General features: G+C 38.1%; 6 protein-coding genes and 1 pseudogene across 8 annotated transcripts; 4 read left to right on the top strand and 3 right to left on the bottom strand.

The window, feature by feature from the left end:
* The first annotated feature begins 21,353 nt into the window (after window positions 1-21,353).
* Window positions 21,354-28,155, top strand: LOC129766763 (reticulon-4-interacting protein 1, mitochondrial-like). 2 transcript variants are annotated; one of them, XM_055767360.1, is made up of 7 exons: window positions 21,354-21,477; window positions 21,544-21,791; window positions 22,157-22,237; window positions 22,293-22,446; window positions 26,357-27,070; window positions 27,239-27,633; window positions 27,689-28,155. In XM_055767360.1, the coding sequence occupies exons 2-7, from the start codon at window positions 21,744-21,746 to the stop codon at window positions 27,773-27,775; spliced, it is 1,479 nt and encodes a 492-aa protein (XP_055623335.1). In that variant the 5' UTR covers window positions 21,354-21,477; window positions 21,544-21,743; the 3' UTR covers window positions 27,776-28,155. The 2 variants fall into 2 exon arrangements, with proteins under 2 accessions (XP_055623335.1, XP_055623336.1); XM_055767361.1 differs by having other exon boundaries at window positions 22,054-22,237.
* Window positions 28,156-35,204: 7,049 nt separating this feature from the next.
* On the bottom strand, window positions 35,205-39,860 carry LOC129766764 (myeloid leukemia factor). Its single transcript, XM_055767362.1, has 4 exons — window positions 39,700-39,860; window positions 38,896-39,459; window positions 38,409-38,630; window positions 35,205-35,605 (listed from the first exon to the last, which is right to left on the bottom strand). Exons 1-4 carry the CDS (start codon window positions 39,747-39,749, stop codon window positions 35,524-35,526), a joined length of 918 nt encoding a protein of 305 aa, XP_055623337.1. The 5' UTR covers window positions 39,750-39,860; the 3' UTR covers window positions 35,205-35,523.
* Window positions 39,861-51,003: 11,143 nt separating this feature from the next.
* On the top strand, window positions 51,004-54,454 carry LOC129766217 (protein IWS1 homolog; annotated as a pseudogene).
* Window positions 54,455-54,527: 73 nt separating this feature from the next.
* LOC129769601 (uncharacterized) lies at window positions 54,528-63,967 on the bottom strand. Its single transcript, XM_055771973.1, has 2 exons — window positions 63,686-63,967; window positions 54,528-56,009 (listed from the first exon to the last, which is right to left on the bottom strand). Exons 1-2 carry the CDS (start codon window positions 63,879-63,881, stop codon window positions 55,063-55,065), a joined length of 1,143 nt encoding a protein of 380 aa, XP_055627948.1. The 5' UTR covers window positions 63,882-63,967; the 3' UTR covers window positions 54,528-55,062.
* LOC129769603 (U6 snRNA-associated Sm-like protein LSm8) lies at window positions 62,696-63,226 on the top strand. Of its 2 annotated transcripts, none has more exons than XM_055771975.1 (2): window positions 62,696-62,814; window positions 62,868-63,226. In XM_055771975.1, the coding sequence occupies exon 2, from the start codon at window positions 62,879-62,881 to the stop codon at window positions 63,164-63,166; it is 288 nt and encodes a 95-aa protein (XP_055627950.1). In that variant the 5' UTR covers window positions 62,696-62,814; window positions 62,868-62,878; the 3' UTR covers window positions 63,167-63,226. The 2 variants fall into 2 exon arrangements, with proteins under 2 accessions (XP_055627950.1, XP_055627951.1); XM_055771976.1 differs by having other exon boundaries at window positions 62,700-62,811.
* LOC129769600 (SET and MYND domain-containing protein 4) lies at window positions 63,442-66,117 on the top strand. The gene is made up of 4 exons (XM_055771972.1): window positions 63,442-63,564; window positions 63,662-63,779; window positions 64,160-65,575; window positions 65,635-66,117. The coding sequence occupies exons 3-4, from the start codon at window positions 64,161-64,163 to the stop codon at window positions 65,996-65,998; spliced, it is 1,779 nt and encodes a 592-aa protein (XP_055627947.1). The 5' UTR covers window positions 63,442-63,564; window positions 63,662-63,779; window position 64,160; the 3' UTR covers window positions 65,999-66,117.
* On the bottom strand, window positions 66,016-67,429 carry LOC129769602 (enoyl-[acyl-carrier-protein] reductase, mitochondrial). Its single transcript, XM_055771974.1, has 3 exons — window positions 67,311-67,429; window positions 66,989-67,266; window positions 66,016-66,937 (listed from the first exon to the last, which is right to left on the bottom strand). The coding sequence occupies exons 1-3, from the start codon at window positions 67,418-67,420 to the stop codon at window positions 66,084-66,086; spliced, it is 1,242 nt and encodes a 413-aa protein (XP_055627949.1). The 5' UTR covers window positions 67,421-67,429; the 3' UTR covers window positions 66,016-66,083.
* Between the last annotated feature and the right edge of the window lie 4,660 nt (window positions 67,430-72,089).

Below are 72,089 nucleotides of genomic sequence, written 5' to 3'. Positions count from 1 at the left end.
CTCCCATCCGAGCTCCCGGAGCTTCTGGCGCGTCACCAAAGAAGTGTGTGGCCTGGCGTTGTCCTGATGGAAGACAATGCGGCCCCTGTTTATCAAAGATGGCCTCTTCTTCATGAGTGCTACCTTCAAGCGGTCCAGTTGTTGGCAGTACAGGTCCGAATTGAGCGTTTGGCCATAGGGAAGCAGCTCATAATAGATTATTCCTTGACAATCCCACCAAACACACAGCAGAACCTTCCTGGCCGTTAATGAGGGCTTGGCCACCGTCTGAGCCGCTTCAGCGGGCTTCGACCACGACCGTTTGCGCTTCACGTTGTCGTAAGTGACCCACTTTTCATCGCCAGTCACCATCCGCTTCAGAAACGGGTCGATTTTGTTGCGATTCAGCAGCGATTCACATGCATCGATACGGTCAAAGATGTTTTTTTGCGTCAACGTGTGTGGCACCCATACATCGAGCTTCTTTGTGAATCCAAGCTTCTTCAAATGGTTAATAATGGTTTGATGACTTATCCCCAGCTCTTGGCCGATGCTACGGCTGCTACTATGCCGGTCTTTCTCGGCTAATTCAGCGATGTTGTCGCAATTTTCGACGACAGGCCTTCCGGAGCGTGGCGCATCTTCGACGACCTCTACACCAGAACGAAAACGTTGAAACCATCGTTGTGCGGTGGAAATGGAAACTGTATCGGGTCCATAAACTGCACAAATTTTATTGGCAGCTTGAGATGCATTTTTGCCTTTGTCATAGTGGTACTGTAAAATATGTCGGATTTTCTCTTTATTTTGCTCCATATTTGCGACACTATAACTCACGAACGACTTTACCAAACAAAACACTGTCAAGCACTATATTATAGCGCGCAAAAATACCTTTCCAACAAGCTATAGTATGACTCGATGCAATGAATACAACTAGAACTACGCGCTTACAACGACACCTCGCGGAAATACCGCAGGACTTTTTTGACAGCCTAATATTAACTGAGCTGGATAATTTCCCATCAATTTCAACTATCTGAGTGCGAGAGTTCAGATAGGAACTGATAAGAAAAGCAGCTTTACGACTAAAGTTAAACTGACAGCACAGTTTACGCAATAATTTGACGTGAGAAACTCTATCAAATGCTTTAGAAAAGTCTATTAAAAGTAAAAATGCTACCCCTTTTGACGTAGGACTACGTCTTTCATTTCTATACCGGAGTGTAAAATCAAAGTTTCGAAAACGAAAGCGTTACGCCGGAGACCGAGATTTTGAGCGTTAATAGCTCCTAAACAACTGAACGAAATGGTATGATAAACACTTCATTCGAAAGATAAAATGTCTACGCGTTATATACTTGTTACTTTTTAATCCAAAAACTTGTTTCAATAGTCTTAAAATTGCTTTCAAAACAGGCTATTGAAATCACCAATCGGTATATAAGCGAGCGGCGCTCGGAAATCCACTCAGTTCTAATTGAACAGCGATTGGAGCATGTTGTCGCTGTTGCGGTGAAGCTCTTTATTTATCATGAAAGCGCGGATGAAAGGTGTCACCAAGAGCCTGTTTGTGCACCCTAGGCCAGAAGGGAATCTATCAGGAGGAGAGTGATGCCACAAACGGTTCCCTGGGAAGACATCGCTACACACACATACACGCGCGGCTATTAACAGGTGGTTATCGAGTTGGCATTAACCACTGGTGGGCTTCCAGTATCGAGAAAAATGTGGAAATATCTAATCGTTACTGAAAATAATCTGCCAGTTCCTCTGGGAATTTTCAAAATATATTCATGTGAAAGAGTTTAATTGAATGTTTTCTATCCATGTTACACTGTGACCAAATATGTTTCAATCAAGTGTTATTAACAGGTGGTTATCGAGTTGGCATTAACCAATGGTGGGCTTCCAGTATCGAGGAAAATGTGGAAATATCTAATCGTTACTGAAAATAATCTGCTAGTTCCTCTAGGAATTTTCAAAATATATTCATGTGACAGAGTTTAATTGAATGTTTTCTATCCATGTAACACTGTGACCAAATACATTTGGTTTTGTGGTTTTTCAATCAATCGCAATTAACAGGATAGCTTCAGAAGATTATTCTTCCCCATCAGTAGGATATTTCCGTATCCAATATTGTATGCGCCCGCAATCGATTATTGCTCAGTCGCCGAAAGTTCCGAAGTCAGAGAGTTCATTCCCCTCTAGTTTGCCTTCCAAATTGCCATCGTAAACCACACCTTCTCTCGATTCAATCACACACAAAAAGCATACTTAAGCGATATTCTAGTGGTGAGACACATTCATTTTTCGTGAGGACATCGACAATACAACATCGTTGCCTAACGTGCTGGAGGAGGTGGACGGCGAAGGATCGACACATACACGCGCAGAACTCTTTCCGTTAGGATGCCATTCAGCATCGAGAAAGTTCCGGAAAGATCTAATCATTGCTGGAAAATAATCTGCCAGTTCCTTTGGGAATTTTCAAAATATATTCATGTGAAAGAGTTTAATTGAATGTTTTCTATCCATGTAACACTGTGACCAAATATGTTTCAATCAAGTGCTATTAACAGGTGGTTATCGAGTTGGCATTAACCACTGGTGGGCTTCCAGTATCGAGGAAAATGTGGAAATCGTTACTGAAAATAATCTGCCAGTTCCTCTGGGAATTTTCAAAATATATTCATGTGAAAGAGTTTAATTGAATGTTTTCTATCCATGTTACACTGTGACCAAATATGTTTCAATCAAGTGCTATTAACAGGTGGTTATCGAGTTGGCATTAACCACTGGTGGGCTTCCAGTATCGAGGAAAATGTGGAAATATCTAATCGTTACTGAAAATAATCTGCCAGTTCCTCTGGGAATTTTCAAAATATATTCATGTGAAAGAGTTTAATTGAATGTTTTCTATCCATGTAACACTGTGACCAAATATGTTTCAATCAAGTGCTATTAACAGGTGGTTATCGAGTTGGCATTAACCACTGGTGGGCTTCCAGTATCGAGGAAAATGTGGAAATATCTAATCGTTACTGAAAATAATCTGCCAGTTCCTCTGGGAATTTTCAAAATATATTCATGTGAAAGAGTTTAATTGAATGTTTTCTATCCATGTAACACTGTGACCAAATACATTTGGTTTTGTGGTTTTTCAATCAATCGCAATTAACAGGATAGCTTCAGAAGATTATTCTTCCCCATCAGTAGGATATTTCCGTATCCAATATTGTATGCGCCCGCAATCGATTATTGCTCAGTCGCCGAAAGTTCCGAAGTCAGAGAGTTCATTCCCCTCTAGTTTGCCTTCCAAATTGCCATCGTAAACCACACCTTCTCTCGATTCAATCACACACAAAAAGCATACTTAAGCGATATTCTGGTGGTGAGACACATTCATTTTTCGTGAGGACATCGACAAGACAACATCGTTGCCTAACGTGCTGGAGGAGGTGGACGGCGAAGGATCGACACATACACGCGCAGAACTCTTTCCGTTAGGATGCCATTCAGCATCGAGAAAGTTCCGGAAAGATCTAATCATTGCTGGAAAATAATCTGCCAGTTCCTTTGGGAATTTTCAAAATATATTCATGTGAAAGAGTTTAATTGAATGTTTTCTATCCATGTAACACTGTGACCAAATATGTTTCAATCAAGTGCTATTAACAGGTGGTTATCGAGTTGGTATTAACCACTGGTGGGCTTCCAGTATCGAGGAAAATGTGGAAATAACTAATCGTTACTGAAAATAATCTGCCAGTTCCTCTGGGAATTTTCAAAATATATTCATGTGAAAGAGTTTAATTGAATGTTTTCTATCCAGGTTACACTGTGACCAAATATGTTTCAACCAAGTGCTATTAACAGGTGGTTATCGAGTTGGCATTAACCACTGGTGGGCTTCCAGTATCGAGGAAAATGTGGAAATATCTAATCGTTACTGAAATTAATCTGCCAGTTCCTCTAGGAATTTTCAAAATATATTCATGTGACAGAGTTTAATTGAATGTTTTCTATCCATGTAACACTGTGACCAAATACATTTGGTTTTGTGGTTTTTCAATCAATCGCAATTAACAGGATAGCTTCAGAAGATTATTCTTCCCCATCAGTAGGATATTTCCGTATCCAATATTGTATGCGCCCGCAATCGATTATTGCTCAGTCGCCGAAAGTTCCGAAGTCAGAGAGTTCATTCCCCTCTAGTTTGCCTTCCAAATTGCCATCGTAAACCACACCTTCTCTCAATTCAATCACACACAAAAAGCATACTTAAGCGATATTCTGGTGGTGAGACACATTCATTTTTCGTGAGGACATCGACAAGACAACATCGTTGCCTAACGTGCTGGAGGAGGTGGACGGCGAAGGATCGACACATACACGCGCAGAACTCTTTCCGTTAGGATGCCATTCAGCATCGAGAAAGTTCCGGAAAGATCTAATCATTGCTGGAAAATAATCTGGCAGTTCCTTTGGGAATTTTCAAAATATATTCATGTGAAAGAGTTTAATTGAAGTTTTCTATCCATGTTACACTGTGACCAAATATATTTCAATCAAGTGCTATTAACAGGTGGTTATCGAGTTGGCATTAACCATTGGTGGGCTTCCAGTATCGAGGAAAATGTGGAAATATCTAATCGTTACTGAAAATAATCTGCCAGTTCCTTTGGAAATTTTCAAAATATATTCATGTGAAAGAGTTTAATTGAATGTTTTCTATCCATGTAACACTGTGACCAAATACATTTGGTTTTGTGGTTTTTCAATCAATCGCAATTAACAGGATAGCTTCAGAAGATTATTCTTCCCAATCAGTAGGATATTTCCGTATCCAATATTGTATGCGCCCGCAATCGATTATTGCTCAGTCGCCGAAAATTCCGATCTCAGAGAGTTCATTCCCCTCTAGTTTGCCTTCCAAATTGCCATCGTAAACCACACCTTCTCTCGATTCAATCACACACAAAAAGCATACTTAAGCGATATTCTGGTGGTGAGACACATTCATTTTTCGTGAGGACATCGACAAGACAACATCGTTGCCTAACGTGCTGGAGGAGGTGGACGGCGAAGGATCGACACATACACGCGCAGAACTCTTTCCGTTAGGATGCCATTCAGCATCGAGAAAGTTCCGGAAAGATCTAATCATTGCTGGAAAATAATCTGCCAGTTCCTTTGGGAATTTTCAAAATATATTCATGTGAAAGAGTTTAATTGAATGTTTTCTATCCAGGTTACACTGTGACCAAATATGTTTCAACCAAGTGCTATTAACAGGTGGTTATCGAGTTGGCATTAACCACTGGTGGGCTTCCAGTATCGAGGAAAATGTGGAAATATCTAATCGTTACTGAAAATAATCTGCCAGTTCCTTTGGGAATTTTCAAAATATATTCATGTGAAAGAGTTTAATTGAATGTTTTCTATCCATGTAACACTGTGACCAAATACATTTGGTTTTGTGGTTTTTCAATCAATCGCAATTAACAGGATAGCTTCAGAAGATTATTCTTCCCCATCAGTAGGATATTTCCGTATCCAATATTGGATGCATAAAACCTTGTGCCTCCAACGTAACGCTCTCGTTTTCGAAGTTCTCCAAATATTCATTCATTCAGAATGAATTCAGATTCAACTTCAAACAAATGATCTCTAAATCAACGATAGTCCTACGTCACCCTTGCGGTTATACCATAGATATAACCCACTTCCTGTTTTTTGTCAATAAATTGATGTATGTCATCATGAACCTTAAGCAACGTCGAAGTAGTACTGTGACTGGATCTGAAACCAAACTGATTAGGACTGAGCAGATTAAACCGTTGAATAAGGTTTTGAATTTGAAATTTCAAAATTTTCACAAAAACCTTAGACAGCGAACATAGAATACTGATTGGACGAAGATTGTTCAAACAAGTAAACGCAGGTTTCTTACGAATTGGAATTATCTTTGTAGATTTCCAGGCGCGAGGAAATTGGGCAGTCGTTATAAATAAATTGAAGAGATACATTATGGGCGTAATTACGAATGGCAAAATAATTTTAATGAACCTCAAAGGAATGCCATCCATACCGATAGCATTAGAGCTAACTGAAAATATGGGATTCCAGATTTCTAACTCGTTACACGAAGCAAATGAAAAACCATCAATGTTAGGAGGTGGTATTGAAGGAAGTTCCGGATCATGTGTGAAGTTTTCACAAAAAAAAAATATCTCATCACTAGTATCGTTATGCTTTCCTTAGTTACACGGACCCACAGTAACATTATGTTGTTTGAGTTTTTTCCAAAGTTCTTTGCTTGAAGTCGTCATATAATTTGGCTTGGTGAACTAATAGAGTTACATTATTGCGAAGACTTTTACACTGAAAATGGTCCTGAGAACTTCTACTATTTTTCCATTGGCGATATGCAACATCTCTAGCTATCATAGCATTCAAAATGTTATTGTTGAACCAAGGTGCATTTGCTTTGGGACTATGAGCTCTTAATGGAACACAATTTTCATAAATTTCAATAGTCTGCTTGTTGAAGAAATCAAGGGCCAAATCAGAATCAGGTACACTATACAAAAATGACCAATCCAAGATGTTTAATATGTTTTGCAACTCAGAAAAATTAATTCGATTATAATCCCGAAAAAAAATCGGTTTATCATCATTGCAACGAATTATGTTAAAAGATGAAAAAATCATATCGTGATGAGAAAAACCTGGGGCTGACACTTGATTGAAATTAAGAACGAAATTTTTGTCATTTTTTATTAGAAGATCAATCAAAGAGCTTCCACCAGGATAGAAGTGAATAGGTTCATTATTTATACAAAACAACCCAAAACTCTCTAGAACCTCGCTGAACCAAGTTGTTTTAGCGCAAACTTTTTTCAAATTTGTATTGAAATCCCCTGTCAAAATTATATTCTCATAAGTGGAGTTCGGAGAGCTTTTGGTCAAGGAGGTTGGAACAATCAAATTCAGGAGGGGAATAAATCACACAAAGCAAAAATTTTCTGCGATTCACTCGAATCTCAACGAATAAATATTCAGTACGATCACCATCTCCTAGTTCCTGGAGGCGATCTGACGTAGTGGTAACATCCATGCCTCTCACGCTAAAGGTAACGAGTTCAATTCTCACTCCCGACATTCTTCCAAAAATGGAAGTAAAAAGTGACGAACCAGCCAAATGAGTTGAAAATCACTATAATACAGATAAAAAAAAATCTCCCAGTTCCGTCAAAGGATTGGAAGCAGCAATAACCCTGCAATCAATATTAAATTTGTGATAAATGCAAATTCCACCGCCTCGACCAGTTTTGCGATCATTCCTTATGATGTTATAATCATCAACGGCAATTGTTGCATCACTTACGTTTTCATTTAACCATGTTTCCGTCACACATACTATGTCAACTTTGCTGCTCATGAAATAATTTTTAAATTCATCAAATTTACTTAATTGACGAGCACACAGACTTTGTGCATTCATATGACGAAGATTAACACAATCATCACGTAAAACAACATTCATAACGGCTCGTGGAATATCGGCAATACTTATCTGAGGACGTACAATATTTCTTCCAAGTTCCATTTATGTTGTTTTGATTTGAATCCTTGAATCCGTATCAAAACATTACATATGAAACTCGAACAGTTTACTAGAGAGCAATCACTCGCTGCCCGATCCTCCCCATAGTTGTAAAATTTGTTTCCCCAAAAAATCATAGCTTTGAAACCTGCTGCCCGATAGAACAAACTTTTTAAGGAAAAAAATGAATAAAATACGAATACTTTTATCTGTTTCAAATATTGTTTTATACAGGTTGTGAGGTAGCTGATCCATAATATTTCAGGAGGTGATAGAGGATCTTATTTGATGGGAAAAAACATCCACGCTTATAGTCACGAAAGAATTAAACTTCCTTAGGACAGATTTTTTGCTTAAACTGACTCCAATTCAAAAAGTACGCTGCCTACCCAGCAAACATTAAATCGTATAACTTTGCACGTGTTAAGTCTTACAAGAAATCAGAATAAATCATAATCGCATATAATATCAATCAAAGTATGTATCGTGTATATTTGAAATCGCATAAAATGTAAAAACTCGATTTTATATACCATTATCAAATGAATTCGCAATTCGGTATAATAAACATCAATTTTATGATGTACATTGTCGTAAAATATATTTAATCCCCATCATTTGCGTATGTTACGCTGATGCAGTTTGTGTGCCGTATAAGCGTATAATTTAAATCGATGCAGTACTGTAGTAAATCGTTTTGTATGCTGAAGAAAATCATGAAACAGTAAATCATATTAGATCCTAATGAAGAACATATAACATCATATTGAGATGTCAATGAAATGCTAATGCACTCGAAAATGATGAAATGCACTCGAAATTGCTGATGTTCGATGAAAGTAACAACGGCAAACATCCCTTCTAATGAAACATGCAGTAAAACGATAATACAGACGACCGGAGTTCGAACCCACATCGGATTCGTTTTCACCAAACATCAATCTGTGCCATATTAAACATTTATATTCCACTCCCAACACAAGTAAATTTAATAATTATTATTTCTACAAATATAAATACTCATATATGAAAATGGCGATCCGTGAGGCTATAATAAACATTTTACGAAAATATTTTGCGCCATTTGTTTTTTTTTCTATGTCTGTAATAAATCGTATATGAGTATGGCAAAAGTCGTATTAGGTGCGTTGACAAACTCATGAATATATTCATATTAGATCGCAATTCAATTTCAACATAATCGCTATTATAGCCGGTCAAAGTTGCATATTCATCCGAACAAATTCGGTAAGCATTTGCCATGTATGTATATGGCTTCCACTTTTGCATGCATATGCCAGTTAGGCGCATTATATGCCAACCAAAATTTAGGGCATATGATGTTATATATACGCTTGTTATGCGATTTAATGTTTGTTGGGTAGCACGATTCAGCTGCAATAATTTGGAAATTTGAAATTCCCTAAAATTCTGTTGTAAAACATTTAAGTTAGTGGAAGATAACAGGAAGCACAACAGTGTGGGTCAAGGAATGAATTGTATTGTATGGTTGGAAAGTTTCAATTTGTTAGATAGGAACAATCCAGTTTATCATGCATTTTTGGAAAGTTATTAAAACCCCATAAAAAACCAAATTTTAGGTTCCATCTTTACTTCTAAAAGATACTTGGTTCCATTGATTTAAATGTTCACAACTGCATTGTATGGAATATTTTCTTTTTCTTCAAATGAGCAGCATAATCATTCTAAGTAGCGTACTTTCTAGATAAGACTAAGTTCAAGGCATAAAATTGGGCTCAAAAAAGGCCTCCAACAATTGTCCTAGTTCAGAATTGACCAAATGCGTAGAAGATATATTTTTCATCAAATATGAACCTCTATCACCTCCTGAAATATTACGAATGAACTACCTAATTCCATGTATATTTTCATTAGAATACTGGCTCAATTGCTTATGTGTGACGACTAGTGGTGCATGGACAATCTCATGCAAATGTAAATATTGATTCCTAGAAAATGAAGACATTAAACAATTTTGGAAATTCTATTTTACACGCAAGAAAATACTATACAGATATTATTATCCAAAGACTAACTGTTCTCTGGATATAAAAAAATGTGTAGAAAATTATAATTGATGAAAAATCTTTTTTTTTTTCAGTTTCTGGGAGGATAAATGTTTCTATGGTGTTTCGACACTCCTCCCCCTCTTTACGAGGGGACTACCATACAAAAGAAACAAAAAAAATCTGCATAACTCGAGAACTAATCAAGCAAACGGAAGCAAATTTGGCATGTGGAGATTTTAGGGAGTAAGAAATATTTCTATGATAGTTCGACACTACTACTTCCACTCGAAGGGGTAGGGAGGGTCCAAACAAAAAAAAAGCTCCCATACAAACTAAACTCAAATTTCTGCATAACTCGAGAATTAATAATGCAAATGGGACCAAATTAGAATGTGAGAATTAAAGAGTATAAGAAAAAATGTAATGTGAATCCTCTTGAAGATGGATTACACATATTTCAACCAAACATATTAACAACTAAACATGACAATTGAAAATTTTCGGAAAACTCTGAAGGAAAATAGGAAAATTCGGAAAGTTGAATTCCCAAATTTTCTACAATTACATCTTAATAAGCGTTTTTAGTGCATTTGATGTTTGCGCTAACGAAATTAATTTTTATTCGAAAGTAGAAACTGATTTTAAAGTGAAAAAATGCACTGCTATATCTTCTATCTATATAAATAAAAATGAATCGCCAAATGTGTTGGTAAGCGCAAAACTCGAGAAAGAAATAATCCGATTTGAGCTGTCTTCATTTTATTATATACTAGCTGACCTGGCAAACTTCGTCCCGCCCGAAATTATTTTTTGTTATCACATCCACGTTTTCCTACTAAGCGCTGTTCATGGGTCCAATCGCAAAATTTTTCATTGATTGATCTTCTAATCTAACTTTTACTATAAAATTCCTAGTACTTCTACCAAAACTCGACATTATAATATCAGATTATTTTCAGACACAATTCTCGTTCAAGATTTTTCAACCACTTGCAAATAACATGTTTCTCCGTTACGTTACATACCAAATATGGTTTTATTTGCTTGACTAATTCTCGAATAATGCAGAAATTACATATTGCAGAACATATTGAGAATAACGCTACCGAGGATTCGTTTTTTTTTCAGCAGGATTATGCATAGATCCACGTTTCCAAGCAATCGAAGGTATGGTTTGCCGAGAAGGGCATTCCACTCCTTGAATGACCTGCTGGCAGTCGATTGCAATCTCATAGAGAACCTATGGAGAATCTTGGCCGAGATGGTCTATGCAAACGGATGACAATTTGACAACATTTCCAGTCTCAAGGCAGTAATTCAGGAGTGTTGGGTTATAATCAATATGGCAATACTTCAAAAGCTGTCTGACTCGATGCCAAATCGAGTTTTCAAAGTGAACCGAAATGGAGGTGGACATACTAAATATTAGCTACCGATTGGACTCGAAATTTGCCGCACAAATTTTCTTTTATTGAAATTTTAGGATGCGGCTAAACGAATGTCCACCCTGATACCACATATTTGAATTACTTAGAAAACAAAAAGTGAATTTATACTTTTGACGTAGGACTACGTCTAACCGGAAGATATAGGGGATGAAATGGAAATCTAGGCACTGAACAAGTAGGAAAAAATGCAAGATTTGGAACGCTTATAACTCGAGCATTTCTCAATAGATCGCGAAGGTTTTTGCATCAATTGATAGAAAATATATCTACGCATCAATCATAACGAATAACATTTCATTTTTCTTGAGATAAATAATTGAATAATTGTGAAATATCAAGCATTGTCAAAATGCACTATGTGCCCATTTTTGATTGGTCCATTTTGTGCTCCTCAAATCGTACCGACCAAAACGGGCAACCAGCGGCAGCAGCGAAATAGAATGAAGCACGATTGGAAAGGAAAAAGAAAAAAATGAACGAAACATTGGTCGCAGTCTCACACATGCGTAATTCTCGAGCCAGCCAGTCAGCTTAAAAATCCCCGCTCCGCTGCCGTAACGATCATTCTCGTTCAAACCGTACACCACATCGGTTCGCATCACAACACATCAACAAACCAACCCAAGCAGCCATGTCTGGACATGGTAAAGGAGGAAAAGTGAAGGGAAAGGCAAAATCCCGCTCGAACCGTGTTGATCTGGAGTTCCCCGCAAGGGTAGCTAGGCCGAGCGCGTTAGTACCAGTGCACCAGTCCACCTAGCCGGCGTTATATAGTTTCGGCCGCCGAAGTGATCGAGTTAGCAAAGCTGCTCGTGACGATAAGAAAACCCGCATTCGGAACAGAACACATTCGGTTCGGTGGACATCAAGACAACAGGCAGTTGCAGCGAGTGGCGAGTGGCAAACGCAATCGCAAAACGGCATCAAGTAGTAGAAGAAAAAAGTTTGTTCTTTATACAAACTTATCGAAATGCTTTTTTTCAAAACCACGAGTACTAAGTTTTCTAAATTGGAACCATTCCATAAAACAAGGCGCTTTTCAGGGCCATTAAACCTTCCAAAAAAGAGTTTAGGAAATACAGTTCAATGTTTTCTAAAACATTATCCAAAATAATAATAAAACACAAATTGATTTTTTCATAATTTGTTTGCCAGGATCTGATGAGTATGTGAATTTGGCAGTTGTTCTGAGCTTATTGATATTTGGGGACTTTCCTGATTATTCAATTTTCACCAATTCTTAAATTGTTTCCAGATTGAAAGTACAGTAATTTACAATTAGTTCGACATTTAGCTAATCGGACGGACATGTAATGCGACTTGTTTAGATGGACATTTTTGTAAACATAGAGATCCAAATTATGACCTCACATTGAAAGTCGACACTGTTCCACTGTCATCGCAAATGCTCAATTACAGGTTAAAATCGGCTCCAATGCGACACTGAGCGGCGCTTCGGCACGTCGCATTGAATGTAATTTACTGTCACAAAGCTGGATGGGAAGAAATTTTCCAACTGTGAAAGCTGTGGCGAGTGGCAACAAATCGCTAAACAGGAAGGTTCAGCCGAACAAGATGGGGATATCGAGTGATAACAAAACAATAAACTCTTTAGATTGAATATAATTTTGTGATCCTGAAAAGGACCCTTTTTAGCCTGCATGTGAATCCAACGAGCGAACAAATCGTAATGAATGTATTTTTTTGCCATCGCTCCCTTTTAACGCTCATTCGTTCGTCTCGTTGGACTCGCCCCTCTGGCTGAGTCTGCCGATTTATCTCTATCCTGTGAGTGTGTATCGCTAGAGTATAAAACACGCGGACCCCAAAAAAATATCATATTTTCTTTCAAACCGTAAACCCGTGTGGTTGTAAGGCATCGGTATCGTGGACGTAACAAAGGAGGACAAGTTAAGGGAAAGGAAAAGTCCCACTCGAACCGTGCAGGTGTGCAGTTCCCCGTAGGTGTATCCGCCAATTGCTCAGCAAGGGTAGCTAGGCCGAGCGCGTTAGTACCAGTGCACCAGTCCACCTAGCCTTCGTTATATAGTTTCGGCCGCCGAAGTGATCGAGTTGGCTGGTAAAGCTGCTCGCGACGATAAGAAAAACCGCATTCAGAACAGAACACATCAAGACAACAACAGGCAGTTGCAGCAAGTGGCGAGTGGCAAACGCAATCGCAAAACGGCATCAGATAGCAGAAGAAAAAAGTTTGTTCTTTATACAAACTGCTTTGGTGGCAAATCCAGAACAAGGCGGCATCGAGGGCGTTCGAAATGGCTTTTTTCAAAACCACGAGTACTAAGTTTTCTAAATCGGAATCATTCCATAAAACAAGGCGCTTTTCAGGGCCATTAAACCTTCCAAAAAAGAGTTTAGGAAATACAATTCAATGCTTTCTAAAACATTGTCCAAAATGATAATAAAACACAAATTGATTTTTTCATAATTTATTTGCCAGGATATGATGAGTATGTGAATTTGGCAGTTGTTCTGAGCTTATTGATTTTCACCAATTCTTAAATTGCTTCTAGATTGAAAGTACATTAATTTACAATTATCTCGACATTTAGCTAATTGGACGGACCTGTAATGCGACATATTTAGTTGGACATGTTTGTAAACATAGAGTTCGGGGTCCAAATTATGACCCCACATTGAAAGTCGACACTGTTCCACTGTCATCGCAAATGTTCAATTACAGGTTAAAATCGCCCCCAATGCGACACTGAGTGGCGCTTCGGCACGTCGCATTGAATGTAATTTACTGTACAACATGTCACAAAGCTGCAAAGCAAAGCAAAGAAATTTTCCAACTGTGAAAGCTGTGGCGAGTGGCAAACGCAATAGCAATACAGGAAGGTTTAACCGAACAAGATAGGAATATCGAGTGATAACAAAATACAACACCAAAGGTTCTTTTCAGAACCATCAACATATTCATAAAGAGTAAACAGTAAACTGATCCTTTTTTCAGGTAGATTTTCAGGTTCACGCAGGAGAAGAAAATAAAACAACATATTTAAAATATATCTTTAACAAAAGCTGTCCCCTTTGTATAGTCCTACGTCACTCCGGTTATGTCCCCGACATTACCCACCCGTCTTTTTTTAGAATGAATTCGATGAAAATAAACAATAATAGTCTTTTATGAACACAACTGGACAAAGAATTGACTTATTTTTAAAAACATTGAGGAAAAATAGGGTGCGGCTAAACGAATGTCTACCAGTGTATAATGTTGCTGAAGAGATCTCGTAAGTATAAAAAGTGAGTTTTTTTTTAATTTTCACTATAACTAAGTAAGAGTTTAAATGAAACCGTCAAATTATCCAAATCAACATTCTGAACAACTTTTCTGAAGACACCCAACCTCTAAAATGTAATATCATGGACAGACATACAGCTGTACTAGTGTTGTACGTGTACAGCGTTGTACAGGTACCATCGTACCATGGCAGACATACTTTGGTTGTACATTGTACCGTATGTAAAACTGTAGTACAGCTGTATGTCTGTCATAAGTATAATACCATGGACAGACATACAACTGTACTAGCGCTGTACGTGTACAGCGTTGTACAGGTACCACGATAGCATGACACACATACTTTGATTGTACATTGTACCGCATGTCAAACTGACAATCAGAAGTTTGACCATTTTTCACCAAATATTTCAATGAAAAGGGTTTTTATTTAGCGTCTGAACTATCAAACACAACAAACAAGTTTACAATTTGAGTTATGACCTCAAGAGAAAGTCAAGGAAAAGAAGGTTTACCAATTGTTTTTATTCAGTTTGTTCATGCTATCCACCACTAACCGTCTATGGCGCTGCGCACAGTACAACTGTAGCCATGTACAGCGGTAAAATAGGTCGGTACAGGTACAGCGATTGTACCGAGTTGCTTGCATGGTTCTAGCGCTGTACATGGTAACAGACATACAATTTTCGAAGTACAACCACAGCAGTGGAACTCCATACAATTCACTGATTAAAAAGTGTCCACATTTTCATCGCTTGTTTACGTGAAGAATATATTTTTTTCAGGCACACTTGATTTGAGAGTGTATGGATATCTAGCTGTCTTGACGCAAGGTCTTTAATGAAGAATGATAAGATGGGAAGGTTTCTATAAACATGTTTATAATTACATAAGTTTATTCAAATATTAATATTGCCCTTCTTTAACTATTCAGTGCAATTTTATCAAAATTTGAAGGAGAAATGAAGTTGATTTATAGAAGAATAAGATTTCATTTGATATGACGATTTTTGAAATCGCCTCAATGGTTGTAAAGTTATGACGTTTTGGAAGAAATCTTACTTAAAGGCCCCAGTGGCATGTGCTGTACACAAAAGTCTTCTCCATTCACATGAATTTTATATTTTTTTCCAATTTTTACCTTCAAACCAACATATCATATCTTTCCAATCATCCGCAAACATGCCTAGTAGTAAATTAAATAAACCAAACTCATAAACGACAAAAAGAGTCTTCGATTGTATATTTTTTATATATTTTTCACAATTTTTTCACTACCACTATTCAAGGAAGTTAATGATATTTTCTAGCATCAATCCAAATGCAGTAATCCTAATTATTCTTATGGCCGCACTAAAAGACATGAAAAACGCGAACTTTGAAATTTGTGAACTATTGCAGTATTACTTCAGCCATTCCATACCAAACTGATATAGTGGTTTTCAGATTTTCGTGAAAATTGGTAGCTTGTTTTCGTCATTGAACCTGTATTTTTTTTTGGGTGATTCGATTTCTTTCACTTTTTTGCCAAAAATGACTTTTATCAAAAACTCATAACTTTAGAACCACATAACCGATTCAGCTGATCGATACATCAAATTGAAATTAATTGGTCTAGTCTTTGTTAAAAAAATATCAAACTTGCAAGAAATTTGAATTTTGTTTCCGTAATTCTTGATTGTATCCGTTTTTATAGTTTACATGGTTTCGGAACCAATGGCGCTATATTTTTCTATATTTTTTTCTTGAAAACTGAGCTTTTTTTACAAATTTACATTTTTTACTAAAAAATTGGATATGTTCTTTTTTCTTTTTCGAGGTTTTTTAAAGTTAACCGATAGTTCGGAATATTAATTTCTTCCCCTTTTTCCTATTCTCAAAAATTCATAACATTTGAATTGCTAGAGCGATTCAGATGATCGATATAACAAATTAAAGCCTAGATTTTTTTGCAAGTGTGAAATTATTGACTTAAATTAACAATATCGATTATCTGAATCGGTTCAGTAGATCAAAAGTTATGATTTTTTAAAAAACGTCATTTTTGGAAAAAAGGAGAAAAATGATTTTTTGAACCATCGGTTAAATTTGAAAAATCATAATTTAAAAACGAAGAACTAATTTTTGGATATGTTATCTTAAAAAATCCTCAGCTTTCGAGAATTAATATAAAAAAAATATAGCGCCCTCCTATGAAAACTATGAAGAACAATCACGATCAATAATTAAGAAAACAATTTTTTTTTGTTGCAGGTATAGTATTTTTTTCAAAAAAAACTAGCTAACTGGCCAATTTAATATGTCGATCATCTGAATCGGTTTAGTAGTTCAAAAGATATGAATTTTTGAAAAAAAAATATTTTTGGAAAGAAAGGGGAAAAACTAGATTTTTCGAACCAGCCTAAAATGGAATGAGATCTGATATTTAACGATAAGGAACAAAACTACCAATTTACACGAAAATCTGAGAACCACTATGTCGGTTTGGCATATAGTACTTAAAAAAATATAGTTTGGTGTTCATTTTCCCTGCAACTAAAAAGCTGATTACTAGAAACTAATTGACGTTAACGTTTCATTACCTTGTAAATTCTAGATACAATACCAACAGAGGGTATTTTAAAAAATAAAAATGGCTTTTACGGGGTGTGTTCGAAACTGAAAAAAAAGAAATGTATTCAAGAATCATATTTTTATGTTGTTTTTTAAGCGTATAATTATTGTATCATTCAATTTATTCCGATTAGAATGCTTTAAAATATTTCAACTGATGCTCTTACCACATTTTAATTTTTTTATTCAATGTTCAGTTTCTATGGCGAAGCTTCATTCGTAAATGACACATTTGTCATCATTGGTGGAATACGACCATGAATGTTGTTATGAATAGCACAGCAAGTTATGATTACAATACATATGGGTTTATTTTGATAATGCATTATACATAAACCGATAAAAATGCATTATAATATTTGTCCACAGCGTTTCAGCGTCTATATGTATATTTTATTCAATTTTGAGTTCGTAATTTCTATCCCATTCGCCGTGCTTATCATGATGATGCTAACATTAATAACATTGTATACGAACCTCCCACCTTATATATGATGTCTCCCACCCTTTTAGAGACATCTTAACATTATGTTCAATTTTTAGAGCGTAAACCATCTGTCAATTTTTTCACTGTTTACATTTTCTTGCCACAAATCGTTGCCACTTTTTTCTCTCAAGTTCCACTTCTCTTCTCTGGTACAACGCTAGTACAGCTGTATGTCTGTCATAAGTATAACTGTAGCCATGTACAGCGGTGAAACAGGTCGGTACAGATACATCGATTGTACCGAGTTGCTTGCATGGTTCTAGCGCTGTACATGGTGACAGACATACAATTTTCGAAGTACAGTGCAGGTACAGTTGTATGTCTGTCATAAGTATAAGAATATAGTGAAAGACTAATTTCACAAGGCTATGCAGCCACCATCAAACTAAATTGCAAATCATGTTTTTGCGGTACAAAATTCGATAAAAAATATTGGTTTAAGTTTATGGTGATACTAGTAGGATTCAAGGAGATATTCTAGTGTAGACCCAACAAACATTAAATCGCATATTCTAAGTCGTAGATGAAGTGGGATCAAATCACCATCATATGGTCGGTGTTAAATCAGTGGGGGGCAATTCGCAAAATTGAAAATTTCGAGTTATTGATTACATTTGGTTAAGCATTATGTAATCTACACACCACATTTATCAGATTTGAAAAATCACCCATACAGCAGGAATAGTTGATCGAAATTGTTATGATTGATCAACGAAAACCCCTCATAGTATGCAATCAGAGCGGGCTGTGTAGGTATATTGAATTTAACCCTCCTGTACTCGCGTGCAAAATCATAACACGTATACTCGCGCACGGTGTCACAGACCGAAAATTGAACTTCTCTGTAATGTTGGCATTGTAGAAGAGAGTATGATTGAATGAAAAAACTCCAAAAAATACGTTTTCTTCGTCTTTATTATGTTTTAATAGTCATGTGATTCAGCCTCCTCAAAATAGGGTAATTTTTGATACTCCAACACAAATAACGAAATTCGAATTTTTCACTGTTATTAAATAAAAGTAAGCAACTGAATATAATTCATGGAAGTATAGAGAGCTATAAAATAACATAAAAACGTATTAATCGATTGTGGTTTCATTGGTGTGAGAATCAGAACATAGCATAGCTGCATGCTCGAAACAAACATATTTTTTACATTTCATGCAATTGTTGCGTTTTTTTCTGGTCTTTTATCGAAGAGAAGAATGTATAACGACCTTCTAGATAATTACGAGATGGTAAAGGTTCTGGAATATGAAGTTTGCATATTGTCCTTCGCGAGCTATCGGTTCCCTTCCTACTAACATTAGAATAAGTTAAATTGTAAACACATATTAAATGTAAGGATAGTTTTAAGAATTGAGTGTGAAGTGTCAGTGTGAATGAGAATGTGAATGTGAATGTGAATGTGAATGTGAATGTGAGTGCGAGTGTAAACACACATCTCCTTACATCCCATCCTTTTCCTAATGAAAATGTGTCACCCTTCTAAACTCGAGTCGACCGCGAGTAATCGGTTTCCTATTTCATTAACCATAGAATTAAGGAAACAACATGTTGATATATGCTAGTTGAAATATAGTTAAGAGTTTGGCTCCATTAAACTTATGTAACTGAGCCTGTAAAAATAATCGGATTAATAAAAAAAAAAAAAGTTTGCATATTTCTTATTCTTTGTCTCTGTTTTCTTAGTAAACTAAGAATTAAATGCCTTTCTTTAGATGGGGCATAAAAAGATGATATAAAAGAATTTATAGGAACTTCCTTTTCTTTTTCTTGTTTTCTTGTCGATATTGTTCAATAAAAAAAATATCCCCGAAACTGTAACTGTTAAAAATTACCATAAGCTACCAATTAGTTTTTAGTTTACTGTTTACAATTCTTCCACAAGTGAAATTCTTTCACAAGTGTGTATATATATGACCATTATATTTAGCGAATAACTATACGAAAGTCAAACATTTATATTTTGCTTTTGCACGAATGAATCTAACGACGAATAGTTAATCTATGGATCCGTTCAATTCAATTATAAAAGGAACTGAATTCTAATAAGAATAGTCCTGTATTGATCTTATGCATTATATTCAATAAATATTCCACGCCACTAACATAAATTTATACATTTTATTCAACAATATTCTAGAATATGAAAAAAAGGCACTTGTCCAAAAAAGTTACTCCTATACTCGCGTCGATGTGTCAGACCGAAAGTGATACAAAAGTGACACACGTCCCTTTGTACCAACACATGCGATACGCTAAACGATGACGAACGATGAATAACGAAGCTAGAGAGAATCCCAAAGTCGTAGTGTTGATATTTTTTGAGAAATGAACGAATTATTGATTTCTCGGTCTGACAGACCAATGCGCGAGTATAGGAGTGTGAAACAATTTTCCAGCGTCAAATTCAAACCAACAAAACTTTATCTTGAAGCTAATAGGTACCTTGTTGAAATGTGCTTGAACCCGTTAGTGTAAAATGTGTACATTCTGAGTATATTAAAAAATAAAATTGGTTCACTTTGACTAAACGGATCAGTGAAAAATGCTGGTCTGAATTCAAATGAATTGGAATTTGACGATTCTATTGACGAATACTGTGTAAGACGGTTAAAAATAGGAAATTTATGCTTTAACATGCTGGCCGTGCAATCATATGTATGCCTGTAATAGATAGCAGAGACTATTATGCTGAACGCAACCAAAAATATGCAGTTCCAAAATCACATCCCTTCTCTCTCTAATTTTTATAACAGTGAAAATTACAGAGCACTGAACTTCAAATTCGTTTTTCTCGAAATCATTAAAATGTCACATGGTCCGGTCTAACTTAACACCGACCATATAAAATGAAGATCAAAGCATACATCGAGTATATTTAAAATCTTATACTACATGGCCTGAAAAGTCCCGGAATTTTTAATGAAAACAATCGTTTTTTGGGCAAAGCTGTATTTACTCCTCAACATAGTTTCCTTCGAGAGCAATACGCTTGGGATAACGAGTTTCTAACATTTCGATTCCCTTTCTGTTATACGAAACGTCCAAGTCTTCGAAACATTCCTCAGTGCCACTCTGCAGACTGCCTATTGGACTCAGGAATGTAGTAATAGATTCACGTCTCATCCATCGTCACAAAACGTCGAAAGAAGTCCACTCGTTTACGCTTCAACAATTCCAAATCGGCTGTTGAATCAAACACGGCACCCATCGCGCGGATAGCTTTTTCATGTCCAAAATGTCGTGCAAAATGAACTCGTTCTTTTGAAATGCCTACGGCCTCAGCTAACTCGCGTAACTTCACTTTACGATCGTGTCTGAAGCACGAAAGAGAGAATTCAGCTACTTCTATTACTAGTACTTCTGCTTCTATTACTAGTACTTTTGTTTAAAAACAAAAACAAAATGTCGCACACAAAATAGAATGTCTTCTCAGTCAGTCAGATATCTTCAAAGTAGAGATATGTCCTTACATCTGACAATCCTGTCATTTTTTCTCTCGCATCTCGCCAAGAAAAAGTTATTTGAAAACACCATGTTGCTCTGGACCACCCGTATTAAAAATGAAATAGCTCTGATAAGATTTTAGTTCAACAGTGTTTGTTTAGTGTTTGATTGGATGTATGTAATGTTGGTAAACCAATCGAGCAATTTTGTCCCGTAACCTCAACCTACATCTAGATACCAGCCAATAACGAACAACCTGTGAATTGACGTTATTCTCTCACCATTTTTTTAGCGTCACTCGGATACGATCTGTATTTGTAAACAAATTCGTTCATTATGTGAGCGATGGCCGATTATTTGTCATATCATTTCACCCTATTTGATTGACTTCCCTTAAACAACGATAGCACCGCCTCTGACGACCAATAGCCCAACGAACTACGAACGTCACACAAAGAAAGGGAATCAAAATCGATTTGTTTTTATTCATTTGTCTTCATTCATTGCGAGAATTCAATGTTCTTTTGCAAACCCCAAAGAAGTTTAACTATTTTTTTCTCTGAAACAAAAAATGAGAGCCACGGTAATAATCATTAAAGATAGTTCCAATACGATGGAATATGAATAAATAGGATTTGCATGTTTGCAGATGGTTGTTAATATACAAAGTTACAGCTGCTGAGGTTTTGATAATCAATAAAGGATTCTTTCCTTGGAGTATTGTATAGGAAGACCGGCCAGATGTAATGCCCAAAGAAGTCAAATGATAAAAGATACGATTGACAAACTATCCAACTTGCACCTTCGATCGTAGCAGAATATTATCGACAAATCAACAGGAAGGAGGAAATGGAAGAATTTAGGAATCGTTTAGGCGATATCACTCATTCCATGCAGGTATTATATTCCACTGATAACATAATAATAACTATTTTCTGGGGTTAAATTATGTTCAGATATTAAGACAATGTGCAACTATTGATGCAATAATTGCTCTCGTTTGCATGTTTATCAATAAGTGTTATGTAATTAATATAATTGGTGTCAAGTGTGCGGGAGAATACTGGGCTGCTAAATCATTACATCAAATAATGCTGTCCGTTTTCATTCCTCTTCATGCTCTCATTGGAATGTCCGTTAATCGTGGAATTTATGTTAGTGATAAGTCGATCGGTGTAAAAATTGTACAAAGTTGAGGAGCATTAAGGTAGCACTAACTCTTGTCATCTCTCACATTGTTCTTCCGAACCATCCCACCGCAGTCCAATCTAAGCATGGCCACCGAAAACGGATTGAGGGTCGTAAGACAATATTCTGACGAAGGCCGAAACATCGCACTGAGGGTAAGCTGCATTGACTATGGTCAATGCTAAACTAAACCGCCTTTGAATATTTCAGGCTATAAATGACGCTAATGTCGAGGTCAGTACCGTTGTAGGGAATATGTGGTCTAACATTTTGGAACTATTTCGAAGACTGAAGGAAACCGCCAGAGATGTAGCTGATCCTACTATGATCTATGAACAACTAAGGATACTACTCAGAGATGAAAGTAAGTTCAATCTCAGATTCTGCAGAACTAAAGCAATAGGTGCGATTCACAAGTTTCTGAATCGTAATGTGCGGAGCAAACTTGCCAAACACTGCAAATGGTTCAAGAGTAAAATCATGAAATTGAAGCGACCAAAAGCTCATATATTTAGATTATAAAACATGACGACTCTGACATATAAAGGGACCCACAGCGCACATTCACCACATTGTATACTCAATGACAACGAATTTTCCTCATTTATTAGAACATTGATTCGTGTTGGTATATAATAATAAATAATTCGACACTCAAATTGCTTCAACATAAATTAAACAGACTCTTCATAATTGTACATGTATTTGAAACCGAAAATGAAAGTTTGCCTAAATCGTCAGAAGCGAATAACAGATTGTTCCTTTTCTTTATCTACCCCTGAACTATTTGAAGACAATTTATAGTTGCAAAAATCATCCATATTATGCTACTATACATTCTCAATCTTCTTTTGACGTAGGACTGCGTCTTTGATTTCTAATAGCACTAAATGCGAAAAATTAAGGGATTTCAAATGCATATCACGCAAAATCGTTATTGCCATATCTTCTATCTTCTATGTATTTAAATATGTATATATACTAGGGTGCCAATGAATGTATTGGAAAAAATCGAATCCTAAAATCCACCTCGAAAAAACACCCTATGTCGAATTTCAGCTCAATCGGACTTAAGAAAGAGTAGCACAAAGCGGTCAAAGTTTGAGTTTTTTGAAAATCAAAAAATCACCCAAGGGGAGAGTAAAGAAAATCGAGGTTTTCGAAAAAAAAATTTTTGATGCCAAATGTCTTAAAATTGCATGAAACGTCGAGATCTGTCATCTCAAAGATTTTTTTTGTCAAAAATCAGCACTCTGGGACTGGGATTTTTCGTTTTTCATTGCGTGTACGTGTCATCCTCTTATTGGAAAATGTAATTATGGTTTTTTATTGAACGAGGGTTTCATATTCGATGGAACCAAGGTTGTGCCCCATCAAAAATCATTAAAAAAATCAAATTATTTTATGCAGCATTGACATATTTTTAAAATCGCCAACATATTCTTACATATGGGGTCTTCCAGATTAAACGCTCACGCAACAAATTTTAATAACTTCTACAAAAGTGAACCGATTTTTATTTTTAAACAACGAAAATAAAGCTTATTTCAAGACATTTTCGATGTGACCACACCTTTTGGATAACGCGTTTTAAACGGTGAAAAAAACTATGGTCAATGCCAAATTCTTCATGCACAACTCTAACATTACGACTTCGATGCTGTTGAAAATCCAAGTTATTTCTTCTTTAAGTTCCTCCAAATTTTGTGGCTCATTAACATAGCAACGATCCTTCACGTACCCCCAGAGGAAGTAATCAACGACAAGAAATGTTTAAATTCTTACCATAAGAGAACAAAGCTTCATTAAGGGTTCGGTTCTTGTAAATACACGTTCTTGTAATTGTACATCTTGACACTAAGGCTACGGTGATACTGCCTGCAGTAGAGATGTGCCATCCGCTCATGAGCTGTTCCGAAGAATCGACTCTTTGAAGTGAGTTGACGCGGAACAGCTCGCAAAAAAAATCAAACAGCTCTTCAGCTCACTTTGATGATGATGAAGGAGAGAAAAGTGCTGTAGAATTGAAGAGAGTGTGTGAGCTGTAAGATTCAAATGAACTGACCGTCTCTCGCTCTTCGTGTTAAGACATCAGTTTAGTTTCATTTGTCCCTCGTCTTTTCAACTGTTATATTCGCGTTGACGGCATTGAGCTTTGTTTACCAGTTTAGGGGGCGCCAAAAATAATAATTGGCTCTCAGGCAGAATGAATACGTTTTTAAAATTCAAATTATTAATGAAAATTAACTTCTGTGTATCAAATGAGTATTCTATTTCAATGAAAAACACTTTGTTTGCAGGCGGTGCAAAAATCTCATTAGATTTTTTTTTTTTTGAAGAAAACTTTCTATTGTAATGTAAAGCCTCAGTAAAAATGTCGGAAATGTTGTACTCGCCGAGTCTGTTGTAAATAATAGTCTGGAATACGTGTTTCAAGTAATTAATAATATGGTGTGAAAAATTTCATTTGAATTTTAACATTTTCAAACTGGCTTCGTGGCTATCGAGTTTGGGACCCAAATTGAAAGTCGGCACTGACAACTGAGCTGAAGAGCTGTTCATAAAGAACAGCTCATTTAGATGATCAGAGCTGTTCATCATGATGAGCTGATTTGCACGCCTCTAGCCTGCAGCTTCTTACGAAAAAAAGGCTGCACGAAACGCATACAATCGTGAGAAGTAAACAACCACATAAAATTGTATTGGTGTGGTTACATTGATTCCCACTTGCTTCGTTCGAACTCGTCAACTTCTATCGAACAAAATTGTTTGTTTCTCTTCGTCAGTTATCGCACAATCAAGTTTTCGTGCGTACTCCGATCCAGTATCACCGTAGCCTAAGAACCATCCGATCAGACTGAACGAGTAGCCGATTATTATCGTCTCGAAGTGGGGAATGCAGTGCTACCATCGACGGAGCGAAAAAAATGTTAAGAACTATTCGATTTTTTTGCATGAGCGTTCAATCTGAAAGATCCTGTTTTTTTTTTTTTTTATATCTGTATTATAGTGACTTTCAACACTTTTGGCTGGTTCGTCACTTTTTACTTCCAATTTTGGAAGAATGTTGGGAGTGAGAATTGAACTCGTGATCTTCAGCGTGAGAGGTATGGATGTTACCACTACGCCAGATCGGCTCCAAAGATCCTGTACAATTTGCGACTTTTAAAGAAGAAGCACCCCCAGTGATTTAAAAAAAGCTTAAAGTAGAAATGACCTGTCCCCTATTTAATCTAACGATATCGATGCCAGGATATGAATAGCTGTGAAGCTGCCTATGTGAATTATTTAAAATTATTCTACATTTGCCGATAGCAAGCACCTATTAGAATCGAAGGAGAGGAGAGGAGATGGAAGAGGGTGACACTTCAGGAGCCACACAAACTTCACAAGGAAGCACTCATGGTCATAAGATATCTAATCTGCATCACCCGGCGATATAATTATTATAGCCGGGCAATGTTTCAGACAAGGATAATATCGTCGAGGCAACATGACTATATAAACTTAAGAGGATATTCTAGTGTAGAGACACGAATTTCGGACTGTTTTTCGAGCTCCATAAAAATAAAACAAAGAATGTTTTCACTATCCATTATATCATTATTTGTTCATTTATTTTTTAACAATAAAACAAAAATCACAACTAGAATAGTTAAAAGTTAAGTTAATGTGATACTGCACATCGATTACACCAGCGCGATATGCATACTTTTCACGCAGTGCTCCGTTCAGCGGTAGCACTCCGACGGAACACACTGCCGTAGTGAAAGGGTTAAGAATGTAAGAATGTAATGTAAGATGATGGCTTCTTACTGCATTCAGCTAAAATGAACAAATGAAAGAAGAAAGGTGACCGATCGATTGATATTCCTGTAGGGATGGTTTTATTTATAAAGATTTTTATGTAATTTATGAACAGAATGCAACACGAAAAACTCGGAGAATGCCGAGTTTTTCGTGTTGATGTTGGAATATCTATCCGATTTTCCCTAACAGTTCGCTATTGAAAATGGTTGGTATCAATGATTAAATAATTCTTTCGACCACTCTAAATCTTACAACCCGTTTCAAGTTCAGTTCAGTTCATATATCAAACGATATTTGCAGTGCCACCATTCAATTTACACATTTCTGAACAGCTACAAAAAACTCAATACAAAAAGAATTGTTCTCAAAGTCCTATGTCAAAATTTCCGTCCGTGCCTCTAGGCTCAGACCCTTCTACTTTTTAGGCACAATTACACCTTGGAATGTTTCATTTTACTTCTCAGTCTCTCGCAACAATGCTTTCTTCATCCTGGTCGGTCTGGGATTCGGAACCACCGGCGGTGTTTTACTAGGCTTCTGGTTAGCACGACCACACTTGGCAACACCCATTATGAAATCCATTACTTGCACCTCTTTCCGGGATCCAGACAATGTGGCGGTTTGCAATACAATCGTGCCCCAATTTGAGTCTTCCACGGATATATTGGTACGCGTGCGGGCCGCAGCTCTGAACCGAATAGATCGACGCATCGCGTTTGGCTATGGCCGGACTTTGCGAAAAATGATAAAAAATTACGATTCAAAGTACAACCCAGAGTTACCCTTAGTTCTTGGACGGTCATGTGCTGGAATAGTGGAAGCCGTTGGAAAGGATTCAAAAAGTGGGCTGGAAATTGGCGATGAAGTATGGCTGGCTGTGCCTTGGTACGAATCGGGAGTCGCGTCTGAGCTGGTCGTTGTTTCGGAAACGCGAATATCACGAAAACCGTTCCTAATTGGCTTTGAGGGCGCGGCAAGTTTACCGTACAGCGGCTGCATAGCACTGAATCTGCTGGATGCACATGGCCTAACGGAGCACACGTGTAAAGGGAAAAATATTCTAATTCAAGATGCCTGCTCCCCTGTGGGATGCGTGATAACCCAACTAGCCAACAAATGGGGTGCTAATGTGGCAGTAACCTGTCATACGCGGTCGGCCCCAGTCATACATAAATTAGGTAAGCTTTATCGAATCATGTGATACATTAATCGACAACTTTCAACATTTTATTGTATATGTAAACTTCTCAATCGATAAATTATTGCAAACAGAAGAGAGAGGTATTGTGGCTACCAACGATAACATCATGAAAAAAATATATATTTTCTACTTTTATTCTCTACAGGCGCTGGCGACATAATAGCGTTAGCCAACGAACACTTCCGGTCGAATTTCATTGACGTGAACATCGAGAAATCCAATCTGATCAACGAACTGGCATCGCGTGATAAATTTGACTACATATTTCTCACAACTCGCATCGGGTACGATTACAATTTTCTGCGAAAATTCTTAACCAACCGTGGCGTTATTGTGGACGCTGTCGAACCCGAACTGGCCTCCGATGAGTATGGTACCGCTATGCGACTGCTACTGGGTTTGTTGGTAAGGTTCCGAAAAATACTGGCGGTCATTTTCCGATCCCATCCCGACTGGGGAGGTCCTCATCTGTGCCATCTGTTGCTGGATCGGTTAACTGGCTTGGTGAACGACGAGACACTTAAAACCGTTGTAGATAGGGTAATTTCCGCTTCCACCAAGGTTTTGAAGCGAATTAATTGAACTTTGTTTTCAGGTATACACTCCAAACGAAGTAGAACGAGCGCTGGATCACATTTGTAGCGAAAAAAGTATTGGTAGTACCATTATTACCTTCCGGTAAACACGATCGCCGAAAACCCGGACTGAAAATATAAAGTAACGATGAAGCATGCTGATAATAGAAAAAGAACCAATCGTGTCGCCACATTCTCGCCATCATTGATCTGTACTTACCATCAATCGGATACATCGTTCATAATATATGAAGTTATTTACGAGTCATCAGGTGTAATGAAAATATTTTCTCGGTTTTGTAATATATTACGGCAAATAGGAAATTTTAGCATGAGCGATAGTTTTAACTGAATAAGCAGCACATGTTTTGTACATAATATTCTCTTACCATAGAAGTGCAGTGCTGCGTTTGTTTTTGTTCAACTCATTATATATGAATTTTTCAATCGCTACGAAATATGTTAATAAATGTGTGAAATAAAATTATTTCGTCTCGTTCCTATTTATGAGGAACTTTAACTCGAAAGACGCCATGCTGCAACTAACGACTCGACAAAAAGTGAAACGATACCCGCTAAAACGAAGGTAGCAAACACCCTTTTTTACTGGAAAAAAACTGTTAGGGGATAGAGTTACTTTATTTTTCTCGAGAATCGCGGAAGTTCTTCAAGAAATTAAACGTCTCGCACAAAAGCTTTTATTCAGAAACAAAGAAAGAAGCATTTTGATGAACGAACGCGAAGTGATCGAAAGATGGAGACAGCTTTACGGTGAATACCTAGAGACAGGACACAGACAGAATTCCAAGATGGCTTTGCAGAGGACTACGCTGGTGCAGTGAACAACGATGACGTACCACCCCCTACGATGAGTGAAGTTAAAGGAGCCATCAATCAGCTGCAAAAGATAGCCTCGCAGCAGAGCTTTTCAAGGGAGATCCAGCGAAACTTATACAGTGATAGTCAGGATGTGGAACACAGAACAGCTACCGGAAGAGTGGAAAGAAGGGGTAATCTGCCCCTGTGACTGGAACAAGCTGAAGAATAAGGTTAATTGTAAAAACTAACGTGTAATTACGTTTATGAATGGTGCCTACAGAATTCTTATGTCATCTATCGCTCATAGTAAGCAGATTTGTGGGAAGTCATCAAATCGGATTCATACCCGGATGCGCGACGACGAACCAAATTTTCACCTTGCGGAAGATCTCCCAAAAGTACCACGAGTATCAAGTCGCCACGGACTACATCTTCGGCGACTTCAAAGCCACATATGATACCATCGACCGAAGACAGCAATGGAAAATGAAGGATGAACATGGCTTTCCCCGAAACTGCCAAGGCTGATTCAGGCAACGATGAACGGAGTGCGAATTACAGTGTGCGGACGAACTGCCGGAATCGTTTGAGATTCACAGGATACTTTGACAAAACGATGGACTCGTGGACTCGTGGGCTGGAAGGTGTTATGCGGAAAGCGGGCTTCAACATGCGAGCATGATTTTCAACATGTCCAGTCTATTTATCTGCTTCTTCTGCTTAGGGTCAATGCGTGTAAAACTAAATACCGATGTTGGTTGGATTATTTTCCAATAGTCGTGTAATGCTGTGCCATACTATCAGCCGTGGGAAGAAATAATAAAAAGGGATGTCACTCTCCCATCGAGGAAGATGACCCCACACATGCTCGATAATTATTCCGAGAATGCTTCCTTTCACTGGATTCAATACCAGTACCGGGGTATAACAACCCCTGCCGATGGGGATTGCTTCACGTATTAGGTACTGGATGACTTTCTTAGGGGGTGTTTAGACCAGTGATATATTCATGTGAAGAAATATGATGAGATTTATAGAAATCGCATCAACCGTTTACACTAGCGTGAACTTCTATAATGAATATATTCATATTTTCGGTGAGTTTATTCACCTAAAGTAGAACTGCATCCAACTTTAGTGATTTCTCACCAGTGAGAAATTCACAAGCGTTTACATATGCTGAATTTATTCAAGTTATATATACCTCGAATAAGTGTATCATATTTATTCTCACCCGTTTACACCTATTTTCACGTGAATAAATCCATCTATAGCTATAGATCTCCCTAATGTAAACCCGCCATTACAAAGCAGATGTTCGTTTGACTCAATAATCACGAGTGTGATGCTGTGCTGCATACATCAAGGCGCAAAAAGAACCATTGAAATAAGAAAAGCTTTCTAGTGAAGACGCTTATATCTGGACTAAGAGCCTCTCTTGTTTCTTTCTTTTCATGTCCTATTCCTACCATCCTGCACCATTTCCTACGGCACGTATTTCCCATAATTTGCTACGACGTATCTTCACCTAATCTTGAACTGGTCTGTACTGCAAGCAAAGAAACAATATGAATAGCTGCTGATATACTCCGTAAGAAAGCTCGTGATCTCCTGCTTAGATTCCTCATACGATTGTGCATAGACCTAAACAGACCTAAACACTAATCTGGCTAATGTCGGGCGTGTACAAATGATGCTTTAATACCTAAAAACCGAATTCCTGCGCTATCGCTACCGTCTCTCGAGCTCTATGTGGGCGCATTATTGTTCAACGTAAATGTTGGCTTCCTAAGGACTGACATATGGGATATGGCTTACTTCTTGGCCACTATGTTAAGTGGATTCATCGCTGGTTGTCAGATTGGGAAGCAAGTTGAGCAAGGAGTTATACTCACTCCTCTCCTCTCTAATTAAATGCGTTGCCGCTAACGGAACTTGTGGACTATAAATCTATAAAACGTACGCGCGGTACATAACCGAACATATCGCCGAATCGATTATTTCTAGCGAATTTCTCTCAGTCACTGGTTTCCGAAAGATAACTCACCGCCGTCGCGATTGATGTTTGATACAGAGCACGCGCAATGAATAATGGGATATATCGTCGGGCCGATTGGTTAAAAAGGAGTTCTCTTGGCATCGGTATCGCGATGGGATTTCGATAAAAAGTAAGCGCGATAAATAATAGATTATAGAGCCGGTCCAATAAACTGTGTAGTTTTCGTTCACAGGTTACCTAAAGATAATCTCTGCCGCGTGTTGTAACACTTGGGATTTTCATTCCGTCTAGTGGTCGGTAGTTCGGAACATAATCACATCACTTACCTCTGTGAATCCTGTATCTTACCTCTTCCCACTAACAACTATCCTTCCCATTATATCTCTAATGTATCGCTTTTGACCATTGTCAATTACATCCGGATGGCCTGAATGTGGCAAGTCTATCGATTTCCTTAGGAGCTCAATTATCACTTTCATTATCAATGATTTTGGTACAACCCGTGGTTCAGACTGTAAGAGGATCTATCAGAACCCGTAGTTCAATCATTGAGATGGTATGCCTCCACTGAGTCATACTCAGCGGACTAAAAGCGTGTTCACAGTGGCTGAAGAGACATCTGACTTGCCTTCGATTTTCTGACAAGGACGATCAACGTTCTGTTTCCGCTCGATCAACGATCAACAGAAGATTGTGAGTATTCATTTGCATTCTACGAGTCGCTAGGGAAATAATGGTCCACTGTGTCAGTGCCCTGCTGTGACCCACTACTGTGGAAGATACATTCTGCGTCAAAATTAATGCTGAAAACGAGCGATCGAGTGAATCAATCTATTACATAATATCAAGATTCACATACACAGCGAAAAAAAGAACCTTATTTCCATCCACCGTGTTAGCATCCAAAAAACTCATATACTCATTGGAGTGCCAATGAAAATGGTTTTAGTTTTTTGAAAATCGAAAAATCCAATTGAGCTGATATTTTGCATAGGGTAGTTTTTCGTGGCAATCAACATTTTTAATCAAGTTCCCTTTGTAAATTCGAAGTTCACTTATTCCCATACATCTATTGGCACTCTAATCTATATCTATAAAAATGGATTTCTGTCTGTCTGTCTGTCTGTCTGATTCTTATGGGCTCGATGAATATACACTCCTCCCCCTCTCAAATGAAAGACAAATTTCTGAATAACTCGAAAACTAATCAAGCTAATGGAGCCAAATTTAGCATGGGAAGGTTTAAGGGGTCAGGAAACGTTTCTAAGGTGAATAAACACTCCTCCTCTCTCTCTGAGCGAGGGGAGCTGGCATACAAATGAAGCATACATTTCTGTATTATTCAAGAACTAATCAAGCAAACGGAACCAAATTTGGCATGTGGAGGTTTTAGGGGGCAAGGAACATTTTTAAGGTAGTTCAAAACTTCTCCCACCTTTCTAAGGGGGAGCTGCCATAGAAATGAAATACAAATTTCTGCATAACTCGAGAACTAATCAAACAAATGGAACCAAATTTCGCAAATGGAGGTTTTAGGGAGCAATAAATGTGGTTTGATACTAATTTCTCTTCTCTAAAGAGGGGGAGGGGGAGGGTGCTGAACAACTCGAGAACTAATCAAACAAATGGAATTAAACTTAACATGTAGAGGTTTCAGGGATCGATAAACGTTTCTATGGTAGTTCGACACTCCTCCCCCCTCTCTAAAGGGGGCTCCCATACAAATGAAACACAAACTTCTGCATCGAGAACTAATCTAGCAAATGGAGCCAAATTTGGGATATGAGGGTTTTTGGATACGAAAAATGTTTCTATGATGGTATGACACCCTTTCCTCCACTGGAAAGAAGAGAAGATCCCATAATAATAATGCACAATTGAAAATTTTCGGAAAACTCTGAAGGAAAATGGGAAAATTCGAAAGATTCAATTCGCATGTGTTCTACAATTACGAATTGATAAGCGTTGTTAGTTCGTTTGATGTTTGCTGTAACGAAATTGATCTTTGTTCGAAAGTCGAAATGGATTTTAATGTGATAAAACGCACTCCTATATCGTCTTCTATCTATAAAAATAATGGATAATAAAAATGGATCTCCGAATGTGTTGATAAGAGCAAAACTCAAAAAAGGAATTGTCCGATTTAGGGCTGTCTTCATTCTATCATATTTTCATATTTTATAGTAAAAAATAATTTAAAAGGGTAGATTAGAAGATCAATAAATGAACAGTTCTGCGATTGGACCCATGAATTTGCGCTTAGTAGGAAAACGTGGATGTAATAAAAAAAAATGTTTTGGGCAGGACGAAGTTTGCCGGGTCAGCTAGCACCTCAATATTTTCCTTCGTTGATCATATTATTTTCACATACTCACGTTGGAGAGCATTAACCCTTCTCTTCGTTAGCCGAGGCATTTTGATTGAATGTAATACTTTTCCGTTTACTATAAGCATAGACATCCGTGGCAGTGTTCCGAGGACGCAATACGAATTTCTTAACCAATGTTCAGGTTGCTAAAACTTACACTTAGACCCATTAAACATAAAAATAATAACTGTATTGATATCAACACAATTTTATTTTATTGATTTCCATGACATGAAACGCTATCAAACGAGTGGTTTTTATATCTGTTTCAATGATGTTGTCTCACCAATACAAACAAAACCATTGCGGAAAATTGAAAAATGAAAAGTTGACTTTCAGAGCACTAGCTCGAGTTTTACGACGTTTTCCACTATACATTGCGACGGCAGATGAAAATGTCACATTTGGTGAGTAATCGATTAGATTCTGGTTAAAATTACTTAGTGAGAAGCGTGTACAAACGATCATTTTCTTCACACTGTTTCGCAAAATTATTGATTTACGGGCGAGGGGTAAGGAAGGGAGTTGAAAGAAATGAGCGCCATTGTGGCAGCCATTTGTGGCTAGCTTCCACCTTCATCTCAAAGCCATTGCTTTGAACATTTTTTTATATTTGTATTTTATTCGAGTAACTAACCGAAACATCATAAAGTTACCCACAACATAAAACAACATAAAGTTACCCAAAATGCAAGTAAATTGATGATTAGCGGTGATAATATACTAAGCTCTCATTTGGTGCAAAAACATTACCATATGGTTGCTTTCCAAATGAAAATTTATCAAAGTTTCTGTTAGATTTTTCGAACAGCTGGGCGTTGATGAGTTAATGGGTTAAACAAACGCTGACAACAGAAAAAGATGAATATACAAAGTCTCATGCTGCATATAAATATAAACTTGAGATAAAAAGGAATCAGATTACATAAACAGGAACTATTCAAATAAAAGTAAATCGTATGGTCAAGCCAACAGTTCAAATTGTGTCAGTGGACGAAGTGGTACATTAATCAAGCTTTGTTCTGAATCACGCAAAAGCCTAATTCATCGATAATAACGCTAATTCAAGTTCGATCTGGAGTATTCCGAATAGAATTTCGAAAATCAAAACTGATGTTCCACAGTAATATACATATCTTCTGTAGGGCAACTGTAAGGATTAATCAAGTAAGTAGAACATTCATCTCCGAAGCAAATTAGTTTCAATATCATTGTTAGTAAAATAAAATTATGACACGAACTGTTATATGTTGAATTCTTCTTCTTAATCAACTAACTATTCAAAAACGCCAAATACTTATAAGTACTCCAAAAGTAGTGTCCATTGAGAAAATTTATATGATTCAAAGTTTGTTCAATGAACTTTACATTGGTCATTCTGATAGAGTTTATCGGCTCGTTAAAATGGAATGTAAACCCCCAATTCTACAAGAGGATGAAGATTAATACTTTTCGGATGGAATAAAACAACCCACAATCGACAATGGCATCGTACCTAGTCTAGTCTAGTGAAGAACTAAAAGATGGAGCTCTTATCCGTAATCGACCGATGGTCTTACCCAGTGTTCCCTAGCCAGATCGCGTTCTAATTCGTGGTTTTTCAAAAAAAAACAATAACAGAGTGCATTTGAATTTCGGAAGAGAACAAAAGTGCTAGTATTTTTGAATGATTCATTTTCTTATATTGTTTACATGGTTATACATACTTGTTTGCAATCACGTCATAAATAAAAAGAACAGAATATTCAAAACGGTACAAATTACACTAGCATCATTTCTTTATTATGTTTGTCAGCAGATCAAAACGTCAAACTCAACACAACTTTTCTCAGATTTCCTCATGTTAAATTCAAATCGTCAGACCGATTTACCGCTTCTTCATTTGATTAAATTTTTTTCCATTTCAAATATCAAGCCTTCTTGTTTCTCAAAATCTGCTTTTTTGTTTTTGTAAATTTGGCATTCTACCGAAACAAAGCTTTCAACAGAACCCGTGATGAGTAACACTAATTTTTATATTTGATAAGATTGTGGGTCAGAAGTAAGCATCGATGCTCCGCGCTAATATCTTTTGTGGGCAACTGTTTAAACTAACGAAGTAAAAGATTTAAATGATTGTAGAAGAAAGTCGTAAACAATTTAACAGTCAAATCATTCGCCTATATACTCTACCCGTGTAAATAATGCAAAACGACAGAGCCTCATATCAATATAGTCATTAAATAATGAACAAATATCTACAGCTGGTTCGTCGGGAAACTTATTAATGCTACTTTATAGTGATTCTTCTCAAACAGTTCATTTATTAGAATTTGGTTAAACTTATGGTGAACAAGTTCAAAGAGAAACATTACCATAACTAATGCTAATTTATTCACTTTACAGAACTTCATAAAGTTGTTGATACATAGAAGCGAACTTCAGTTATATTGGATAATAAACAGAGAAAAATATTCTTGTTTAAAAAAAAACAAAATTATAGTAATTCGTTCCAATAGTAGGATGCAGTTCAAAGAGAGGATAACGTATACATAAAAGGGACAGAAATAATAACATTGTGTCCGAACTTGTTCGGTTTCTGCTTTTCAGTAAATAAGATAGGGAAATATAGGGTTGTATCTCCCAGTCGGCAATGATTCTCGAAACTGTTCCTTGAAATTGTATATTTCTTACTGATGGTAGGGTGAAGAAGACGGACCTTTGATAGCACGGTTCTTTCTGCCGGACATGTTGTACGGGTGAGGATGAACACTGCAAAAGAGGATAACATGAATGAGGACGATTTGCACACATTCGATGTGAGCAACACAAATGATAACGATTCCGAAAACGTTCCTAATGCTCTCGAAACCTCTTACATTTAATAAAAATTGAAAGATTGTTTAGACACAAACGAAATTTACATGTAGCGATGATACATTTCTTGCGTGGCATTGAATGTTGAATGTCAATTTTAAGAGAGAGACCACCTCCAAAAGACCGTAAAGTTGCCCCAACGAAATATGTATATTGTACCATGATTCATAAATTTGCATATTTTTGTGACTGCCATGTGAGTACTGTTATTTAAATTTGTTTCCCGATCGAGCTGAGGATCGACAATAAACTTTCCGTATAGCCCACATTGGTCCCTGCAAACCAACAAACGATTTTTCTAAAAAAGGTTTGTTATTTTCGTTACCAATACGGGCATTCTCCAGACGAAAACTTCACTTCGCAGGGACCGACGTGGGTCAAACGGAAAGTTCAGTTTCGATTCCCAGGGAACGACGTGACGAGTTTTTCTAACAAAAACTTTTTCAAATTTTTTTCTCAAAAATTTATTTCTTTTTTTTTTTTGTGTACAGTTATAGAAAAAAATAATAACAGATAGAAATGGATTGATGGTGACCCCTGGGTGCTGAAGTACATTTTTCAGCTTGGTTTTTGTAGTCAAATACAATATGTTTCAATTCAGAGAGCAACGACAGCTCTCAAACAATGGTAAGTTTTATCCTCATCTATGCGTCGTTTTTTCTTTGGAACACACCTATTGTTCTAAATCAATGCGAAACAAGTTTCACAAATTCCCATTATATCATCTAACGGATAGGTATATCCCGGTAAACGTATTTTCTCTATTACTGTTGATGTTAGCCGACGTAGTATATTACGGTTACACTTGGGGTTGCTAACCCTTTCGCGTACAACATCGAGTCTCACTCGTAGCGTACTTGCTGCTAGAACGCTCAGCAGAGTAGTGAAATCACTTAATGTGTGACGTATTAAATAATACGGGAGGGGGTTAATACCAGCATTGCATTTGCAATCCTTGCAAATCCTGAAGAACACGGCTTGACTCATGTTGCTAAATGTCACACTTTTCTTTGTTGAATTCTGATGATTACGCAGAAACGAAATAATGCTATTTCTTTTCCGCCACTTTATATTTGCTGCCGGCCACGACTGGTAATTTTCAAACAACTGCAGAGCCATTTTATTCATCCGTTAGGTATCTATACAATCCATTTATTATTATCATATCCACAGTGACTTACAGTGACTCTTAATAGATAGCTAAATCTACAACTACTATTCGATACCTGACCGACTGATCAAGAGATTTTTGGCAGATGGCTATTGTTTGAGAGCTGTCGTTGCTCTCTGAATTGAAACATATTGTATTTGACTACAAAAACAGACTGAAGACTGTACTTTAGCATCCAAGGGTCATCATCAATCCATTTCTACCTGTTATTTATTTTTCTATAACTGTACTGCCGTTCTACGCATAGTTGTCCCATGTTCCAAAATCAGCAACTGAGAAAAACGCAATCAAAGTTTTCTTGCATATTTGCCTACCAAAAGCTTTAAGCATTTCAATTTAGCAATACACCGGTTTTTTTTATAAGCACTATACTATTGTTTAATGAAATGTGACGAGATCCACTCACTGAATCAATCAAGCTTGATTATAGGTTTAAAAATTCATGGTGGGACTATTATGCCTAGAATATCAACATGGGACAATTGAACTTGATGTTGTTTTTTGATATACTGGGAACAAACAATATTTTTTTTTGTTTTTCCGAAAGATTATGCAAAGAAAAATCGTTTTATGAAGAAATGAGTGATCTGCAATACCTTCGCTGAATATAAATCTCATTCTTATTAGGCATTCGCTAACAAGATGTACACGTGTTATGTTAAACTTTTTCTTATTTGTTTGAGAATTAGTTCGTTTTTCCAAATCAGAAAAGAGTGCATTAAACCTGCTGAAAGTGTGACATGATTTTTTTGTACTTGAACCGAACTATTCGATATGGATCTACAAAAAAATACATGGTGGGACAGTTATGAATAGAATATAAACATGGAACAATTGAGCTTGATGTTGCTTTTTTTCAAAGTTGGGAATAAACTATGTTTTTTTGTGTTTTTCCGTAAGATGCATAAAAATAACGTTTTATGAAGAAAAGTGAAAATCGTCAAAAAGTAACATGACACAACTATGCGTAGAACGGCAGTAGAAAATTTTCGAGAGAAAATCTTGAAAAAGATTTTGTTAGAAAAACTTTTTTGCCTTAAATATGCACAAGTTGCAATGTACGGAAGAGTTGTAGGGCAAATATTTATCTACCATTTCATCAAAATCTGAGATGACCATTTTGAGAAAATCGACTTTTAGTTTTTGAAATCAATTTTTTTCAGTGTAGAATTTCAAAATATATTTTTTCAGTATTTTTTTCTGAAAATTCCATCATTTTCCTAAAACTCTTCCGTAGATCACTTTTTTGCAAGACTTATTATTTTCGAGTTAAAAAAAATTATAAAAAAATTATCAAAAATATTTAGCCCATATGTTAGTCTAGATAAATTTTCGGAAAACTAAGTATGCCAAGTTGCTTAATTAGGTAAGGTCTTCACACCCAGGAATTTTCATTGAGTTCTGAGACGGTCATGCCAATATTTGGTCGAGTTGGCGCGAAATGCGTCTATTACATTTACTTTCCCACCACCAAAAAGTGAAAACCGTATTCATGGATGTTATTCGTTATGGAATCAACGCTTATACCTTGTCGTGATGTGGCCACCTCCGGTTGTTGGAGGCATTGCTAACGGTGACGAAGCTGGGGTGCGTATAGGTCGGCGTGGTGTAATCGACGCTGCAACAGGACCACCGGTTATACGGTTACGATTGGCAGAAGACGACGGTGAAGGCGAGTACTGCTGTTGGCCACTGCTGCCGGAAGGTTCGTTGTATGGAGTGTTCGCAATAGCACGAATATGCGGCGGACTACATTATTTACAATGGGAAAACAGTAGTAGAAGCATTTTGTTCGATAGTTTGATTCAATTTTTAATTATCTATATATTATTAAGATCATTCTGCTCGATTTGGAAGATGTGGACAATTTATAAAGGGAAAATATAGAAGTAATTCTCATTACGCAAACCAACGCCTCTTGAGGCCTTGCAACTCACAATCACGATTCCATAAACAATAACCGTACCAAACTATTATGAGAATCAAAGAAATTGTTGTTGCAATTAGCACTTACTTTGGCTGATTAGAAGGCAACTCCATGATTTCTGGTCCCGATCGTCGTCCACCGGACAGACTCATCGAACTGCGAGCCTTTGTCTGAAATTCGCGATCGAATTCTTCGGCTTCTTCATCATCGAGATTTATAAAATCCTGTCTTTCCTCTTGTGTTCCTGTGCGTACGTTTTGTTCTCTTTCGATAATATGTGCTCTTTCGCCGATGTGATGCCCGATGGCCATTTTCTTTGTTCCTGATCGGCTATCTTGGACTGATTTACGCGTTTCCTTCACCCCTCCTGGACCAGTACGAGTGCTAGAAGTAGCCTGATATACTTGGGGTCCATCTGGACCCGAAGACATAGAGAATACACTGCTTTGGCAGAATGAAGTTCCATCATTATTCAACAGTCGGTTCATATTCATGTTGGGTGACATGAATGGCATCAGAGCAGAACCTCCACGAACACCAGTCAGTGATGGTGGTGCAAAACTGTCCAATCCTCCTCCAAACATTCCAAAAGGATCTGCGAATAACGAATTCATCATGTTGTTCATCTGGCGCATAGACCGCATGTGATGGCTAAATGAGAAAATAAATCGAAAAATGGATATAACACACATAACTTGCACTGGTGAAGATTTAACAAAAGTTAGAATTACAATCATTTATCTTTAGAACCATCAACAAGATCGAACGCTGTATTCAATATCGTAGTCTTTTTTTTTTACTGCGCTTTCGTGACATCACGAACGCAGCTGGTTTGAAGCAATAAGCAATTTATAATGACCCTTTTTTAATGTTCACAATAGCGGAACTTACCCGAAAATAGGATCATCCTCTAGATCGCCCATCATTCCAAAAAGAGACATAGTTCAGCTACACTCTAGAAGTCTTTTTTCACTACTTTCTGTGCTTTCCCGTAACCTAATCTGCTTTCTTCACTTTTCTCCACTGAATTAAATGGCAGGCAAAAATAAAACGAACCGCCAACATGACAAAATGAAAATGTTTGAATCTGAGCCTCTGGATACTGCTAGAAAATAGATGTGTGACTTGAATATCGGCCAGGGCTGCCATTTGAATTACAGTGAAGACATGTGAATTTATGAAGATACTAAAGGTGCACATACACTGTTTGACCAAAGCCAAATATTTGACTCTTTTTGATAGATAAAATTTGGTCAACGTGTACTGATCAAATATTTTCTACACAAAACACGACAAGCAAATATTTAATTATTGGATGCCTAAAATATTTTTTCAGTCTGTTCTTCGAACCTGTCGGTACATGGTTAGGTTACCTTGAATATTTCAGTTGATTTTTTCCATGTTCGGTGTTTGATATTGTTTACTACTGTTGAAAATTGAAGAGTGGCAAACAAAATAGTGTTTGTACAAATATCAAATGAAACTTTATCTGTCAAAAAAATATCAAATATTTGACCTCCGGACAAACAGTGTACGGCCACCTTAACGAATCGCAAAGCTGCATCCGCTCATTCGACACTTGCATTAGAGTTCAGAACCACAAAAGTGATGCTGTTTGTATTTCTACGTGCTCAAAAGTGCGATTCGGTCGTAATTATTTTTGTTCAAACGGGTTCGATTCCCGTTCTGGTCGGGAGAATTTTTCGTCAAAAAACAGGAAGTGGGTTATATCTATGGTATAACCGCAAGGGTGACGTAGAACTATCGTTGATTTAGAGATCATTTGTTTGAAGTTGAATCTAAATCCATCCTGAATGAATGAATAAATAAATATTTGGGTGACTTAAAAAACGAGAGTGTTACGTTGGAGACTCAAGGTTTTATGCATCCAATATTGGATACAAAAAACCTTGTTCTGAAGAATAATCTTCAGAAGCTTTCCTGCTAACTGCACTTGATTGACAAATCACAAAACCAAATGTATGTGGTCGCAGTATTATATGGATAGAAAACATTAAAATAAACTCGCTTGAATGTAATTTTCAATTCCAAGGGGAACTGGCAGATTATTTTTCAGCAACGATCATTTCTTTCCAGGTTTCCTCTCGATAACCAGCAAATGAAAAGAGTTGCGCGCGTGTATGTGTGTGGGTGTGGCGGCTGCTTCTATGTCTTCCCGAGGAACCGTATTTCGATGCTGATACTCTCTTGGTCACCTTCTCTTCTCCTTCTGATCGATCGGCTTTTCTGCGCTCCCTCACAGTTAAAACAAACTGATTGCATTTCAGGTCAGGTCAGGCCAGGTAATGAATCCCTCGATCCCTCGCCGTTCAGCTCGTTCAGTAACGATGTTGAATATCATTTCAGTATGCTTTTCGTGCGTGATTGAATCGAGAGAAGGTGTGGTTTACGATGGCAATTTGGAAGGCAAACTAGAGGAGAATGAACTCACTGAGTATGAAAATTTCGGCGACTGAGCAATAATCGATTGAAAATTATATAATGTTCGCGATACGAAACATTTTCCGTTTTTCATGTTATGCATCCAATATTGGATACGAAAATATCCTACTGATGGGAAAGAATAATCTTCAGAAGCTTTCCAGCTGATTACACTTGATTGAAAAATTACGAAATCAAATGTATTTGGTCGCTTTGTTCGCCATATAATTTGAAAACATTAAAATAAACTCTTTCGCATGGATGTATTCTTCAATTCCCAGGGAACTGGCAGATTATTTTTCAGCAACGATTAGATCTTTCCGGAATTTTCTCGATGCTGTATGGCATCCAAACGAAAATTCTCGTTTTAGTTTGGCCTGTAAAAAACTTTTCTAAACTCTAATCCATCAAATTTGGAGCCCTGAAAAGGGCCGTTGATTATATGCTAAGCTAATATAGCACCCTTTCCTTGGATTCGATGGGCCAGCTGAATGTCCTTGGGCATGATGTGACGCGTTTTGCGTGGATAGCACACAAATTTGTATCTTCGAATAAGCCTCCTGCAGCGTCATAACCGCGGAACTTTGGAAGCGCAAGTCTGTTTTGAAGTCCTGAGCAATTCCACGATCCAAAAACTGCAAAGGTAGCTTGCGGATCAGCAATTCGGTCGACTTCCGATAGCGATGAATTTCACGCAAAGTTCCCGGTCGATAGCGATGTGGCTTCTTCACCTATCCTGCGGTTGGTGCGCTTATCCGAGCTGCTTTCGTGTGCCTTACCACTGAAAGACTAACTAGCTATCTGCTTGGTCCCAAACAAACGAGTCGTCACGGTGCGAGAGTAGAGTAAGAAATGAACGAAAGCAAAGGAAGCGTCATTTTATAAACCATAAAAGTATAGAATCTAAACCCCACCCTTCGTTGCTTACCCTGAGAGAGAAACGAATAACATCGAAGTAAGTATACAGTAATGTATTTGAATCCGGACACTTTGCGTTACATTTAATACCATACCGCAGCCACAACATTTTCTGCATGTTGAAATTAATGCGATTGATTAGTAACTATCAAGAAACTATCAGTAACTATATTAGCAACTATTAATCGCATAAATTCAACATGAAAAAAATGTTATGGCTGTGGTATGATATTGAATGTAATGCAAAGTGTCCGGATTCAAAAGCATTACTGTAAAAAAGAGTTAACTCGACTGAAATTTTTTCGGTTCGGCCTGCAAAAACGAAATTAAGAGCCCCCGCCGACTGCAGACTGACTTGTCGACCGATAGTTCGGTCGGCTTCTTAATCAGTACGGAGAAAAAAAGTCTGTAGTGTACAGCATAATGCATAGACGTGAGTATGAGCTTCCCCATCTCACATTCCAATAAGATTAATGGGTTTCCAAGTGGGCGAGCTACATACGGATACGAATGATTTCAATAACCTGTTTTCGAAGCTATCATTAAGCTATTGAAACAATTTTTCGACTCAATAAATAGCAATCATATAACTCTTGGACATTTTATCTTTTGTATGAAATGATTATCATACTGTTCCGTTGATCCGAAGCAGAATGAATCACGCTTAAAGAAGGAATGGATTTTTTCTTGGAATTTAATCAGCAGAAATAATGCCCTTTCCCAACAATTAAAAAAGACAAACGGTAAACAGTTTCATCAAAGTGATTTCTTCGATATGGGGATATATTCACTACATCATGTCATATATTTCATATTTTTCATTATGAAATCCATATCCATGGCACCTATCGGTATCGAATTATCATCGACACCACGATTTTCGCTAAATGCTCCTTTCAGTTCGGCCTGTAAAAAAACTTTTCTGAACTCTAATCCATCAAATTTGGAGCCCTGAAAAGGGCTGTTGGTTATATGCTAAGCTAATATAGCACGCTCTCCTCGGATACGATGGGCCAGCTGGATGTCCTTGGGCATGATGTGACGCGTTTTGCATGGATAGCACACAAATTGGTATCTTCGAATAGGACTCCTGCAGCGTCATAACCGCGGAACTTTGGAAGCGCAAGTCGGTTTTGAAGTCCTGAGCAATTCCACGATCCAAATGCTGCAAAGGTAGCTGCGGATCAGCAATTCGGTCGACTTCTGATAGCGACGAATTTCACGCAAAGTTCCCGGTCGATAGCGATGTGGCTTCTTCAACTATCCTGCTGCTGGTGCGCTTATCCGAGCTGCTTTCATGTGCCTTACCACCGAAAGACTAACGAGCTCGAGTCCTCACGGTGCGAGAGTATAGTAAGAAATGAACGAAAGCAAGGGAAGTGTCATTTTATAAAACATAAAAGAATCGAATGTAAACCCCACCCTCTTTATTGTATAAGCTTACTGTATACTCACGAATATAATAAGGGTGGGATTTAGATTCTATACTTTTATGGTTTATAAAATGACGCTTCCTTTGCTTTCGTTCATTTCTTACTCTACTCTCGCACCGTGAGGACTCGAGCTCGTTAGTCTTTCGCAGACAGCTCGTTAGTCATTCGGTGGTAAGGCACACGAAGTCAGCTCGGATAAGCGCACCAGTAGCAGGATAGGTGGAGAAGCCACATCGCTATCGACCGGGAACTTCGCATGAAATTCGTCGCTATCAGATATCGACCGAATTGCTGATCCGCAAGCTACCTTTGCAGCATTTGGTTCGTGGAATTGCTCAGGACTTCAAAACCGACTTGCGCTTCCAAAGTTCCGCGGTTATGACGCTGCAGGAGTCCTATTCGAAGATACAAATTTGTGTGCTATCCATGCAAAACGCGTCACATCATGCCCAAGGACATCCAGCTGGCCCATCGTATCCGAGGAGAGCGTGCTATATTAGCTTAGCATATAATCAACAGCCCTTTTCAGGGCTCCAAATTTGATGGATTAGAGTTCAGAAAAGTTTTTTACAGGCCGAACTGAAAGGAGCATTTAGCGAAAATCGTGGTTTCGATAATAATTCGTTACCGATAGGTGCCATGGATATGGATTTCTTAATGAAGAATATGAAATACATGACATGATGTAGTGAATATATCCGAAGAAATCACTTTGGTGAAACTGCATTATAAAATTATTTGTGTACGAATGCCGCAATCGATAGTCGACTCTAATTTGCGCTGGGTAATTTCCTCGGAGGACTCGATTCCTCCTTTGAGCATTAATAATCTCTTTCTGGCAAAACGATGTGGTATGAATCACATTATTTGAATGATAGAATGAAGAAGTTTTCTGCCAATTTTCTTCAACCTCCAAACGTATCTTTCTCCCGTTTGTCGTTTTCGCGTTCGCTAATTCTTTCTCACAACACCCATTTCTAGTTTGAGAAATTGTTGAGTAAACATTGTTTGCCAGTGCGCGTAGAGCGGGAATTCCTAAAGATTCATTGCACCTCTAATAAATTGCCGAAAGACGTGGTCTTACGTTGATCGCACTTGATTGAAAAAATCCAAAACGAAATGTATTTGGTCGAAGCATTATATGAGTAGAAAGCAAATAATCGCTCGAAAATGACTTGATTTTCGCGATGTGAAACATTTTCCGTTTTTCATGTTATGCATCCAATATTGGATACGAAAATTTCCACTGATGGGGAAAAAAATATTCAGAAGCTTTCCTGTTAATTGCGATTGATTGAAAAATAACAAAACCAAATGTATTTGGTTGCAGTGTTATATGGATAGAAAACATTAAAATAAACTATTTCGCATGAATGTATTTTTCAATTCCCAGGGGAACTGGCAGATTATTTTTCAGCAACGAGAATTCCGCGCGTGTATGTGTGTGTGTGTGTGTGGCGGCTGCTCCGATGTTTCAAGCGGAACCGTGGCATCACTCTCCTCCTGATGGATTCCCTTTTGGCCTTAGGTGCACAAACAGGCTCTTGGTGACACCGTTCATCAGCGCTTTCATGATAAACGAAATAAGCTTCACAACAACAGCGACAACATGCTCCAATCGCTGTTCAATCATAACTGAGTGGGTTTACGAGCGGCGCTCGCTTATATACCGATTGGTGATTTCAATAGCCTGTTTTGAAAGCAATTTTAAGACTATTGAAACAAGTTTTTGGATGAAAAAGTAACAAGTATATGATGCGTAGACATTTTATCTTTCAAATGAAGTGTTTATCATACCATTTCGTTCAGTTGTTTAAGAGCTATTAACGCTCAAAATCTCGGTCTCCGGCGTAACGCTTTCGTTCTCGAAACTTTGGTTTTACACCCCGGTATAGAAATGAAAGACGTAGTCCTACGTCAAAAATTTCCTCCGACTTGCACTGTGCTCACGCGTATTCTAGAGCTTGCCACTCAGAATACATTCAAGGTATAGGACATAGAAAGTTCCTCTAGGAACGTTAGGGCCATTTAAGGAGAAGAAGAAATGGTAAAAAAGTTATATTTTTGTATATTTACGATGATTTCAACACGCGATTGGACCAAAGCCGAAAATTTTAAGTTTGATAGTGCATACAGGTTATAAGTACTAATTTCAGGACATTTTTCAGAAGCTCATGCTGTGGATAATGGCGATGCAATCGATATCATATATCATTGATATAATTGATTATGCAAAGGATTCCGTTCGGCTGATACGAGAAGGATCTGGTGTAGTGGTATTTGAATCGTTACATGTGCCACCCAACGTTTGCCTGTTAAAAATGTAATGTAAATTACGACACTTATACCAAGCCATTTTTCATATGTTATGAATGAAACAATGTAAAATGATGATTTTCTAACCTTTTCAGCGTAGAAAGAATACTTGAAACCGGGAAAAATTCTGATTTTTCTAAAAAAAATCAAACGTGTTTCAAACCAAAAAAAGAGACGGGTGGGTAATGTCGGGGACATAACCGGAGTGACGTAGGACTATACAAAGGGGACAGCTTTTGCTAAATATATATTTAAAATATATTGTTTTATTTTTTTTCTCCTACGTGAATACCTACCTATCTACCTGAAAAATGAATTAGTTTACTGTTTACTCTTTATGAACATGTTGGGGGTTCTGAAAAGAACCTTTGGTGTTGTGTTTTTGCGTTTTTTTTTTACAAACTTGATTCTTGACTTTTTTCTGAAGGCTTTGTATTTATTAAATGTTCAACGCCGGGCATCTTTCGACGTATGCACATATCGTACAATCAAAAAGATGGCTGTGATAGGGAATGCATAGGTGGTCATCAGCTCATTCACTATCATATATTTCACTATTGAGCACATTACCATACCTTAAACTGTGGTTTCGGAGACGAATGCATTGTAAGATTTGTAGTCTCCGCAAACAAAGTAAATAAAAATGAAAAAGAACTGAGGTTTTGGAGACGAACTCTACGATCTGTCGAGAAATAAACGAGCTATAAGCGTTCTGAAAAACCAACAGTAAATACAGGGACGGATGACCTTCGGATTAAAGTCCTTTAAAATAAGAACAGAGCAGCAGGAAATACATAGCTCATCATGTTGCTCCTTAGTTATTTTTCTATACAATGCAGATGTAACGTCAGTCAATTTTCAACATCAGTGATCAACCAAAGAAAGCAGTTCTTGCTACCGAGAAAATTCGTGAATGCCATCCTGCATACAATGTGTTGTAATTTGAAGCCACTTTTAATTCGGAAGCCATGTATGGGTTTGTGAAAACTGAATGATCAATTTAAAAGACCCCAACCACCAATAAGTTCAAGAACAAGCATAAACAAAATAAATCAGTTTATATTATATGTCATATTATGTCACTTTAGAATGCATTGGTATTGTGAAAAACTTTTAATAACTCTTCTTTGAATGGTTTAATGGCCTTGAAAAGCGCCGTGTTTTACGGAGGCTGGTTTTGCCACCAAAGCAGGTTGTATAAACAAACTTTTTCCTTCATCTACCTGCTGCCGTTTTGCGATTGCGTGCTCTGTTCTGTAGGCGGGTTTTCTTATTGTCGTGAGCAGCTTTGCAAGCCAACTCGAGCACTCCGGCGGCCGAAATTCTATAACCGCTACTAGGTATACTGGTGCTCCGGCACCAATCCGTTGATGCGATGTGATGTGAAACGATGCCATACAACCACACTGATTTACGGTTTGAAAGAGAATGATATATTTTTCAGAGGATGATGATGATGATGATGTTGGATTAAAGAGGCTTTAAACTTTTCAGTTCATTCGCCTCTATATTTCAGAGGATCCGCGCGTTTTGTACTTTAGCGGTACACGCTCACAGGATAGAGACAAATCAGCAGACTCAGCCAAAGGGGCGAGTCCAACTAGACGAACGAATGAGCGTTAAAAGGCAGCGATGACAAAAAAAAACATTCATTACGATTTGTTCGCTCTTTGGATTCACATGCAGGCTAAAAAGGGTCCTTTCAGGATCACAAAATTATCTTTAATCTAAAGAGTTTATTGTTTTGTTATCACTCGATATCCCCATCTTGTTCGGCTAAACCTTCCTGTTTAGCGATTGCGTTTGCCACTCGCCTCAGGATTCACAGTTGGAAAATTTCATCCCATCCAGCTTGGGACATGTTGTACTGTAAATTACATTTAATGCGATATGCCGAAGAACCACTCAGTGTCGCATTGGAGGCGATTTTAACCTGTAATTCAACATTTGCGATGACAGTGGTACAGCTTTCACAGTTGGAAAATTTCTTCCCATCCAGCTTGGGACATGTTGGGTCATAATTTGGACCCCGAACTCTATGTTTACAAAATGTCCGACTATATATGTCGCATTACAGGTCCGTCCAATTAGCTAAATGTCGAAGTAAATGTAAATTACTGTACTTTCAATCTGTAAGCAATTTAAGAATTGGAGAAAATTGAATAATCGGGAAAGTCCCCAACCATCAATAAGCTCAGAACAACTGCCAAATTCTCATACTCATCATATCCTGGCAAACAAATTATGAAAAAATCAATTTGTGTTTTATTATTATTTTGGATATTGTTTTAGAAAGCATTGAACTGTATTCCGAAAACTCTTTTTTGGAAGGTTAATGGCCCTGAAAAGCGCCTTGTTTTATGGAATGGTTCCATTTTAGAAAACTTAGTACTCATTTCGAACGCCCTCGATGCCTCCTTGTTCTGGATTTTCCACCAAAGCAGTTTGTATAAAGAACAAACTTTTTTCTTCTGCTACCTGCTGCCGTTTTGCGATTGCGTTTGCCACTCGCCACTCGCTGCAACTGCCTGTTGTTGTCTTGATGTCCACCGAACCGAATGCGGTCTGTTCTGAATGCGGGTTTTCTTATCGTCGCGAGCAGTTTTGCCAGCTAACTCGATCACTTCGGTGGCCGAAACTTTATAACGCCGACTAGGTGGGCTGGTGCACTGGTACTAACGCGCTCGGCCTAGCTACCCTTGCGGAGCAATTGGCGAAAACACCTACGGGGAATTGCATATTCGAGCGGGATTTTGCCTTTCCCTTCACTTTTCCTCCTTTGCCATGTCCAGACATGGCTGCTTGTGTTGGTTTGTTGATGTGATGTGATGCGAAACGATGTGGTGTACGGTTCGGATAAGAATGATCGTTACGGCAGCGGAGCGGGGATTTTTAAGCTGACTGGCTGGCTCGAGAATTACGCATGTGTGAGACTGCGACCAATGTTTCGTTAATTTTTTTTTCTTTTTCCTTTCCAATCGTGCTTCATTGTATTTCGCTGCTGCTCTGGTTGCCCGTTTTGGTCGGTACGATTTGAGAAGCACAAAATGGGCCAATCAAAAATGGGCACATAGTGCATTTGGACAATGCTTGATATTTCACAATTATTTAATTATTTATCTCAAGAAAAATTAAATGTTATTCGTTATGATAGATGCGTAGACATATATCCTATCAATTGATGCAAAAACCTTTGCGATCTATTGAGAAACGCTCGAGTTATAAGCGTTCCAAATCTTGCATTTTTTCCTACTTGTGCCTAGATTTTCAATTCACCCCCTATATCTTCCGGTTAGACGTAGTCCTACGTCAAAACTGAACATCATTATTTTACTCGCTGCACCGTCTGGCTGTGAATTAGGATTGGGCGATCTTTATAAAAATATCGATAGTGTTGAATCGATTTTCTAAACGTAGGAATCGATCCACTGATTGAATCGGTACCAAAGAATCGATCTTTGCCGAATCGATCTTCGAAAGACCAAAAGCTCTCTTCCATTTTTTCTGTTCTTTCTATAGGAGTGTCGTCTTTTTTTTAAACAGGGAATATAAATTTAATATTTCTTCAAAATATATATTTTTATAAAGGCTCATATGACGTTAGCCTGACGGGGCCGGGAGTTTGATATTTCGACAATTTTTGCCTTACGACTATGTTAGTAATATGTAACCGATTACTCGAAGTTAGTATTACATTATATTCTCTTATTTGGGATGTTGCAGTATCCAATGGTCTGTGCGTGTGGCCGATACGGAATACTTTTCTATTGGGGTGCAGCTGACCATTGGCCAGCAACGCCCCCCTAGTCTGCACCCTATATCATTCGTGCTGCATCTCTATTGACTCGAGAAATCCAGGGTTGAATGGTCACTGGCCGGCACAATCTTCAGCTCGTGTAGAGTTGTCATGAGTGGTACAATCTTTGGCTATTGTTAAATGATCAGAGGCCTGAACAACCTTCGTCTCGTGTATCTATAAAGAGTATGTGTATGTATTGCCATGGCCAAATAGAAGTTTATCGATCGGATAGGAGGGATATGATACAGGGATACAACGGAGGAAACATCATTAAACGTTGACATCGGTGTTTCTGAGGAACAGTTATAGATAGCAGAAGATCAGGATCACGGCTACCTAAGATATCCCGGACGGGGATATCCGATAGTCTGCTCAATACTCTGGAGAGCTGAGAGCGAGCAGCATGGAACCGCATACACGACCAGACAACATGCTCGACGTCGTGGTAGTCATCGCCACAATCGCATAAATTGAACATAAGCCGAGATATCGCGCGTTGAGATCTTAGGGATAATCGTGTGTACCCAACGACCGAACTCATCTTCACTCCACATGCGCTGCCAACTAATGAATGTATACTGATGTGCATTTTGTTTTGTTCCTCAGCATTAAGGCCACACCAAATTTAGATGTACAGAAAAAAAAACTTTTTCCAGGGCATTCATCTTGTGCCGTCAGGGAGTTGTTTTATTGACAGAGTTAATTGAAGAAACATTATTAATAATTCATCAACTGGTATCTGCCCAGAACTCAACTGACAACGATCACATAAAAACCAATCGTGCCATACGTCTGTTATTTAGTCGAAGCCGATTCTTGATGTTGGCGCCAGTTCTAAAAAAACAACCTTTCGTATGGAATTGATGTCAACATCTAGTTCAGTTATCCTATGAGCCACTGGTTACAGTAGGTGGTCTTTGGTAAGATTAAAATCAATGTATACTGAAAACAAATCTACAAAAAGTTTTTTTAAATCGAAAAAATCGAAAGCAAAAAAACACGATTTGCTCGATTTTCTGGTGATCGATCCAAAAAATCGGAAATTGGAATGGAAAATCTTCTAAAAAATCGATGCAAGATCGCCCAATCCTAATTGTAAATCTAACGTTGATTCGTCTATTTCAGAATTTTAAAAATAATGTGATATACGGAAAAAGCGTTATGATTTCTTATCGAAAATGCGATATTTTGTGTGTGGTTGGTGTTGAGCTTTGTACGCTGCCGACATGCTGGGCCTGATTCTCCAGCGCGAATGGAATGTGACAACAATGAACTCCTCAAAGTCACATGACCCAGGTCACCGTATCGCTGAAGGCGATTGCCCTGACGTGAGAGGTTCATTTTGGAGTAAAATACTCAATGAATTACAAATGGTGCAGTGTTCATTGAAATATATGTCAAAGCTTGTGTTTTTTGCAAAGGCTTTATGTATTCAATGTGTTTCATGAATATATATTTCTTTTGTTTTAAAAATTTTCATTCCTTGTTACAAATATGTACAGAAAATAATTCCGTTAATCTTTATCAATGTTTTCCTCTTATAATTGATGAAAAATAATATCACTGGGATAAGAAGATAAAAAAATATATTTTCAAATCGGTTTTTTTTCATAGCCCCTTTGCATTAATATTATCGATGTTATTTCAATTGTTTTGATTCTGTATCCGTGTTTTGATTCTGCATTCGTGTTTTGATTTAGTGTCTGGTGCTAATTCCGTAATATTTCCGCTAAAAGTTTGGTGAAAAGGTTTTTAATTTTATAGTCTCCTCACATAAAAGCCATGCAGGTAAGATATATTTATTATCGCATTTAATAAAATTCCAAAAGCTGAATTTTATCCATAGATAATGAGCAGTTTCGCCTTTTGGATAGATGATGACATGCAGCTGAAGGAGATCGCCAACTCAACAAAGAGAATAAGCCAGCAGACAAGAAAATTACCATCTCAAGTTTGCCATGTCCCAGCTGATCACGAAGGATCTTCAGCCTGCCTTCATCGAGCATAACGTACTAAACGTTTTGACGGATTAATAAGCTCCGTTACGGAACAAATCGTTGCCTTGTTTGCAGATTCGAGAATCTATTCTGGAACTTCTTTTCGATGTAAGATTGTCGGAGAGATTGCAGTGTTTAGACTACCATTAACTAATGTTTGGATTTCAGTTTCCTTGTATTGAAAAGTCCTATCTCAAATAACCGGGAAGGTGTCCCTCTAAAAGCAACCTCGAGAATCCAAACTAAACCGATAGCGCGCTGGAAAGTTGATATCCGAATGGGCTCGACCTATATTCAACCTGAGCACCGATTTCAAAGCGATATCACGTGAGGAACGCCAGGAACGAGACTTGCAGCAGATGTCCAAAAAACGCAAAACCTCGCCGGACCCACAGGGTCAGAGCAGTACCAGCAAAAAGGGCTTACCGTTCACTGAGGCTGATAAGTAAGAATTATGATGATAGGAAGCAACTTCTTTATTATAATCAAATACGTTCATTTATAGGGGTGTATTACGATCCGGAAGTAAAGGATGGGTAAAATGGGCTCGCGTTCCCATGCCTTCGGGTAAGGAGTACATTGTTCGGCCAAAATCAACAAGTGATATTGATATGAGTCGGGTAATTATTCCTACATCTTTGAAGCTGCAGTTCCAGAGAAAAAACAGGAAGTGGGTTATATCTATGGTATAACCGCAAGGGTGACGTAGTACTATCGTTGATTGTATGAAGTTGAATCTGAATTCATTCTGAATGAATGAATATTTGGAGAACTTCGAAAACGAGAGCGTTACGTTGGAGGCACAAGGTTTTATGCATCCAATATTGGATACGGAAATATCCTACTGATGGGGAAGAATAATCTTCAGAAGCTATCCTGTTGATTGCGATTGATTGAAAAATCACAAAACCTAATGTATTTGGTCACAGTGTTACATGGATAGAAAACATTAAAATAAACTCTTTCATATGAATGTAATTTTAAATTCCCAGAGGAACTGGCAGATTATTTTCAGTAACGATTAGATATTTCCACATTTTCCTTGATACTGGAAGCCCACCAGTGGTTAATAACTCGATAACCATCTGTTAATAGCATTTGATTGAAACATATTTGGTCACAGTGTTACATGAATAGAAAACATTCAAATAAACTCTTTCACATGAATGTATTTTTAAATTCCTAGAGGAACTGGCAGATTATTTTCCGGATCTTTCTCGATCCAAACGGAAAGAATTCCGTGCGTGTATGTGTGTGTGTAGCGACTGCTTCGAGATCTTCCCGGGGAACCGTTTATAGCATCACTCTCCTCCTGATGGATTCCCTTCTGGCCTAAGGTGCACAAACAGGCTTTTGGTGACACCGTTCATCCGCGCTTTCATGATAAATGAAGAGCTTCACCACAACAGCGACAACATGCTCCAATCGCTGTTCAATTAGAACTGAGTGGATTTCCGAGCGGCGCTCGCTTATATACCGATTGGTGATTTCAATAGCCTATTTTGAAAGCAAATTTAAGACTATTGAAACAAGTTTTTGGATCAGAAAGTAACAAGTATAGAACGCGTAGACATTTTATCTTTCGAATGAAGTGTTTATCATACCATTTCGTTCAGTTGTTTAGGAGCTATTAACACTCAAAATCTCGGTCTCCGGCGTAACGCTTTCGTTTTCGAAACTTTGATTTTACACCCCGGTATAGAAATGAAAGACGTAGTCCTACGTCAAAAGCCATAAAAGTAAATAATATAAGGATAATAAAATTAGGCTGCAAAAGTGAACTTCGACATTTTTTATATCTCAGAAAATTTGAGGTTCCTAGTCACAATAGATTTTTTTTCCATCCTCCTTATCAACTCCTGAAACTGCTTTCGAATTGTCACACGTAACCTGAAATATATAATTCTATCATAAATGGAGACGCAAATCGCACTCATTTTTTGGCTTCCATTGTTCGTACTAGTCGATAACAAAAGAGGATACGACTTCAAAAGTCACAAAATGACAAGTTTTTTGACTGCAATCGCCTACGAGAATTGAGTGAGTGTTCATGAGAGTTCATTCAAGGTAAAAATCTCACCATAGTCGCCTTCGGAAATTGAGTGAGACATTTTTTCCGAGCTGTCACTTCTCATTCGCGCATCAGAATCAGCCCCGCTTTCTCTAGACTGGACTCCGGGATCTTTAAGCGACACGTCGTATTGGTAGTTTATTTGGAAGTTGTGTGTTGTCATAAATATAGACGCTCAATGGCGCATCGCATCGTTTTTGTCGTTGTAATAGACAGTTACCTTTGTTTTTTGGAATAAAATAAATGAAGCACTTGGGATGAATTTGGTTTACAGATTCAATCGCTGGCTGACAATTAGCTTCGTCTTCGTTTACACGAAAAAGCGGCGATGTTTGCGCTAGATTGTGATTACAAAGCGATAGATCGCGACAGTTGGATGTTATAGCAAGTATTGTTAGCACACGCGGCGTGACGTAATTGCGGGGCTGTTGGGGTCGTATGTAGATGGGCAAATCGTTCATGAACTGTTCAAAAGAACTAGTTCATCAAAAAGAGTGAACGAACGGTCGTTCTTTTTTAAGTGCGATACACATACAACGTCACGTCACCATAAAGAAATGAAACATCAAATATTTCCCAATGTAAATCGTATGGTCGCATTCAGATACACCATCAACAGCAACTTCGACGTCGGCAAAATAAATCCAAGAGAATAGTTGACGGGACGTAGACGGTGACGTTGTATGTGTTTCACACTTTATTCGTGTAAGTTGCGCAAATGATAGAATAGTGTTCCCTTACCGTGTAATACCTTTTATTCGAGTGATGATAGGATACCCAATTATTATTACCAAAACTGGTTTCCTATTCTAAGATTTCATTTATTAGAATTTAAGTATTCACAATATTCTGTTTTTCTTCATTATTTTTCTAGCACATGGAAGTAAACAATTCATTTGTTTTATATATTATTCAAGTTAATTGATTCAGCCAATAAAAATAATGTAGTCATTTTAAAGATATTCTTCAAGAAGTGAATCTTATTTATTCTTGTAATTTTATCACTCCTCTCAATTTGACACAATCATTATTTGTTTTTCAAACGAGTCTTAAGCCATAGTTTCAAGTTACTTAATAAACTTACTTTTACTAGTTAATAATTAATGGACATTGAAGATATTTCACGAGAAATTGTGCAAAAACTACTGTTTTTAATTCATATCACACTTTTCATAGATGTATATCCGATAGTATAGAACGTACAACAAGTATTTTAAAAATCACTGAATACAAATGTGTATGTGTATGTATATTTTATAAGTATAGGATATAAATACTTTAATTATCTTTTAAATCTAAATTCTGGTCAAACATTTTGAGAAGTTCTTCGTTCGGGTTTATAATGGAAACATCATTAACTATAAAATCGCTATCGTTCATTTTGATTTTCTTCATGAATTTGGTAAGATTACTTTCGTCCTTACATTTAACTTCAGAGATGCCCTCAGAGTTAACATCAGATTCCCCATTATGATCTATCATAATTTCATTCAATCCCCCGTGTACAGATTCCATTTTCGGTGTATGACCCGAAGCACATGAACCATCTTCCGGATCATTTTCCGCAGAGTGTTGAATATTCAATTGTTCGACAAGTGTATCGATTTCATGACTGCTCGAAGCTTCCTGCTCCAAATCTGTTTTATTCTTTTCCAAATGGCTCATTTGACCCTTCAATACCTGGAGGTTCGCTGTTTTAGAATAGATATTCTCTCCAATGTTATCAATATAATAATTATAGAAAATATTATTATGCAATTCAGCCTCGAACTCCCCATCATGTCTCTGCAGACCCATCCGAATCAGAATAGAAATTTTAGTTGTGTAGGGTTTGAGCCACTTGTATACTCTCCGATGGATAATTGTCTGATCGTCTTCACAAAGTGGTTCCCACATTTCAATTAGCGACTTTTTCACGTTGTCGATCAATATTTGTTTCCGCATTTCCGGAATAAGTCGGCCAATTCCATCGAGATGGCGGAAGGTTAGATCCATTAAAACTTGAGTTTTTTTGTACGTTAGATACATTTGCCACTTGAAAATCATTACCATCAGGTCCCACAATTTATCCATTGAGCTAACGTCGAGGCGCATGAGAGAGCAGCAGGCAATATCCGTAAGCAGTATCCTGGTTTGTTGTGCTGTTAGCATATTATGCTGATATGCTGTTGATATGTAATGAAGAAACTTCGGATCCAACAACACTTCGGTTATCTCTCGCAGAACTATTGGGGAAGAGAGAGAGAGAGTAAAAAAAAAAGAGAGAGAGAGCTATTAAAATTTTTGTACACGAAATCACTTCTGCTCCATCTTGTATTATGTGTTCAAATATGACTTCAAGAATCTGTAATATCTGGCGGATGTCGTACTGTTTGCATTATGTTGAAATTCGCAACAAATATATCTAAAAAGCGTTCGCTCCAGGGTCTGAACGTAATGCTTGTAACTTGATTGATGTATAAATAATCTTCATTTTTATCGCATTCAAATTTTATTTCGTAATACACCATTTGCGTAATGTTTTACTGTATTATTTATTCCTAAAGATATGTGCAGCTGATAGTCATAGTTTGCTAGTCGAAGCTTAAAAAGAATGTACTCCATCGGTAAGCATGAGTGAAAAGTTGGTTTGAACAATTCAGAAGCAATGATTTCTATTTAGATGATAAGGAATTCATCGAAGAAAAATTTGCAAGACACACAATTGGAAGCACCTTACTAACGAAACTATTAAACTATCAATGGTATTGTTAGAGTTTCACAATTGCATAGCAAATGTTCGAAGATTCACTCTATGCATCACAAAAGCTACATATATCATCTTGTACCAAACCTATGCATCTTGCAAGTTCATCTGCTAGTTCTTTTCTCTCTCTACCGCAATGGCCAGGAATCGAGTACAGTTTTACCAAACTCGCCTTTCTTAGTTAGATTAAAAAAAGGAAATTAGCATGTCTATATTTTCTTTTGAGACAGAAATTTCTTCATTCTATTGTTTAAATTTTTATTCTGATGCCATACTCTTCAGCACCTGTTCTCATACCCATTTTCGACCCAATTGAACATTAAATATTTCGAACACTGAGACCACCTTCATCCCATACTGAACGTGAAGTTTCGATTACCCTGTATGGAATGTCACAGTAAGTTTTATGTCCCATCTAATCACTGTCCATTTCTGAGGTTCGGGTAAGAGATTGAGGATGCTCAAGTGGCCAGTTTTGTTCCCGTCTAGTATTTTCTTCCATTGTGCTTTCATTGAGCTTTAAAGCGCTTTTCTTAACCTCTAGCTGAAAATGTTGGTTCAAGGTAACAGGTGAAGGATAGCCTCTAATGCTTTTGGATGTGTCCTTCACATTGCTCCAGTAATAGTCATTGGAATTTGTTTAGCTTTTTAGAAGTTATAGTCTTCTTAGTTTTTGACCATCATACTGATGATGAATTGGCTATGTTAGGCCGCATAATGGCAGTGTAGATATACATAACAATCTTTGGTTTAATGCTCCATATCTTCCAGTTTAACACATGCCAATATTGGCCTTACTGATGATTGAATCTAAAGGTGCATTTCATTTTAGTTTAGCATTATCTAGATATTTAACTGAGACTGCGTTTTATTTCCTCTTCCCCCATCTTCACTTCAGATGCTGGTTCTTCTTTTGGGTGAAAGAAACAACTATAGTCTTTGAGGGATTTATACACAAACCTTCTGTGATAATCCAAGGTTTTGTAAGGTTCAATGCAATTTGCATTCTGCTCGATATCATGTAATCGAACTTCCACGTTCCATTATGGCCAGCAAGCATGAACCTGTTTGAGTACCTAATGTTCTTCCTATGTGGACCAAACTCTCTTGAAATAGAGCTAGATCCACAGCGTCTTTGATGAAACTCTTAGATAGCACGCTCGACGCTGAGCGTAACGGAGGTTAATTTACAGAACCTAAGTGTTTTGCACTAGTAGGATTGTCTGCTCGCTTTGTTCGTTAGGAAGGAATCTCATCATTTTGATAAAACATGATCCAGGTTCCTATACCTCTTGCCGCTAAGTTGATACCGCTTGGCCCATGAAATTCCAAATTGCCCCCCTTGCCGGTAGTTGCGGATTCGATTCACGCTCTGGTCGGCAGATTTTTCATCATATCAATTTTATCCGACTTGCACTGGTACACATGTACTCTCGAACTTTACCACTCACAGACTACAGTTCGGGCGTGTTATTTGACATTGAAATTGGCATGGAAGTAGTAAGCAAGAGATAACTACATTGTGGAGGTGATCTACGTCACCATCGCCATCCCGTCAACTATTATCTTATCTTATCTTATCTTGCCGACGTCGAAGTTGCTGTTGATGGTGTATGTGAACATACCACTTTTCATGGGAAAATATTTGATGTTTCATTCATTTACATTGACGGAACGTTGTATGTGTAGCGCCCTTTAGACCAAAATTCGTTCATCAATATTTTGGCGTTAATACAAAAGGTACAATGATTGAACAATTAAATGATTTCACGAATAAAATAGGAATGTGTGTGTACTGAGTACTAGAATTTCTGAGTTTCTCGTGTAAAAGTCAAATAACTTACCGCATATCTTGTAACAACGTGTTCACACAGAATGTAACTGAAAACTTTAAGTCATTTTCTAATCGTAGACAAAAGCTGGATCCGTTTGAAGGTTCCCATTCATGCAACGAACGGCCCTTTCTGGCCCATTTGAAGTAGCGCAAGAGCTAAATTCACGGACTTTTGAACAATTGAAAGAAATTAAAAGAAACTTAACTCACGAACACTTGTTCCTAACAATCAGTCCTACGTCAAACTTCCGTCGGTGCACTTCGATACATACTCTTGGTACTTACGTATTAGTGTCACCGGAGACGAAATTCACTAGATAGCCATTTTATTTTTCGCATGGACACTCAGTTATCTTTTGTATTGTTTTGTTGTTTTATGGTGCTACGAAAATGCGATATTTACGTATGAACGCCGCCGGAGCGTCACTAATATTTCAAAGCAAAAATTAACCATACTGAACGTGAAGGTTCGATTACCCTGTATGGAATGTCACAGTAAGTTTTATGTCCCATCTAATCACTGTCCATTTCTGAGGTTCGGGTAAGAGATTGAGGATGCTCAAGTGGCCAGTTTTGTTCCCGTCTAGTATTTTCTTCCATTGTGCTTTCATTGAGCTTTAAAGCGCTTTTCTTAACCTCTAGCTGAAAATTTTGGTTCAAGGTAACAGGTGAAGGATAGCCTCTAATGCTTTTGGATGTGTCCTTCACATTGCTCCAGTAATAGTCATTGGAATTTGTTTAGCTTTTTAGAAGTTATAGTCTTCTTAGTTTTTGACCATCATACTGATGATGAATTGGCTATGTTAGGCCGCATAATGGCAGTGTAGATATACATAACAATCTTTGGTTTAATGCTCCATATCTTCCAGTTTAACACATGCCAATATTGGCCTTACTGATGATTGAATCTAAAGGTGCATTTCATTTTAGTTTAGCATTATCTAGATATTTAACTGAGACTGCGTTTTATTTCCTCTTCCCCCATCTTCACTTCAGATGCTGGTTCTTCTTTTGGGTGAAAGAAACAACTATAGTCTTTGAGGGATTTATACATAAACCTTCTGTGATAATCCAAGGTTTTGTAAGGTTCAATGCAATTTGCATCCTGCTCGATATCATGTAATCGAACTTCCACGTTCCATTATGGCCAGCAAGCATGAACCTGTTTGAGTACCTAATGTTCTTCCTATGTGGACCAAACTCTCTTGAAATAGAGCTAGATCCACAGCGTCTTTGATGAAACTCTTAGATAGCACGCTCGACGCTGAGCGTAACGGAGGTTAATTTACAGAACCTAAGTGTTTTGCACTAGTAGGATTGTCTGCTCGCTTTGTTCGTTAGGAAGGAATCTCATCATTTTGATAAAACATGATCCAGGTTCCTATACCTCTTGCCGCTAAGTTGATACCGCTTGGCCCATGAAATTCCAAATTGCCCCCCTTGCCGGTAGTTGCGGATTCGATTCACGCTCTGGTCGGCAGATTTTTCATCATATCAATTTTATCCGACTTGCACTGGTACACATGTACTCTCGAACTTTACCACTCACAGACTACAGTTCGGGCGTGTTATTTGACATTGAAATTGGCATGGAAGTAGTAAGCAAGAGATAACTACATTGTGGAGGTGATCTACGTCACCATCGCCATCCCGTCAACTATTATCTTATCTTATCTTATCTTGCCGACGTCGAAGTTGCTGTTGATGGTGTATGTGAACATACCACTTTTCATGGGAAAATATTTGATGTTTCATTCATTTACATTGACGGAACGTTGTATGTGTAGCGCCCTTTAGACCAAAATTCGTTCATCAATATTTTGGCGTTAATACAAAAGGTACAATGATTGAACAATTAAATGATTTCACGAATAAAATAGGAATGTGTGTGTACTGAGTACTAGAATTTCTGAGTTTCTCGTGTAAAAGTCAAATAACTTACCGCATATCTTGTAACAACGTGTTCACACAGAATGTAACTGAAAACTTTAAGTCATTTTCTAATCGTAGACAAAAGCTGGATCCGTTTGAAGGTTCCCATTCATGCAACGAACGGCCCTTTCTGGCCCATTTGAAGTAGCGCAAGAGCTAAATTCACGGACTTTTGAACAATTGAAAGAAATTAAAAGAAACTTAACTCACGAACACTTGTTCCTAACAATCAGTCCTACGTCAAACTTCCGTCGGTGCACTTCGATACATACTCTTGGTACTTACGTATTAGTGTCACCGGAGACGAAATTCACTAGATAGCCATTTTATTTTTCGCATGGACACTCAGTTATCTTTTGTATTGTTTTGTTGTTTTATGGTGCTACGAAAATGCGATATTTACGTATGAACGCCGCCGGAGCGTCACTAATATTTCAAAGCAAAAATTAACCGGGAAAACGTAATGCACTAGGCAAACGAATGCCGTCCGACCAAACTGTCGTCTCATATGTTTTCAAATAACCGGGTAATCGGAGGAACACATGTTTGCTTGCGAGAGACCGCCGCTTCCGACGGAGCGTCGGCGGTCAAATCGGATTCCCTCACCTCGATAGATGGAGACTTCGTCGCCATTACATTGACCTTAGAATAAATTTTAATGAAAATTCATAATGAAAATTGCGCTCTGGTGGCCTTCATACGTGGAAACCGCAAATTCCAAACACGAATTTTTGCGACGCTAAAAAATAACACTGCAAACAACAAGGCAACCAAACACTCTTGAAATAGAGCTAGATCCACAGCGTCTTTGATGAAACTCTTAGATAGCACGCTCGATGCTGAGCGTAATGGAGGTTAGTTTACAGAACCTAAGTGTTTTGCACTAGTAAGATTGTCTGCTCGCTTTGTTCGTTAGGAAGGAATCTCATCATTTTGATAAAACATGATCAAGGTTCCTATACCTCTTGCGATAGTCGCTAAGTTGATACCTATTGGCCCATGAAATTCCAAATTACCCTCCTTGCCGGTAGTTGCGGCCAATGTGATAAGCGTGAATCGAATTTGCAAATAACAAGGCAACAAGAATACAAAAGATAACTGAGTGCCCATGCGAACAATAAAATTGCTATCTATTGAATTTCGACTCCGGTGACGCTTATACGTGGGCAAACCGTTCACGAAAGAACTAGTTCGCCAAAAACAGTGAACAAAAGAGCGTTCTGAGAACGGTAGTTCATCACATGAACGCCAAGCGAACGGTTTGGCTTTCTCGTCAAAAAACTGGGCATGGTGCTTTTCATGTTATTCAGTGCGACTAAGTTCTCACAGGAACATGAGCAAATAATAATCTGAAGGTGCAATGTCTGGTGAGTACTGCGGGTGGAGTAACACATCCCAGCAATACTAAAAACAAATTCATCCGAATTGTCAAAGAGGAATTAGGTTTGAAATTGCCCTGGAGGAACGCAGTGCTTATCATATTGGCTAATCATGGCCTTAAAATCACCTCAGAAAAGCTCTGGATCGCCTACTTAATTTTTTTCAGTTGTGAGCAGTACTTTTTGGGATTTATTGACGGATTGCAATGATATGGAATTCCTTTCCAATCCCACCGAACACAGAGCATAACTTTTTATCGGGTGAGAGAGGGTTCTTCACGCTTGCCCAAGATTTTTTTCAATTCAACATTGTTGTAAATGATTTGATTTTCATCATACGTCACGATTTACAATATATAGCGTCTTTGAAGCGCATCGCAGATGGATATGCGTTGTTTTTCAGTCAAATAATATGTTAGCCATATATTGTAGCATGTTACGTAACCAAGCTTGGCCAGGTGCTCATGAACGATGGGTTCATATAACTGTAGTGAATCTGCTAATTGATGTATCGGATACCGAGGATTATTCTTGATCTCAATAAGATTCTGGTTATGTGTGAATTAGAATTGTCATCAGTGGGGGCACGAGCTTTCCAGACGACCCAATGGAAGCGTATCGCAAAAATGATCACATTTCAATATGGAAGAGTATCGCTTGCAAAAACTCATCACCAGAGATACGGCCGGTGTAGCCATTCTTGTTCATCTTCCATTTTTGCATAACTGTGGGAGTTCTCGAAAAATAGAAATGGATCAGTTTCTGCGTCTAAGAAAAAAATGTCGCGCTTGTTAATATTAAAAAATACTAACATTTTTTCATCGTGTCTTAATCCTGGCGGAATGCATGTTTCTCTACTACCAATGGGAACAAATTGATCGTACTTTCAGAAAACACATTTCGGAAAGGAAGCTCAGGCATATGAAAACTATGTGTTTGGGTAGCCTATATTCAATTGATGTCTAGCCCCTGGTTGAAACTAAACAAAAACGAATTCGCTATTCGATTTTACGTAGAGCTGTGACAAACATTCTAGCAGATTTGACATTTACCGCCTAAATTTGAAAGATATATGTGTTGCAATATTCTAAAAACAAACAGGCCAGTCATAAGGCAAAATATAAGGCGCTACAAAAGTGGTAAACATTGAAAATAGTTTCAAACATCAATCTTGTATATGGTCTGTTTCCAGAATAAGCTGCAATGTCTGGACTGGAATCATACGTGAATAACACCGTATCGATCATCACAGCCGATGGTCGCAACTTTGTAGGTACGATGAAAGGATTTGACCAAACAATCAACATTATCCTGGACGAGTCGCATGAACGTGTTTACTCGATGAATGCAGGCATCGAGCAAGTGGTACTTGGATTACACATTATCCGTGGGGATAATGTTGCTGTGATCGGTCAACTGGACGAAAGTATTGATAGCAAGATAGATTTTTCAACCATTCGAGGAATGCCACTCGAACCGGTAGTGCATTAACCATATGGAGAATTATTTATTTTTGAAGCGAAAGAAAATAAAAGTCAGTGTATGAGAAAATATGTTGTTTCATTGAAGTATGTTTTGAAACGATGCAACATTCGGGCTGTCACGTAACACTTTCTCCCATATATCAAAATGTCAATGAAAGACCCCTAGTTTCGATTTAATTTCTAAAAATAAGCTCGCCTAAATGTGACAGGTTGCCTCCGCCGGTCAACTTAAGTCAGCCGGGTGCTATGATTGATGCTAGGATCGTTAGCAAAATCTCAAGCAGAACTGTCAGTGGGATACCCAATTCATATGAAAACAAAGGGAAAATGTCAGTGGGATACCCGATATGTTGGCTCCTGTCAGTTCAATGGGGGTTCTCTAAAGACGTCACCCGGCTGACTTAAGTATTATTTTTTTTTACCAATTTTGAATGCACTCAATAAACAAGTGTACTGCCGAAACTTTTTAGTTTTCTCATAACACTCATTTTTTGCCGTCTAGTTCCTGCGAACCTGGGAAATTTACCTTGTGCGGATTTGTCCAGAGGAATCGTTTGCGCTTTCAAACGTTGATCGATCACGTACAGCATTTCACAACCGAGGTTCAATATAATAAAAAGGTTTGTAATGGCCATTTTGTTCCTAGATTCAAACACTCTCGTCTTACTGAGAGTGATCACAATATGCAATAGTCTATGGAATAGAAAACTACCGGAGGACATGTATACTAGCGAAAACTGACTAAAGAATGTCAGGATAAATATATCCGCCTTCAAAGTTGTGGTATACTTTCCAGTTTGTTTGTGGCAACGGAAACCATGGTGAGCCAAATTGTTGGTATATGCACTCGCCAGGTTATTTTGGTTCCCAAACATGTGGCACAGATTTAAGTATATGTTGTCTAGAAACGGAAATCATTCGTTAATAGTTTCCAATTTAATGCTCGTTGTTTAATTCTTTTATGATAGTAATGTTAAATTCATTTTGCATTAACTTTCAGAATGTTCTCGGACGCATACGATCTATATTCGGCACTTTGGATAAAACTCGTTAAACTTGATATACAAAAAGACGTGGGAGACGAAATACTATCGTGCCGTACGGATAACGAGATAATAAAATACGTTCGACATTTGCTGAATAGCTCAAAATTGCAGGACAGTATCGAACTAAATGGTGACTGCAAGAACGACGTCAAAGCGATTGCTTGTCGGAAAAAGGGCAACGAATATTTTCATCCAAATGTGAAACAATACATAAAAGCAATCGAACGCTATAATGAAAGCATCGCTCTGGCGGAAACAAATTCAGAAACATTGGCTATAGCTTACGCCAACCGATCGGCGGTGTGCTTTGAACTGAAGGAATACAGCGAATGTTTGGAAAACATTGAACTTGCTCGACAAAATGGTTATCCTTCACGTTTGATGGCTAAACTAGCAAAGAGAGAAGCTGACTGTTTGAGCAATCTTAACGATCCTTCCAAACAGCATCCGGGCCAGAGCAAACAAAGAGAAGTAAAGTTGAGTTATAAGCCGAACCCCAACGCTCCCCACATTTCGGACTGTTTAGAACTGATGGAAAATGAGCAGTTTGGTCGGTACATAGTCACAAATCGAAATTTGAGCGCTGGTGATGTGGTCATCGTGGAGAAACCCTTTTCTCGTTTACTAGTCGCGGATTTGAGATATCTAAATTGTGACTATTGTCACAAGGATTCCTTCTTAACTCTGATACCATGCAGAAACTGTTCGGTTACAATGTTTTGTTCTGAGAAATGCAGTGAGAATGCAGATAAAAGTTATCATCGTATTGAATGTCCTATCATCAATGATATGTATAAATTATTCACAAAGGTCATTTTAATGGCTCTCCGAACGACAACAGTGGCCATTAGAACGTTTGATTCCAACTTGGAAGAGCTGCGACTTCATATCGAATCGATAGACGAACTATCTCTGAATCCATTTCAATTAAACTGGAATGCGATTGACCCAAAAGAAATATACAGCACAATCCACATATTAGCAACAAATCAAAAATTACGTACTCCCAGTGATCTAATTCAACGCTCAATATACGCAATCATTATGAGTGATCAGCTATGCAGTAAAACTGAACTGAGCAAGCTCTGCGAAGACAATCAATCGAATCGGGATCTCATCGAATCACTTATCTTCCGGCATGCTCAAACTGCTCCCGTCAACATGCACTCATTGATGTACATGAATTATTGCCCCGAAGCGTATGAACAGTACCAATGTGAATTTCTTGGATGTGGATCGTTCCCAATATTGAGTATGATAAATCATTCGTGTGCGCCAAATGTGGTAAGATTGACCGTATCCGATGGGGCTGTTGTGGCGTTTCTCAATAGGCCCATAGCAAAAGGAGGACAATTGTTCGACAATTATGGGTAATATATGATAACTTACCTCTAGTATTGTGCTCATAATGTTTCTAAATATTTTTCAGCTACCATCACTGCCTCGAAACTCTGCAGGAACGGCAATCTGGGCTCCTCGCCCAGTATTACTTCAAATGTCAATGTGAAGCCTGCAGAAAAAACTACGCCTTGTATTACGATTTGCCAACTGTGAAAATCCCTACCAAAACCAAACATCCGATAAATTTCGACGAGCTGGAACTGCTACGGAAACATGATATGGAAACAGCGTTGAAGAAAATTCCACAATATTGTCGTTTCTTAAACACGTTTGACTCAAACTATCCCAACCATGAGCTCAGCTCAGTCCAGGAGGCCTTATTGAGATGTTACCAAATAGTTTTCTCCACACAATCGAGAAAGTTAAAGTACAGGAATCTTTGCTCTCTATAATTAAATGAAGCTCAATATCATCTTAAAAATTTGTTAACGTTTAGATAGATTTATTATATCGATGTTGATGCCAAGCTGAAAATGCCTAAAACTTTAATAAATATTTTTTCCCAACAAAACCTTGAATATTGAGTGCGTTAGTAACCCCAGTTACGTAATCCTTAAATGCAATCATTTCATGGGCCGGCGCCTTTAGTGTTCCTCTATCAATTAAACCAAACAGTTCTGTAAACATGCTTTCTCGCTCGGGGCTAGTAGCGTTCTCTTTAGTCCACCGGGTCATCCAGAAACCGACGAATCGTAAGTCCTTGAATATCAGTGATGCCGTAGGCACTGTAACCGGCTCCCGGGACATTCCTCCATACGTTACCATGATGCCGTGATTATCCAGATTGCGAGACATTTCCAACGCATTCTTCCCACCGACACAGTTGAGTGCTAGCTTTGGTTTCTTAAATATTCCATCCTTGAATATCTTGGTCGATCTGAGCTCTTCCTCCGTTAATATTTCAGCTGCTCCGAGATTTTTCAAATAATCTCTCAGTTTGCTGAAATCGGGTCTATCCCTCACGATGCCAACACACCGAACATTCCAGTCTCGGCAGAGCTGAATGATTGCCTGTCCGCACGCAGAATTTGCCCCATTTTGTATAACTGTATCTCCCGGCTTTAACGACACAAAATCCTTCAGCATCCTGTATCCAGTGCAAGGATTAACTGTGATTGTGGCAGCCTCTGCAATTCCAATGTTTGGCGGAACCTTCATCAGATTAGCCGCTTTGCACACCGCATGCGATCGCCAGGTTCCTAGACCCGTGGCAAACGGAACAACTCGATCGCCTACTTTGAGACCATTAACTTGGCTTCCGACGGCAGCCACCTCGCCAACGCATTCATTTCCGCCTACCGCTGGGAATTGTGGTTTCACCGGGTACTTGCCTTAAAAATATAACGTCTTATCAAGGCATTCCTGTCCGCAGTTGAAATTACCTTGGATTGTATTAATATCCGCAGGATTGATTGGTGCACAGAGTGTTTTGATAAGAACTTCGTCGCCGGTGGGATCGGAGATTGTTTCCTGCTGAAGTTGAAGAACCTTTGCTGGATCACCGAATTCATGGTATCGCAAAACCGATGCAATCACACTCATTCGACGGCGCGAATGACCGGATATGAGCTTAGTACGTCCAAATAGGAAGGACATGATACACTGAACAACAACGTAATTCGCGATATCGAAGATACAGTGCAAAGTGATTTGACATTTACTACAGGTATGCTGGATTTTTTGTATCGTACACACAATACTCACACAGTTAAATAATCCCTTTTAGGCTGATGCCACATTAGGCGGATTCGCCGCCGCGGATTACGCGAGTAAAACCTCAGCGGAGGATCTACAGTGTATTGTGAATGAGCCATGTCACATAGAGCGGGGCGGTTTTCAAATGAAGAAAATAACCGTCGTGATATCCGCGGCGGCGACTCCGCTTAATGTGACATAAGCCTTATTCTGCGCCACAAGTGACGTGTAGCGAAGATTCTCGAGAGTAATGTGATTTGGGCCATCTCACTTCATTAGCCGCCCGAAATAACGGGGATTTCAATGGGACGATACAAAAGCAGACCGATAGGGACAGCAAACGACGCCATATTTTTCATATTTTTTTGACGCAAAACAGACTTAGTTCCACACAGCTTTCATACATCATTCGAAAATCAACAATTACCGGTATTATGTGCTGCAAGATAAATTTACATTTGAATCACATTCTTTGTAGAGTCCAAAAACGTCTTTCATTGTAGTGGCTTATCACTCAGCGTTTCCTAATATATGAATATAAGCAATTATTGAAACGCTGCTCATATAGTTTCTATTCTCTGTTCACTGCACTGCGATGAACGTAGAGAAGTAATTTCGTTTTTTATGTGGGAATTACTTAAATTTCTGCATTTGAATCTTCAAGTAGATAATGAAACAATCAGATCAGTAGTAAAATATATTAGTCATATAATATTGTTTTTTGGTTCATTCAACGTACTCAACATTTACTCATACCGTTGGTATAAGTAAAAAATCAGACTTTAAATAACCATTCAGTTTAATTTACTTATTTTTATAATAATCAGTTACATAAATAAACAGCCCATTTTAATGTGCGTTATCAATATTAACAATACTTCTACATTCTAAATGGTATGCGGTCGAAAATTTAACGATTTAGATACAGCTGCTGTATAGAAATTTGAAATTGTACTACAAATTCAGCTGTTTAATTTATTTGGCGAACATCTATTTGAATATTTAACCCAAGTTCGATAAAACACATCGATATTTTTTTAAAACTCCACTTTAAAACATCTTTAAGTTGTTTTTTTTTTGTTAATATCTCCAATTTCTTCATATGATTATTATTATAAAAAGAACCTAAGAACCTAAAAGATTATAGGCTCAACGATAGATTTTCGATCGGATAACGTTTTTTTCCGGCGCATTATTTTATCCGACATCCGCTTTGTGAGTGCTCTATGTATATTTCAATGAGACTTCTACTGCCATCTGTAATTCCACGTCACCCTGAATCGTGGCCGGCGAAATGGATTCATTTTTACCTTCCGTGTCGGAGCTATCATAGATTCGCAATAAATTCAGAACACTTTTTCCAGACATTTCACTAAATTTCTTCCAAACCTTTTTGATTTTATCCTACAACAACTGAAACTATCGACGAAGACTTTTTGTTATTATCGGAATCGTAAATGTTTACACTACAAACAAAGCAACCGGGCGATTACGTCTAGCTATGCGAACAAACGTTTATTGAAACGATTGAATGTCCGCATAAAGTGCGCTACACATACAACGTCCCGTCACCGTAAAATCAACGCAAAGGAATGAAATGTCAAACATTCTCCCATGGAAATCGTATGGTAGCATTCACATACACTATCACCGGCAACTTTGACGTCGGCAAAATAAGTCCAAGAGAATAGTTGACGGGACGGTGACGGTGACGCACTTAAATAGACGCAAGCGTTTTCCAAATGGAAAGAAATATGTTTTAAGTGCGATTCACATACAACACCCACGTCACGTTCCGTTATTCTACCATGCAATTCATATGAAATCATTCACATACACCGGCAACGTAACAAGCCGTCAGCATACGTTCAAGGAAAACAACCGGCGGGATTTGTAGAAAAGAATAAAGTGCGATTCACATACAACATCCACGTCACGTTTACGTTCCATCACGTCACGTTGCGTCAATTATTCTTCCAAAAAGTTCTTATGCAAATATTCACATACACCGGCAACGGCAACTTCGACTTGCCGTTGCTGGTGTATGTGAATGCTTCAATAGGAATTGCGTGGAAGAATTATTGACGCAACGTGACGTGACGGAACGTAAACGTGACGTGGATGTTGTATGTGAATCGCGCTTAATTGACGGAGACGGACGGCTCGTTGGGTTTTTGTCTGGACTTTGTGTCTCGGCTTTTGTTTTGATTTTGGTTGCATTTTTTATGCCAACATATCTCCTAGTTTCAAATTTCTCAGTCAAAATCAATTCACGCTGAGAAAAACAGTCTATATATTATTATTGCTAAAAAAGGGTCGGGACAACAGGTTTCAGGCATTTAAATAATATTGTTCAATGATTTTCACTGAATTTTTCTAAATTTAGGACTGATTCTAAGCATGCTGATTTGAAAGAGGGCATTGCAATTTAAAATTGCTGTAGATGGCGACACCATGAATAACATTGAATAAATCATTCGTTTGACATTTGACGTGACGGTGCTGGTGCAAGCATTGACTGCATGTGTGAATTGGTGGAGACGTTGATGGAACGTAGATGTTCTTTTCCGTAACGTTCTATGTGAATCGCACATTAATCCGCAAAATCTCCTAGGCCCTCTTTTGGTCGATAATATCCCTCAACTGGACAGATTATTTCATTGAAAATTTGCATGGTTATGCTTGTAGGCCAAAAAACAACAAAAATGCGTTTTCCCAACACTAATGGTGTTGGTGATTACGTCTCCTATGCAAACATGGGCAGATCAGTATCGGCCGATTTATGCTTGAAACCCGTCGAAAATTGGGTTCAGCGTCTGGACTTCTGCAAGCGTGCCCGTGGTGGCCATGCAAAAGAAATCGAGTTTCATACATAATGGCCTGAAATGTACTTTCACATGAATAAAGAATTTCATTGATATTCAAAACCGTTTTTGTTTTATTTAAAAAAAACTTTTGTAGCGCTTTTATTGAAAAATCCGATAGAAGGACGGGTGTTTAGAATCACAATGCTTTGTTCGTAATTTATGACTATTTGGATTCATTTATTTAAATCCGTTTACAGTTTGCAAGTTTTTTCTATAAAACTGAACTCACTAAAGGACATAAATAAAAAAGATTAACTCTTAGTCCAAGAAGCACAGAAAACGCTCATCAATATTTTTGATAACTAAACTAATACGCTTTCTGAATGGAAACCTAACAATAGAATCATCAAGTTCAAAACTAAAAGGCTAAATTAAATTATGATTTTTATTTGCATCTTATTCACAACATCTTGGTCCAACCACCTCACAAGCTAGGCTTCTCTTCTTGTCTCCACTGAATTCAATCTCGCATCAAATTCATCATTGCAGGGCAGTTGTCCTGAAATCTTACGACATGTCCCACCCGTCGCACTCATCCAGCCATGGTGACTTTCTGGATACTGGGTTCACCACAGAGTTGCGCCAGCTCGTGATTCATCCTCTTTCCCCATACTCCGTTTCCCTGTACATACATGTACATGCTAGCATGTATTCTGTCCTAGACACAATCTCAATCAGACCCGTTCGTGTTTCAGTCGGGTATACAAGTCAGCTATCGTCGCATGTGTTCTGTCGATTATGTCCACGCCATCGACGAAGCAGATATACTGACTGGACTTATTGAAAATCGTGCCCCGCATTTTGAAACTCGCTCTTCGCATAACATCTTCCAGCGCCACGTTGATAGCAGACAGGAGAGTTCATCGTCTTGTCGAAGTCCCCTGTGAGTCTCAAATGACACACTGCACACTGTCGTTGCGTGAATCAGTCTCGTGAGTTTCCGAGGAAAGCCGCCTGCTCGTCCATGATTCTCTATAGCTATACGGTAGCATATGCGGCTTTGAAATCGATGATGATATGGGGCTTAGTGACTTGATATTCTAGGCACTTTTGGTGGATATATCGTAGTGTAAATATCTGGTCGTAGTCGAGCAACCGAATAAAGGGTGTGTCACATCAAATTGCATCACGGAAAAAACGCTGTAGAAATTTAATTTTTAGGAATTATATCTTCAGCTTTCGCTTATAATCAGATAAGAGTGTATAAATCACGTTGGCCATGCTTCACTGTAAATTTTTCGTAAATTTGGAAAAATGTCGTCGAACGAAAAAGAGCGTCGTGAATTAATCCTGCGCACTCATTTCGAGAATCCGGAGTTGTCATATCGGGACATCGGTAAGATGCTGGGAATCGTCCAATCCACGGTCAGCAGAGTACTAAAACGATACTTCGAGAACCTAACCATCGACCGGAAGGTGAAGAACGGCAAAAATGGATGCTCCGTCAGTGAAAAAGATCACAAGCGCGTAGTTAAGCAGTTTAGACGTGATCCGAGAAGTTCGGTCCGGGATGTCGCCAATAAGCTGAATTTGTCAAGTTCATTCGTCCAGCGGACCAAGCAGCGGGAGGGCCTGCGTACATACAAGGTTCAGAAGGCTCCTAACCGCGACGAAAGGCAAAACATGGTGGGGAAGACGCGAGCCCAGAAGCTGTACACCGAAATGCTGACGAAGCCGCATTGCCTGGTCAGCTGCCAGGCCTGTTGTTCTTCTCCGCAGAGGACAAATTCAGCGTTCCGGAGGAGATTCGCAAGCAGAAACTATCCAAGTTTGCCAAAAAGTACATGGTGTGGCAAGCGATCTGCTCTTGCGGAAAGCGGAGCGCCCCCTTCGTGATGACCGGCACGGTAAACAGTCAGATTTACCTTAAGGAGTGCCTACAGAAGCGCTTACTACCACTATTGAAGCAGCACGAGGGCCC

The sequence above is a fragment of the Toxorhynchites rutilus genome, chromosome 2 (assembly GCF_029784135.1).
Source record: "Toxorhynchites rutilus septentrionalis strain SRP chromosome 2, ASM2978413v1, whole genome shotgun sequence".
In the NCBI taxonomy this organism is placed as follows: domain Eukaryota; kingdom Metazoa; phylum Arthropoda; class Insecta; order Diptera; family Culicidae; genus Toxorhynchites; species Toxorhynchites rutilus.
The sequence above is the reverse complement of the archived record's forward strand: the minus strand, read 5'-3'. Positions and strand labels throughout refer to the sequence as shown.

Coding starts and splice junctions, on each gene's coding strand:
- LOC129766763 (XM_055767360.1), top strand. CDS start 21,744: ATGGAAGAATTTAGGAATCGTTTAGGCGATATCACTCATTCCATGCAG. Junction 22,238..22,292: donor GCCGAAACATCGCACTGAGG/GTAAGCTGCATT, acceptor TGAATATTTCAG/GCTATAAATGACGCTAATGT. Junction 27,634..27,688: donor TTAAAACCGTTGTAGATAGG/GTAATTTCCGCT, acceptor CTTTGTTTTCAG/GTATACACTCCAAACGAAGT.
- LOC129769602 (XM_055771974.1), bottom strand. CDS start 67,420: ATGGCTCATTCACAATACACTGTAGATCCTCCGCTGAGGTTTTACTCG. Junction 67,267..67,310: donor AAAAGGGATTATTTAACTGT/GTGAGTATTGTG, acceptor GCATACCTGTAG/TAAATGTCAAATCACTTTGC. Junction 66,938..66,988: donor GGATATTAATACAATCCAAG/GTAATTTCAACT, acceptor TATATTTTTAAG/GCAAGTACCCGGTGAAACCA.
- LOC129769600 (XM_055771972.1), top strand. CDS start 64,161: ATGTTCTCGGACGCATACGATCTATATTCGGCACTTTGGATAAAACTC. Junction 65,576..65,634: donor CAATTGTTCGACAATTATGG/GTAATATATGAT, acceptor AATATTTTTCAG/CTACCATCACTGCCTCGAAA.
- LOC129769603 (XM_055771975.1), top strand. CDS start 62,879: ATGTCTGGACTGGAATCATACGTGAATAACACCGTATCGATCATCACA.
- LOC129766764 (XM_055767362.1), bottom strand. CDS start 39,749: ATGTCTCTTTTTGGAATGATGGGCGATCTAGAGGATGATCCTATTTTC. Junction 39,460..39,699: donor GAGGATGATCCTATTTTCGG/GTAAGTTCCGCT, acceptor TTTCTCATTTAG/CCATCACATGCGGTCTATGC. Junction 35,606..38,408: donor GGTGGCCACATCACGACAAG/GTATAAGCGTTG, acceptor CCTCTTTTGCAG/TGTTCATCCTCACCCGTACA.
- LOC129769601 (XM_055771973.1), bottom strand. CDS start 63,881: ATGTCCTCCGGTAGTTTTCTATTCCATAGACTATTGCATATTGTGATC. Junction 56,010..63,685: donor TCTGGACAAATCCGCACAAG/GTAAATTTCCCA, acceptor CTTCCCCAATAG/TTCTGCGAGAGATAACCGAA.